General features: G+C 42.5%; 3 protein-coding genes, 1 long non-coding RNA gene and 1 pseudogene across 8 annotated transcripts; 4 read left to right on the forward strand and 1 right to left on the reverse strand.

Annotated features, from left to right (window-relative positions):
- Positions 1-626: 626 nt before the first annotated feature.
- Positions 627-35,018, reverse strand: 4930525G20Rik (RIKEN cDNA 4930525G20 gene). The gene is made up of 3 exons (NR_045194.1): positions 34,868-35,018; positions 22,094-24,810; positions 627-745 (listed from the first exon to the last, which is right to left on the reverse strand). It is a non-coding gene; the product is annotated as an RIKEN cDNA 4930525G20 gene (long non-coding RNA).
- Positions 14,205-15,304, forward strand: Gm9625 (predicted gene 9625; annotated as a pseudogene).
- Positions 17,849-31,033, forward strand: Zfp273 (zinc finger protein 273). The gene is made up of 4 exons (NM_198322.3): positions 17,849-17,929; positions 26,274-26,400; positions 27,133-27,228; positions 29,017-31,033. Exons 1-4 carry the CDS (start codon positions 17,924-17,926, stop codon positions 30,291-30,293), a joined length of 1,506 nt encoding a protein of 501 aa, NP_938081.2. The 5' UTR covers positions 17,849-17,923; the 3' UTR covers positions 30,294-31,033.
- Gm10037 (predicted gene 10037) lies at positions 34,971-48,912 on the forward strand. Of its 5 annotated transcripts, XM_017315333.2 has the most exons (6): positions 34,971-35,186; positions 37,265-37,391; positions 37,828-37,904; positions 47,029-47,477; positions 47,583-48,611; positions 48,724-48,912. In XM_017315333.2, exons 2-4 carry the CDS (start codon positions 37,268-37,270, stop codon positions 47,101-47,103), a joined length of 276 nt encoding a protein of 91 aa, XP_017170822.1. In that variant the 5' UTR covers positions 34,971-35,186; positions 37,265-37,267; the 3' UTR covers positions 47,104-47,477; positions 47,583-48,611; positions 48,724-48,912. The 5 variants fall into 5 exon arrangements, with proteins under 5 accessions (XP_017170822.1, XP_017170821.1, NP_001296303.1 ...); XM_017315332.2 differs by having other exon boundaries at positions 47,029-48,611; XM_017315334.1 differs by lacking the exon at positions 34,971-35,186 and adding an exon at positions 35,319-36,899 and having other exon boundaries at positions 47,029-48,611.
- An 18,446-nt stretch (positions 48,913-67,358) lies between these two features.
- BC048507 (cDNA sequence BC048507) lies at positions 67,359-67,956 on the forward strand. The gene has a single exon (NM_001001185.3). The coding sequence runs from the start codon at positions 67,539-67,541 to the stop codon at positions 67,806-67,808; it is 270 nt and encodes an 89-aa protein (NP_001001185.1). The 5' UTR covers positions 67,359-67,538; the 3' UTR covers positions 67,809-67,956.
- The last annotated feature ends 3,129 nt before the right edge of the window (positions 67,957-71,085 follow it).

The following is a 71,085-nucleotide window of genomic DNA, read 5'->3' on the forward strand; positions in this document are numbered from 1 at the left end:
CAGGGTAAAGGAGTTAGTTAAAATGTTAAAATGTTAAATGTTAAAATGTTAAAATAGTTAAAATGTTTGTGGGGGTACTGTTGATCATGCATTCTTCCAAGCATTAGATGAGTCTAATTCCAGGTTCTTAGGGTCTAGAATGTCCTACTGTATGCCAGGCACCATTTTGAGAGCTAAGGAAATGACAATAAATAAGACAGACTGCATGCTGCACCTGTATCTCTAGGATTCATTCTCTGTTAGTGAGAAAAAAAGAAACGCAGATAAAATAGTGTGTCTCAGAGCTGTTATTAGGGCACCAGAGTAAAGGAGACCAAATGTTAGTGGATTACTGTTGATCATAAATTCTTCCAAGCACTAGATGATTCTAATCTTAGGTCCTCAGGGTCTAGAATGTCCCACTGTGTGCCAGGCATAGTTTTGATAGCTAACAAGATGACAATAAATAAGACAGGCTGTATCTTGCACCCATATCTTTAGGACTCACTCTCTGTCAAAAACAAGACAAAAGTGTTGTGAGCCGACCAGCGGCTCAAATGAACTGGGTTTCACCTGGGAGGCAAACCGGGGCTGAAAGAGAGGGAAACTAGGCAGACGAGAGAGAAATGGAGCCAAGACAAGGTTCTGATCAAGGCTCAAATGTTTAGTAGCGAATGTGCTTATAAAGGATGGGGAGGCCCATTCCCTCCAATTCATTCTTGGAGCCCAGCTGCAGGTGACCAGCCTGCTTCAGGCTGAGGGGAGGCTACAGAAAAGAAACACAGTTAGAATAGTAGGTTTGCAATATAATGGCGTTGCATTTAATTTATGACCAGGTTATAATGCTTAGCAGTGTTGTTCAAAAGCAAAGCTATTATTTGAATCTGATAATTCAGTTAATTAAAATTTCCTTTTAAGGCATATACTAATGAGGAAGACCTATTTTATTTTTGCCTCTGAATTCCCATTTGGTATATAAATTTAGCCCTAAGATTCCAGTGCCAAGACCAATTTAATTCATTTGCTCGGTTACAAGTTAAGAAGAAAGAACTTTCTTAGTGCATTAGCTATCTGCTACTTTGGTATAATGACCATCTGAATCTATGGATTTTCTATAATTATCTTTTGCTATGGTGACTAGCTGTCCAGTCAGTGGGGAAAAAGTATTTCATTTTTATTGCACTGATAACACTTGGCTGGTAACAGATGTGAATACCAACGTTCTTTTTCCTTTGTAGTAATTGGATCCATGAGACATACACTAAATATCCCTCTTGGATGTATTAGTGGGGCATCAGATACAGACTCCTTCAATAATTCCAATTCACCCTAATGCAGTTTGAAATAAAAAGCAGCTGAGTCATGAGGATATACTGATGGATCCACACCCCAGTGTTCACAGAGACTGTCCCTTGTCAGAGATAACCACCATCAGTGAAACTAGTTACTTTTTAAGCAGATATAATTTCTGCCTGATTGGTGCACACAGAAATGAATATTTTTCTTTAATTGCGAGGAAAATAAGAGAATAAATTAAAAGAAGGCCATGACATTTATAAATCCAGAACGCTTTTTAAAATCCCAACAGTGTCTGTGCGTGTCTGCGTGTGAGGGGGGTACATGCATGAGTGCATGTGTGAGTGTGGCTGTGTGTAAGGATGCATGTATGTATGAGATAGCAGAGACTGAGGAAATGCTCTTTATTGGTTCTGTCTTCAGAAGTGCTTTTTACGGCTATAATTGCTAAGTGTATAAACATGACTACTCAATGGAATGGTTAAGGGGAAGGTTTTTATTATAGATATGAGAGACAAAACAGGAAGAGTCTAGAGCACAGAGCAAGAAGTAGACCAAACATAGCCAGCAGACTGGACATGACTATGGAAAAAGCAGAAGCAGAGAGGGGGGTGGGTGGAGGGAGGGAGAGGAGGAAAGGGGGAGGAGAAAGAGGAGGCAGAGGCAGAGGGGGAGGAGGAGGAGGAGGAGGAGGAGGAGGAGACAGACAGACAGGACCCATCATGGTGAATAGCTGGGGTAAGGGAAGCCCATGAACTGAAGGGCATTTAGGCAAGGGGAAAACGGAGAAAACCCTAGGCTATGGACTTTGAAATGTGTAACTTGTGATACTGAGGGATTCTGAATGCCAGTATGAGCTTTGGTATAAATTTTTGATTTCTTCATTGAGGGGTATTCTTCTCTGCTATTCTACAATGGCTAAAAGTCAATATTGCCTTTTGTTTTGTTTTGTTTTGTTTTGTTTTTTTTTGTTTTGTTTTGTTTTGTTTTGTTTTGTTTTGAGACAGGGTTTCTCTGTGGAGCCTTGGCTGTTCTGGAACTTGCTCTGTAGACCAGGCTGGCCTTGAACTCACAGAGTTCTGCATGCTTCTGCCTCCCAAGTGCTTCTCGGAATGGGTTTCTGGTTGCCGAGTCGGCAAGAGTGGGTGACAGATGCAACACGAGAGAGTGTGTTGAATCTGAATGTAATGTACAAACGAAAACCGGACTTTAAAAAAAATATTTATTAAGTAAGTACACTGTAGTGGTCTTCAGACAGACCAAAAGAAGGCCTCAGATCTTATTACGGATGGTTGTGAGCCACCATGTGGTTGCTGGGATTTGAATTCAGGACCTTTGGAAGAGCAGCCAGTGTTCTTAACTGCTGAGCCATCTCACCAGGCCCCAAAACCAGACTTTTTTAAACAGAAGAAAAAACAAGAAAAGCCAGGCAGACATATCCACTGAGTTACAGTGACACAAAACAAAAGGAATTCATACATCAAAAGATGGCGGGGACCAGGCCTTGTTTTCCACTTAGAATGGAACCAGATGTAATGCTAGTCTAATGTTAAACCCACCACCAGGTGTTCTTAGTAAATACCTGATTATGCTGTTCCTTTGGGCCTATTGAAGAAACCTGTCCCAGGGGGATTACCTTCCACTAATTCTTCCATGGTTAACCCACCTATTCACTAGGCCATTGTGTATTCCCTTGTTTGGGTGAGACTCGGCTATTGTCCTCAGTAATTGCAATGCAGACTAGCCCGGAGCTATTCTAGCTCTGTTCTTTGTAATGCCTAATTAGTTTCACTGTCTCTACTAGAAGTGAATTTGAATGTTACTGAATAGGTAATATTCTTACTGAATTCCTACTGAATTCCAAGCTCATAGGCTTCAAGGATTTTCTATGATGTTAGAACACTGCTGGAGGCTTACCTATGTCAAAAATCAATCTTTAAAGGCACTTATAATAAAACAATACTGAAAGAGAGCATACACCAGACTAACTCGGGGACAGGGTTTGAGTATATGGGCTATGAGAATGTCAAGGTTCCAGGAGGCTGAGTTTCCTTGAAACTCTTTGCCTTGTGACTGCCTCCAGGCCTTTCGACCGGACAGGCAGACTTCACTGGAGTGGGTGTAGCAGGTCCCTAGCACCAACAGTAAGTAGTAAATACTAAGGATTGCTTTAGCCAACAAATAAGAATTTTGTGTTGTATTTCCAAAGGATAGTGCCAGGGAATGGTGGTGCACACTTTTAATCCCAGCACTTGGGAGGCAGAGGCAGGTGGATTTCTGAGTTTGTGGCCAGCCTGGTCTACAGAGTTCTAGGACAGCCAGGGCTATACAGTGAAACTCTGTCTAGAAAAACCAAAAAAAGAAAAAAAAAAAAAGAAGAAAGAAAGAAAGAAAGAAAGAAAGAAAGAAAGAAAGAAAGAAAGAAAGAAAGAAAGAAAGAAAGAAAGGAAGGAAGGAAGGAAGGAAGGAAGGAAGGAAGAAAGAAAGAAAGAAAGAAAGAAAGAAAGAAAGAAAGAAAGAAAGAAAGAAAGAAAGAAAGAAAGAAAGAAAGAAAGAAAGAAAGAAAGAAAGAAAGGAAGGAAGGAAGAAAGAAAGAGGGAGCAAGCAAGCTGCAGAGGACAGAAGGACATGGGCTTATTTCATTTCTCTACAAGTCCAATCTGTGCGTAATATGCAAGCTATTAAATTATTAAATTTGAACACCCCAGCTGGTATCCCTCACAAAAGTGTCCTGCACTCAACTAAATATATTTCATACTAAAAACAGTAAAGTGGAGAATTTCTCTTCTCTTTTCCTCTCCCATTTCTCATTAGAATTTTTGTTGAAATCGATTCACAGGAGATACTGAAACACACTGAAATAATACTGAGCAGAGAATACAGTGGAGAACACTGAGGAGCACATCTGGAGATTAAAATGTGTGACTAGTGCCTGAAGATCAAAATTTAATCCCTCACTGGGTCATTTTTGGAACATTTCCAGAGTTCTCAGTCAGCTTATCGGGATGTTATAAGTACATTTTAAAACGTAAGAAACTAAGCAGTTAACAATATGCAAATTTATTATGTACACACAGAGAAAAATGCTTTTATTGCTGTCTGGATGCTACAGTAGTTTTCAATGTGTTTAGTAGACCCATAGTTCATAGTAATGGTTTTCTAAATATTCTTGTCTGTGCATCAGTCTGACCAGTTCTGTGTCCTTTCTCCTTTAGTTGACTGGACAGGATATACCTGCATATTAGTTCAGCAACCCTTCCCCACTTGCCAGGCATCCTATCGTCTGTGCACACTCTGCACGACCAGCTGCCAGCTGCTGCCTTCGCAGTGCAAACACTCCAGATAAAGAGAGCTCCTCGTGAAGAGGAAAATGCCAAGTGTTCCACATCTGGCCTACGCTTGGAGATTGGAGTGATCAGCACAGTAGCAAGTCTTTGGCTCACTCACAGCTCTAGTTTCTTAATTATAGCAACTCTAGATGGATACCTCTCATGGATGCTCCCCACACTTCTTGGCCAGTCTGAGCTTGAATTAAATAGAAAGAGTATTAATGAATATTCCTATACCCATAGGTCAATATGTAACAGGAATAATGTAGAATATAAATTGGTGTAAATGCAATGTGGATTGCCCACACGCCTTTTAGGTATTTCCCAAATTCTCCCTCCAGTGACTTTGTTCTCAGCTAGTTTTTTGAAACAACCAGCAGGATCTGAAAATGAAGAATGCACTTATAATTTACTCACGTCTAAGAGTTCTGATCGTTTAATTGTCATGAAAACCTGAAAAAGTGTCAAGACTTTTGTGGAGGCAAAAAACAAAACAAAACAAAACAAAACAAGACCTCCACCAGTTGGAGTGATAGAGCCTCACCTCTTCTCTGGTCCTCTAAAGCAGCACATCACTGTGATGTTTTCCCATCAGTTTTTGATTTGTGTTCCATGTATCACCCTTCATTTCTTTCATGAGTTTATAAGAAGAACTAAGACATCATGCCTCCTCAATCACAGTGTCCTCACACAAGGACCTGGGGCAGTTTTAATAAAATATTGATTCGCCTCAGTAAGGGACAGATATTAAAGACCTTTTAAAAAGCTGTAAGTTGCCGGATGTGGTAGCACACGCCTTTAATCCCAGCACTCGGGAGGCAGAGGCAGGTGGATTTCTGAGTTCGAGGCCAGCCTGGTCTACAAAGTGATTTCCAAGACAGCCAAGGCTATACAGAGAAACCCTGTCTCGAAAAACCAAAAAAAAAAAAAAAAAAAAAAAAAAAAAAAAAAAAAAAAAAAAAAAAAGAAAGAAAGGAAGAAAGAAAAAAGAAAAATCTCTAAGTTGGTCTTGTAATTCTGGAAAAATCTAAGCAACTAAGCAGGCTCAGAACTCAGGCCTTCGTGAGAAATAAATGCCTATGTTCTTCAGGTCAATGCTAGCCAGCAGCAAACAGGAAATACGTCCAAATATTCACAAAGTGCTTCCTGAGACAGGAGTTTGGTGGAAGCCAGTCTCTTGTCGGGATGTCAGTGATGGTATAAATTATTACTCAGGCTCTGTCATGCTCTCTGCTGACATTTCTTCCTTCCTGTCCTGTGTCTGCATGTACAGGCACCAGCTCACCAGGTGAGAACATCGAAGAGGGACAGCTGCAAGATAGTCACGGCAGCGCCGTTTTATTACACTCCAACATATTTCAGGTACCATCCGAGAAACTCCCACTAATTTTTTTCCTTTTGAGACAGTGTCTCTCTACATAGCCTTGGCTGTCATGTAGATCAGGGAATCTCCAGAGACCCACTTGCCTCCGCCTCCTGAGTATTGGGAATTAAAGGGATACATCACCAGGCCAGGCTCTGATTTTCTCTTTGGTTAGACACATTTTTTTTTCAGAAGAGGAATAAATGGAGAAATAAAATGTCTTGCTAAGGTACACAGCTGACTTAGGGTCAGCACTAAGTGATCCTGTCTTCCGTCTGTCTGTGCTAAGGAGGAAAAACACTGAGTGGTTGGCAGGCAGGAAGTAAGGGTGTTTTGAGAGCTGATATCTAGCTGTTGTGATTTTTTTAAAAGCTGTCTATAATTATATGACTCTTGCTCAGCTCAGTGGAGCTTCAATGAAGACAGAGACTGACTGTGGTTCTTCTGTCACCAGGACACACGAGCAATCAATGCCCCCAGCTATTCCTTCTGAGAAGAGTGTCTCTGTCAGGAATCTCCACCATAAAGGACCCTAAGCTGGCCTTGGTGTCCTGTGCTGGCTTGCTCTATTTTTCCCAAGTCCACTCCATGCTCCGGCTCTACCAAGTTCTGTATCATCTACCCCAAGGCTTGTCTCTTCCAGCCCTCTGTCTGTGCTCGAGTCTTGCTCAAGCAGACTTCTTGTGTGGCATTTTCCCTTTCTTTAAGGATCTATGCCATGAATGTTTTCTGTCTCACTTTATACCCAAACTATTCTCTTCCTTGTTACTCTTTGGCTGTCAGATCTATTTTCTCTGTTTAGACCCTCTTTTCAACAGTAACAGCAACAACAGATGCTGTATGTAATGAGAGATGAAGATGTAGATGTTGTGGTGTAGCATTAAATCAGTTGTCTGTAGAAATGCACCTGTGCACATACCCTCCCCCACTCCACATCCACACACCATTGACAGCATTTTAATATTTTCTTCATATAAACATACAGCATTGCTTGCAATCCCTAAACCACTTTATCTTTCGTTAAAACTGAGTATACCATCTCTTCTCACTAGACAGGGAGAGTTAACTTGCTACAAATGAACAAAAGCAATGTAGCCTACTCACTAGAGAAGGCTCCCCTGTAGCCTTTACACACCCCCTCCCCACCCCCCAACCCCAATCGTCCCTATCCCGTGTGGTTCATGAGTGCTTTCTCCTTCAAAACTTTAGGCTGTTGTTTTTCTAGTAGTGTTAGTCAAGCCTCAGAGGAAATTTCTAAAACATAGAATCTCCATCATGGTTCTCTTCCACCCCACTTCAACTCACTCCCACCTCCATCCACTCAACAGAGAAATTGTCTTTCTTGCATAACATCTTGTTAATCCCAGGAGAGCTTACATGGGGTCCAACTAGGGTGTCTCTGCCCATACTGGTGTCCCAGGATTCTGTGCTGCACAGATTACTCAAGAAAAATTAATCTGTCAATTATCTAGTCAAAGATGAGTGAGGCTCTACTCAAAGAATGAGAAAGACTGTGGAAAGTTGATGGATATATTCATTAAATTCCCCACCCTGTCTTGGGGCAACTAACGAGTGTTTCTCTGCCCAGCAATTACTACTTTCTGAGGATTGCTGCTGCATTTTGAGCAAGTGACTCACATCTCATTGGAAATCATTACTGTGCACATGACAAGATGTCCGAGCAGCCAGGACACTTACACCAGCTGCTTTGCGGTTAGTGGGAAATTTTAATCACATCATTTGAGTAGCATTATTCATCCTACTAAGCGCCTGAAATGTGATAACCATTGGGGCTGTTATATTAGGTACGGAATTCACTTGCTTTCCGGTGTCTCTTGTTTTAGTATGCCATTACGAAGTAAATGGTTCTTTGGAATGTGATCTTGAGAATCCTTCACTGTCAGAAAGCATTTCCTGTACAAGGGTTGTACATCCCTGGGGTGTCTTCAGGTTACAGGGACTATTAAGTACTGTTATTTAACTTCTTAATCATGTTCTCTTTCTCTTGGGAGCTCCGAAGCTTATTGTCCTCAAGTGGCCAGGTTAATGGAGTTTGCCTTTGGAGATTAACATTATTGTAAGGAATTTATTGCTTTCTTGGCAACACTTATCTGTCAGCTTTCACATTAAGGGTGGAAATGCAGAGCTCTTGGTAGGAGGGCATTCAAGCAACCTACACAAGGATGTGAGGAGGGCATCTTCCCTCCTGTTACTTGTCAACTTACGTGGTCATTAAGCATTCACTTTCCCTCCTTGGTTACTTAAGGAAGGTCTAGAGCCCAACAAGGAAGCAACATGTTGGCTTTCTGCAGATCTCTGATACTTCCTCCCTAAAACCGGTGCCATTCCTGAGGCTGCACTGAGTCAAACAGGCTTAAAACAGATGAAACTGCTTCTTAGATAGGATTTCCTACTGCATAAGGCATTAGCTGCAGAGAGCAATGAGGAGCGTTAAGACGGGAGCATAAGTGAGGGAGAGTTGATAAGTGGCTCTTCTTCCTATAGGAAAAAAAATAGCCACAGTAATGCTTGCCATCCGTACTGCAGCTCAACTTTGTAAATCAGGCTGTCTCTGTGTGCATGTCTCTCTGTCTCTGTCAGGGTGTGTTTGACTCTGTGTGTATGTCTCTGTTTTTATGTGTGTGTCTTTTCTGTCCCTGCTGTGTTTCTCTCTCTCTCTCTCTCTCTCTCTCTCTCTCTCTCTCTCTCTCTCTCTCTCTGTGTGTGTGTGTGTGTGTGTGTGTGTGTGTGTTTTCTGTCTCTCCTGTGTTTCTCTGTCTCTATCCCTGTCTGTCTCTTTGTCTCTATGTATATGTCTCTCTGTGTGTGTTTCTGACTTTGTGTATATGTCTCTGCGTGCCTGTCCCTCTGTTTCTCTCTATGTGTCTCTCTGACTGTGTGTATGTTCTTTGTTTCTCTGTGTGTATGTGTGTGTCTTTTCTGTCTCTCCTGTGTTTCTCCGTCTCTCTCTGTATGTCTTTCTTTCTATGTTTCTCTTTCTCTGGCTCCATGACTCACTTCCTCTCCTGTTTCTCCCTTCCCCACTTTCTCCTCTTACTCTCCCTCACAGTCTTCCTTCCTCTCTCCAATTATCTTCAACCTCCATCCCAGTTAACAGGATGAGCTTGATGAGCTAAAGTCAAATGAGCAAAACAAAGCAAAACAAAACAAGACACTGGGTTCGAGCCACATAGGTATAGGCACACTGTCCTAATGTGGCCCAGGAGATTGAAACAGGCTCTGCTGACACCTTCCCTCCCAAGGCTGGACACGATTCTGCTTCCACCCTCTACCAGTCCCCTGCTTCCTTCCATCATTTTTTATGTCTTTAATCTTCCTTGCCTTGTTCAATTTTATTCTAATCATATGCACATCTAACTAAATAGGCATTAGATGTAAAGAGGGGATTAATCCTAAAAGTTAAGTTTGAAGATACATTTTTCCTTAATGCACATGTACCTGAAACCAGTCTGAGCTGGGTTGAATCTACTTACTTTGTACTGGATATGCTGGAAATATGTTTGGGTAGAAACTGTCCAAGTTTGATGGTCATGGAAAAATGAATACTTATTTCATTATGTGGAGGGTAGGGGGTTGCTACTTGGTGCAATGGAGGTCCTGGGTTGTTAATAGGTTGCTAGATGCATTGGTCAAAGTGGAGTGTGCATGTACTGCACGTTATTAAAATTACTAGACACCTTACATTTGGTCTTCGTCCAGCCACTTGAGAATGCTATCTGAATTTTCTCCCAGAAAATTTAGGCCACCTCCAAGAAAGTATCTAAAAACCAAATGGAAAACACACATCTATTTAAAAACCAGGATCTCTAGACCTATCAACAGCATCTCTAGCAGGGACTGATGTGCCCTAATGTTGCTATGGCCCAAGAATCAATTGAATTATAAATAAATTGCAATGATAGAGCTGAAAAGATGGCTCAGCAGTTAAGAGTGTGTGCTGCTCTATAAGGGATCCTAGTTTGATCCCCCAGCATGCACAGCTGCCTATAACTTCTAGTCCATGGGAGCTAGCACCCTCTTTTGTCCCTAGTGGGCACTGTACTCATGTGCACAAACCTATGCAAAGACACTCACATATACATATTATTTAAATTAAAGTATTTTAAAGTGGATTTCACCAAATAGTTTCATTAATATGAGCTTCAGTGGATATATCAGGATTCCAGGGGACAGGGCTGGCCTGTCTTTAAGTGTTCCACACATCCTGAGGTAACTTCTGGTTTGTAAGTGGCCAGTGATGCTCATTTGCCTATGTGACCATTTGCATATCCTTTTCTGTCTACTCTGTCTATAGAAAATTATTATGTTGGACTTGCCAAGGTCTTGCCCAGTAGTGCACAGACAGACCCTCAACCTATTCTCTTGTCTCAAGCCACTCCTTTTTGGGACAGTCCTGATGCTATACTACCTAAATTTTCATTGTCATGAACCAACAGGATGTTTGTGTGTGTGTGTGTGTGTGTGTGTGTGTGTGTGTGTGTGCCTAAAAATTGACATCAATTGGTGATGGATGTTTGCTGTTGTTTAAGGGGAGTTGGTCACTAGTTGTTAATGATCTTAGTCAGAGAGGAAACAAAGTATAAGAGGCTAGATTCAGGGATCACTTTTTTCTCTTTCTTTTTCTTCTATCCTTTTCTCCAGTATCTAGCATTAGGAAGGAAAGGGGGAGAAGGGATGAAAAGAAAAGAGAGGGGATATAGGAATGATAGGATAAAAGGTTAGATTATTGAATGTACTTTATGACTTAAGAATATCAACAAGCCAAATATTTTTATATTTGAATTTTGTATATTTGATATAAATTTAAGGGTTTTTTACACACACACACACATTTATATATGTATATATATATACATGTTTTAACTTTTGTTCAAGGTATTGTACCTATACAACTTATTTAGTATGCAATGTGAAGTTCTAGTCTTTGAAAGCTGCTACCGCAAACTGTTAATGATAGTTAAAACAATGCAATACTAGTCAATAAAACCTTGTGGTCATGCTAGGTTATAGTTCAGTCAATTACAGAAATAAACTTTATTTAGCTTCCTGTAGAAAATTTCAAAGTTAAACAGATAGTAGATAGCAAGATACAAGCAACATTTGCCTATACAGATGGACTGTAGACAGAATAGATGGTCTTCAAAAACCTCAGAGATACACAAAATATGTTATTTGTTCTTTTGGTTTTTTGTTTGTTTTGATTTGATTTGTTTTGTTTGGTTTTTTGAGACAGGGTTTCTCTGTATAGCTCTGGCTGTCCTGGAATTCACTCTGTAGACCATGCTGGCCTTGAACTAAGAAATCTGCCTACCTCTGCCTCCCAAGTGCTGGGATTAAAGGCGTGCACCACGACTCTCCAGTTTAAAGCTTTCTCTCCCCCACCACCCCATAAAAGGTTTTACATGGTAGGGAAGAATCTGCTCCTGGCAGCAGCCCTAAAATTCTTCAAAGATGATGATGAGCATCAGAGAACTTCTTTATGGAGTTTGCTTCAAATGTTGGAAATCTGCCACTGCCCAGCAAACTGCCCTTGCCTGGACTGCTGACAATATTCTGTCCAAACTTGACAAACCAGATGGAAGGAAGTCAACTGCTGAGCTTTGCTGCTAAAACAAAGTAGGCAAGGCCTACAATATTACTGCTTCACAATAAAGCCTATCAGATATTCTGGGCTGGAAGGCCAAAGATGATGTCCAACAAAACTGACAAACCTTGGGAAACTCTCCAGGTAGTCAGAAGTCTCTTTCATTTCTATAGTTTTGGAAGTTGCTTCCTCTACACTTGCTGCATACTCAAGTAATATTGATCCTTCAGTCTCTGATGGGGTTGAAGATTAGATAAAGTTTCACACTTAAACTTGTTTAGGATTCCCCATCCAGACTCGGAGGAAGACTATGTATGAAGCTAAAGAGAGGTAATTAGCAATGTGACAAATATATGACTTTATATGTTTTATTAAAGATTTAATTTTATGTGTAAGGTTATGTTGCTTGCATGTGCATCTGTGTGTTATATACACGCATTGCATGCAGAAGCCACATATGAGCTTTAGATCTCCAGGAACTAGAGTCACAGATGGTTGTTAGATACTATGTTAATGCTGAGAACAGAACCTCAGTATTCTGGAAGAGCAGTCAGTACTCTTAACCACTGATCCATCTCTAACTTCCTAAATGTGTGGACCAGGCTGTCCTTGACTCCTGATCTTTGTTCTCCCATCTCATTAGCATAACCTAACAGTGAGCACTATTTCAAATGGATATATTTTCTTTGCTCCTCTTAAATATGCACATTTTTTTATTCTTTGAGATTATAATGACATTGTTTCTAACTTTGTGTTTCTCCCTGCAAAGCTTCCCATATATCCTTCCTTGTTCTCTTTCAAAGTGATGGCCACTCTTTCATAAATACATACATGCATGTGTTATTAAATACACAATACAACCTTCTAAGTCTGTATTGTGCTATTTGTACTTACATGTTTTCAGGGTTGGCCATTTAGTGTTGGATAACCAGTTAGTGTGCTCATTCCCGAGGAAGACTATTCTTTCCTCTCTCAGCATTCCATAGTGTACTGGCTGGTTTTGTGTCAATTTTACACAGGGTGGGGTTATCGCAGAGAAAGGAGCTTCAGTTGGGGAAGTGCCTCCATGAGATCCAGCTGTGGGGTATTTTCTCAATTAGTGATCAAGGGGAAAAGGTGTCTTGTGGGTGGGACCATCTCTGGGCTGGCAGTCTTGGGTTCTATAAGAGAGCAGGCTGAGCAAGCCAGGGAAAGCAAGCCAGTAAGTAACATCCCTCCATGGCCTCTGCATCAGCTCCTGCTTTCTGACCTGCTTGAGTTCCAGTCCTGACATCCTTTGGTGATGAACAGCAGTATGGAAGCATAAGCTGAATAAAGACTTTCCTCCCCAACTTGCTTCTTGGTCATGATGTTTTGTCCAGGAATAGAAACCCTAAGACACATAGTTACCTATTGTTCTTTCTGTAGGGTTGAGGTCTCATGAGTGTTTTCTTATCCATGTCAGCATGTCTGATGGTGTCCTTGATCAGGACATGTTTAAGCAGTCTTCTTGAGGCCTTGTACTGTAGCATCTGATATTCCTAAGAAAGGATCCACAATCTTTCTGCTGCCTCCTCCATAATGATAGCCTTAGGAATGAGAGTTATTTTATAGTGTATCCATTGGGACTGAATTCCACAATTCTGCATTTTGATCCTGTTTTTCTGTCTGCCACAAAGAGAACTTTCCTTGATGGTGGGTGATGACTATAATTCCCGGTTGGTAGAAGGACATATATTTAGAATGTAGTTAGAGATTATGGTGATTTAGACAAGTGTAGGTTGTAGGTTCTCCTCCAAGATCCATGGATTTACTGAGTAGTTGGCTAGGTTTCCAACAGCAGGCATAATTTCCCTCTTATTAAAGTCTTAAGTCTAATTATATTTGTTGATTAGCACTGAGTTGTGTGTGTTACTACTACAAACTGTGGGGTTTTTGTCTTGCTCTTCACTGTTGTAGTTTATAGGCATCATACCTACATATGACTATTGGTTGCACCTTCTCTTTGGAAACTTGCATGATGCCTTCTGTTACCATTAAAGGTAGTCCAAAGGGAGGAGGCATTCAGGTTAGTTCTATGTTAGAGGTCTCTTGGCCTTGTGTATTTAAGTGCATGATGTCTATTGCAATAGGGACTTACTTACCATGGAAGGGTGTTGCTTTCTGGCTTGCTCTCCATGGCTTGCTCAGCATGCTTTCCTATAGAACCCAGGACTACCATCTCAGAGATGGCACCATTCACCATGGACTGGGGTCTTCCACCATTGATCACCAATTGTGAAAATGCCTTACAGCAGGATTTCATGGAGGTGTTTCTTCAACTAAGGCTCCTTGCTATCTGAGGACTCTATCTCATGTCATGTTAACACATAAAACCAGCCAATACAACTTTGACCAATAAGTCAAAAGAGGGATTCCTGTCCGTAGTGTTAAGGTTATGTTAGATGGTCTTCGGTTTTTGAAGCAGCATTAGCTCAGATGGGAAATTTTTCCTTTAAAAACTATTTTGTACTTATGCATGAACTTATGTATATTACAGATATTGTAAAGTAGATGGTTAATAGTATGATGTTTTAAGATGTTTTCAGATTTCCTTACTGGTATCCTATGGGCTCCCATGTGTATTTATTGACCTCTCCCCCTAATTATCCACTCTCTCGCCAGGTGTCCTCGTTGGAGTGACATCGTCTTTAAACCCCGCGTGGCAATCCCTGACGCACCGCCGTGATGCCCAGGGAAGACAGGGCGACCTGGAAGTCCAACTACTTCCTCAAGATCATCCAACTTTTGGATGATTACCCAAAATGCTTCATTGTGGGAGCAGACAATGTGGGCTCCAAGCAGATGCAGCAGATCTGCATGTCCCTCCGAGGGAAGGCCGTGGTGCTGATGGGCAAGAACACCATGATGCGCAAGGCCATCGGGGGCCACCTGGAGAACAACCCAGCTCTAGAGAAACTGCTGCCTCACATCCGGAGGAACATGGGCTTCGTGTTCACCAAGGAGGACTTCACTGAGATTCGGGATATACTGTTGGCCAATAAGGTGCCAGCTGCTGCTCGGGCTGGTGCCATCGCCCCGTGTGAGGTCACTGTGCCAGCTCAGAACACTGGTCTGGGGCCCGAGAAGACCTCCTTCTTCCAGGCTTTGGGCATCACCACGAAAATCTCCAGAGGCACCATTGAAATTCTGAGTGATGTGCAGCTGATAAAGACTGGAGACAAGGTGGGAGCCAGCGAGGCCACACTGCTGAACATGCTGAACATCTCCCCCTTCTCCTTCGGGCTGATCATCCAGCAGGTGTTTGACAACGACAGCATTTATAACCCGGAAGTGCTCGACATCACAGAGCAGGCCCTGCACTCTCGCTTCCTGGAGGGTGTCCGCAACGTGGCCAGTGTGTGTCTGCAGATGGGGTACCCGACTGTTGCCTCGGTGCCACACTCCATCATCAATGGGTACAAGCGCGTCCTGGCATTGTCTGTGGAGACTGAGTACACCTTCCCACTTGCTGAAAAGGTCAAGGCCTTCCTGGCTGATCCATCTGCATTTGAGGCTGCTGCCCCTGTGGCTGCTGCCTACCACTGCTGCCCCTGCGGCTGCTGCAGCCCCTGCCAAAGCTGAAGCAAAGGAAGAGTCGGAGGAATCAGATGAGGATATGGGATTTGGTCTCTTTGACTAATCCCGCCAAAGCAACCAAGTCAGCCTGCTTAATTTGAGAAAGATGGAAATAAAGGCTTACTTCTCTTAAAAAAAAAAAAAAAAAAGAGTCCACATTCCCCATCAGATCACTTATATCCTGCTATTCTCTCTGTTGCCTCCTGCCCCTCCTGGGCCTTGGAAATGGTTCCTTTTAACTTTCCTAATTTCTGTAGTCAGTCCAGTGATTGTACTCACATCTGAACATCTGGAATTAGCAACTGCAGAGAGAACATATGATATTTGTCTTTCTTGGTTTGAGTTACCTTGCTCAGTACAATTACTCTTTCCCAGTTCTATTTATCTGAAAATTTTATTATTGATTTTTCTTTCCAGCTGAATAACATTCCATTTCACATATGGACCATATTTTTATTACCAATTAATCTATTGAAGGACATTTGGAATGTTAATATTTACTAAGTAGAGCAGCAATGGTCGTGGCTGAGCAAGTGTCTGTGAAGCACACTGGAGGCTCTTCTGGGCATTTGCTAAGAACTGGTACAGCTGAGTCATATGGTAAGTGCCCTTGTTAGGGTTACTATTGCTGTGATGAAATACCATGACCATAAATCAAGTTGTGGAGGAAAGGGTTTATTTTTTTTTAGAGTTGCATATGGTAGTCTGTGGGCTTGTGTACTGTAGTCTTTCCACAGAGGTCACCCTGCTGGGTGCAAGGGTTCAAGCAAAAGTGAGAGAATGGGAGCAGGAAGGGGGAGTCATTTCCTCTGCCTCTGCTGCTGCAGCTGGATCCACCTCTGTCTTCAGCATTGCAGTCTCAGTTGCTCCATGTTACCCTACACTGAGTCAGGCCAGGCTGGTCTCACTAGCCAGCAAGGAGTGTGAGGGAGGTTCAGGTGGCATTTTGGGAGAGCAGACCTCTTGCCACACCACCTCCAGTAGGATCTGTGTTACAAGTTCCACAGACTAAGGCAATTGACCTCAAAAGGGGGAGGCCTCCTGGAACCAGTTGTTGAACTCTTCACCAGAGAAAAAATTTTGAGTCGTAGTTCTCATGTCAATCTATCTGTTTTGTTTTCTCTTATTCCTTTTCTTATTTATATGTTCCTGGTAGCCTAGGCCAAGATCTTAAGTGAGAATAATGGGTAAGAAATAATCCCTAGAGATTGGGCCACTAACATGACCTTAACCCCAGGGAAACCAACACTTTACTTTCTAAATCATTTACAAAATTATTATGATAAAAACTTTCCCAACAATAAAATTTCATATGGCTACACATGTGTCATCGGAGGTGGATTTTGGTATATGTTAAAGAAAGCCTTAATTAGGAAGAATTAAAGTAGTTTAAATTTATACACTGAAGATTATAAAAAATCAGGCACTAGATGTTAAATAATTCCATGGGGCTGGAAAGTTAGTTTAGCACTGATCATTAAAGATTTATTAACCTGCTCCTAGAAATATGCCACTAGCTTTGGACGGCAGCCCCCACTGGATACATCCTTTTAGAATTGTTATATTTTGATGATTTATGATGATGTTACCTGTTCTGTTTGCAATGCACTGAATACATGGTTTCAGAGTTGTAATGCTTGGATGATTTTTCTACTTTACTGTGCCAAATGATTTTTGTTGGTATCTGTGAATGTTTCATTTGGATGTAGTTTCTAAGAGATGTAATGTTTAGTTTTTTAATGTATAATATCTCCTGCTTGAGAGCTGCAGAATACACTCAGATTCAAACTGCCTATGTGTTTGTTTCTATTTGTCACTGTCAAAACCTTATCCACCTAGCTTCAAGGACCCTCATTCCAGGGACCCTCATACTTGACTGTGGTGCTCCGCGGCAATCTCTTATGATAGAAATCCTATGATGAGTGATGAATAGTGTGTCAAGAGTCAGTTCACTGGCCATATTGAGCCCAAGATCAGTTTTCCTCCCATTGAGAGTAGAGCCAGGAGCTGGAAGAACATCTGGTGGTGAATAGTTGTGTGAGATTGTGAAAGAGAATCCGGTAAAGCTCTGGCACAGCTCTCTCAAATATTAAATTGTTTACACGGATTAATTGAGGAACGTGTGGACAAGGGACTAAGGACAGAAGAAAATCTCAAAGGGTTTCTGGGGCTTATCGGTAAGAGATATCTGTGTTTCCTAGCCCATATCCGCCCCAAACTGTGGATTTCAGTGTACACACCAAAATTGTTCTGTTTTTTGTTTTTGTTCTCCTCTTTGATTTAGTGTCATAATGGATGTTAAACCTAGGCCTCCTTTACTCCAGGCAAGTGCTTCACCAGTGAGTAGCCCCCCATCTCTTTTGGTAGTGTGTAATTTGGGACATAGACTTGTGATTCTTCTGTCTCAAACCCCTGAGCTTTTTAAGACACAGCATTGATCAGAGTAAGAAGTAAACTTAATACACATTACTGTAAAAGGCTGCACTCATATTCGCAAATTGCCCTTTGTAAATTTGGGATTTTTAAAGGAGCCTAATTCCAGTTAAATACAATCCATGACCTATAAACCCTCTGACTTCTTTGGTTCAGGGCAGTCCTTCGCATAGACTTCTGGGAAATGTAGTTTCTCTCTGCATGACCCCGCTAGACAGGACTCTGCTCTCTGTGCTTCCGGGTTCATTTTGCATTTGTGATTCTCCAAACTCTGCGGCGTTCTCAAAGTTCGGACAGTGTGGCTTGTTCTTCGCGCTTAACATGGAGGTTGGTCCCGGGTGCAGCCTAGACTTGCAAACCTCATGAACTCTGAGGTTGGGCGGGTCCGGCGTGCAGGGAGCCGGTGAGGGCTGGGCGGGAGGCGGAGAGAAGCCCACTTGGATGTGCAATGCAGATCTAGGCTTGGCCAGAGTGCAGGGGTGGGGCGCACGCACGGTGCCAGGAGCGAATGCTCTGTTAGGACGGAGCGACTGCCAGAGTCAATCATGTGTTTCAGGGACCTGAGAGGTGGCCTGCTAGTGCAAGAATGGAGATCGGAAAGCTTGAATCCTGTCTAGTGACGTCATGATTAGAGGGACTGCATTTCCCACAAGTCTATGCGAAGATCTCCAAAAGAGCGCTATTGCCCAAGGCTTTTCAATACCTTTAGGCTACTTTTAAAATACCAGATTTAAAGAGGTTGTTGTAGGAATATGATTCCACCTTTCAATGTCACTGTGTATTGAGTTTACGTCTTACTTTGATCGATATGTTGTGACTTTAAAAGCTCAGGTGTACCTAGAATCGTATGGCAGGAGGGAAAATGCACATTGACACAATTTTACCTTATGATAATGGAGCAAGGAGCTACACTGAGACACACCACATGGCTAGAGCAGGGTGGCTTGGCTGATCGTGCGGAAGCAGGCTATGATGAGAGCGCACACAGCCCCTTGGCTGGGGAAGCTTGCTGTTACTAGCTTTCACATTGCTATTGTCAGATCCCTCAGGAAATCTAGAGCAAGTGGGTTTTTCTGAGCCCTCCCATATTCTATGACAGGCCCAGGACTCTGGTTTTGAGTTCGTGTGGCTCATAGTTTCCAGGACAGGGAGTTCTGCGGGGGAGTTTGGTGTATGGGATGTTCGTCCCGTTTTCTTTGTGATAAATTGTTAGTTTTCAGGGCGGCTCACTTTGGATAGGAATCACTCCTTTACCCACTGTGACAGAACCCTCACATTCACACACCTGTATGAGGCAAAAAAAAAACAAAAAACAAAAACAAAAACAAAAAAAACAAAAAACAAAAAACAAAAAAACAAAACCAAAACCAAAACCTCATAGAGGGGGCGCTCTGAGCTTTGTACCTTCCCAGCTATCACTGATCCTATAGTACAGACTGGAAAATACTAGAAGATATTAACTCATAAAATTGCACCAGAGACTGCGATGTAAGAAATTTGTTTTCTTGTGGAAAGATTGAGAGATGAAGTTGAAGAGCTGTGGCTCACTCATGGAACTGTGATTGTAAACAGCTGGCTGCTCATCCCGTCCTTTGTATACACGTGTCTCCTCACCCTGCCATTTGTGCTGTTTTTGCCACACCAGTCAAATTGATTTGTATGCTGGAGACTGACTTACAGCATTAAAATCTATACCTAAGAAGCATGGGTTTAAACTACATTATCGTAAATACTAGTATTTTCTATGTATTTTTTTAAGATGTATTTATTTTTATTATATGTAAGTACACTGTAGCTGTCTTCATACACTCCAGAAGAGAGAGTCAGATCTCATTATATATGGTTGTGAGCCACCATGTGGTTGCTGGGATTTGAACTTCGGACCATCGGAAGAGCAGTCAGGTACTCTTACCCACTGAGCCATCTCACCAGCCCTCTATGTATTATCTAACTATATTAAAATAATATGGACACATTCTAGTCAATGCCACTGTCATCATTTGTATATTCTTGGATCAGGGAGTGGCACCATTTGGAGGTGTGGCCTTGTTGGAATAGGTGTGACCTGGTTGGAGTAGGTGTGTCACTGTGGGTGTGGGCTTAAGACACTCACTCTAGTTGCCTGGAAGTCAGTCTTCCACCCGCAACCTTTGGATGAAGATGTAGAACTCTCAGCTCTGCCTGTGCCATGCCTGCCTGGATACTGCCATGCTCCCACCTTGATGATTATGAACTGAACCTCTGAACCTGTAGGCCAGCCCCAAGTAAATGTTGTTTTTATAAGACTTGCCTTGGTCATGGTGTCTGATCACAGCAGTAAAACCCTAAGACAGAAGTTGGTACCAGGAGTGGGGTATTGCTGTGATAGGCCTGACCATGCTTTTATTTAAAAGAATGTGGATTTTGGGACTTTGGATTTGGAACAGAGTGGATTGCTTTAAATGGGGCTTAATGGATCATTATGGTAGGAATATGGAAGACTTTGTTGCTGTGAGTAATTTGAACTGTGTTGACCTGGCCCAAGAGATTTCAAAGGAGAAGTATTTCAGTATGTGGCATAAAGACTGTTTTTGTGGTATTTTGGTGAAGAATGTGGCTACTTTTTGCCCTTGTCTGAAAAGTCTGCCTGAGGCTAAGGTGAAGAGACTTGGATTAATTGCATTAATTGCATTGACAAAGGAAGTTTCAAAAAAGTCCAGCAGAGACTTTGTTCTCTGGTTAAGTCTCACAAAGAGAAGTTTGAACAAGCATAGCAAACTTAGAAAGGAAAAATATAAAATATATGGTTCGAGTATTAAGGGGTACCAGGAAGTGAAATGGAGCAAAATCCTGTGTTCTAGGAAATAACAGATTAAGGGAGTGGGACTTTGGGGCAAGATCCTACCCAGCTAAATTTAGGTCCAGGCATGGTGGTACACACTTTTAATCCCAGGAGACAGGCACAATGATCTCTGCATTCAAGGTCAACCTACAGAACAAGATCCAGGATAGTCAAGTTTAGGCAGTGAAGGATTTGGGAAACAGAAAGCCAGTGACAATGTAATAGTACACGCAGGTCATGTTCTAGTTCCTGCAAGCAGCAGAACTCCCACAGCTTCAGCCATGTGGCTCTGCCTCTAGAGTTAAGAATGGAAGGAACTACTGGTTAGCTGGAGCTAAGAAATTAGCAGTGATTAAGAAGAGACCAGTATCACTGAGGTGAAATCTGGGAGCACAAAGCCGCTGTGTTCCAGAGATAGCCAAGGTTGTACCTCGTGCTGCGGCTGGGCTTGGTAATGTGTAAGAGTCACCCAGGTGGTACTGGTTTTGAAGGCATGAAGGTGTCATGAAGAACAACTGAGACTTGGCACTGTGAGAAGTCATGGAAGGCCATTGGAGAAGGTATAGCCTCAGCTGTAGTTGATGGCCCAGGACTGCAGGGGTCATGCAAAGGATTTGAGGCTTGGTACCATGAAGAGAGCCTATGAGAGGCTAAATTTAGCTGGGTAGGATCTTGCCCCAAAGTCCCACTCCCTTAATCTGTTATTTCCTAGAACACAGGATTTTGCTCCATTTCACTTCCTGGTACCCCTTAATACTCGAACCATATATTTTATATTTTTCCTTTCTAAGTTTGCTATGCTTGTTCAAACTTCTCTTTGTGAGACTTAACCAGAGAACAAAGTCTCTGCTGGACTTTTTTGAAACTTCCTTTGTCAATGCAATTAATGCAATTAATCCAAGTCTCTTCACCTTAGCCTCAGGCAGACTTTTCAGACAAGGGCAAAAAGTAGCCACATTCTTCACCAAAATACCACAAAAACAGTCTTTATGCCACATACTGAAATACTTCTCCTTTGAAATCTCTTGGGCCAGGTCAACACAGTTCAAATTACTCACAGCAACAAAGTCTTCCATATTCCTACCATAATGATCCATTAAGCCCCATTTAAAGCAATCCACTCTGTTCCAAATCCAAAGTCCCAAAATCCACATTCTTTTAAATAAAAGCATGGTCAGGCCTATCACAGCAATACCCCACTCCTGGTACCAACTTCTGTCTTAGGGTTTTACTGCTGTGATCAGACACCATGACCAAGGCAAGTCTTATAAAAACAACATTTACTTGGGGCTGGCTTACAGGTTCAGAGGTTCAGCCCATTATCATCAAGGTGGGAGCATGGCAGTATCCAGGCAGGCATGGCACAGGCAAAACTGAGAGTTCTACATCTTCATCTAAAGGCTGCTGGTGGAAGACTAGTCAGTGGAAGACCAGGCAACTAGGGTGAGGGTTGTAAGCCCACACCCACAGTGACATACCTACTCCTACCAGGTCACACCTATTCCAACAAAGCCACACCTGCAAATATGTGCAAGAATATACAAATCATCACACAGCTTAAATAGTGTGCCGTGGTGTGAGGATATGACGTTTTTATTATTCATTTGTCAGTTAAAGGAAATTTAGATCATTTGTATTTCCTAGCTATTATGAACAGAGAAATAACCCACCTGGCCGAGCTGGGTTTTGTGGAGGAGGATGCACAATCCTTGTACGTGCTGACAAGTGGCGTAACTTACACCTGTAGTACATGAACATTTAGCTGTTGATATAATCTTCATGCTGATTTCCAAAGTTGCTGTATGTTTGCAGTCTTGGCAACAGTGAAGGTTTCTTTTTATCCAGTCCTTGCCAGCATTTGTTGTCAGTTATTTTGTTGATCTTAGCCTTTCTAGCTATGGTGAGAGAGAATCTCAGTTGTTTGAATGTGATTTCCCGAATAGCTAAAGATGATGAGCAGGTTTTGAGATACATTTTTCTTTTTAGCCATTTTCATTTCTTCTATTGAGAATTCTGTTTAAATTCCTAGCTCGTTTTTAAAATTGTGTCATCTGTTTCCTTAAATCTTTGTTTTTTGAGTTCTTTGTATATTTTGGGTATTGATCCCCAGACAGATGTGCAGATGCCAGAGGTTCTCTCCCATCCTGTGGGGTTCTGCTTAGCTCAGTTGGTTGTTTCCTGAACTGCTGGAGGCTGCCTGTCAATCAGCCTGGGAACCCGGAGGAGTGAGAATGATTATAGGAAAGTATGAAGATGCAAGAGACAGAGCTTGGAGGGCTTCTGGTCAATACCATGCCAGCTGTGAGTGTATTTTCTCAGTGTCTTTTAAAGGCAAGCAACAGAAAGCATGACCAACTCCAGGAAGTTAGACAATGACTGCAAATGCTTATGACCATTTTGTTCAGGCTTGGGCAGTCTCTCAAGGACATATGCTTAAGCACAGGAACTTGGCAGGATGTAATGTACTTCTTAAGTAAAAACAAAGACAGATGTCAGCAGACTCATTCATGATTAATCATAGGCAAGAACTCAGCCAAAGTTCATTCCGGATGTGGTCTGCACACTTAGCTGTACCTAATTTTTTAGTTCTCTGAAATCCCATCTCTCCATCATTGGCCTTAATTTGTGGGCAAAAGTAATCATGTTTAAAACGTTCTTTGGTGCACCTATATTTTGCAGAATACTGCTTATATGTTCTCCTAGCAGTTTAGTGTTTCAAGTTTCAAAATGAAGGGTTCAATCCACTTGGATCAAAGTTTGTGCAGGGCAATAGATACAGGTCTAGTTTCATTCTTCTGCATGTGGTCATCCAGTTTTCCAAACACCACTTATCGAAGGTGTTATCTTTTTTTTCCAGTGTATGTTTTTTTGCCTCTGTCAAATGTCAGATTGAAACAATCCTAAATTTTCAGGATACAAGCAACCTGATCATGGTATATGGTCTTATGACATTTGCTTGTATTTGGTTTCCATGACTCTGTCACTCATGGGGTCTCCACTGCAACTGAGGTTGCACTTTCCACCAATTCCTTTCCTGGCCTTTCACAGTGCTAAACCCCAGCTTGTTTTCCTTGCTTGCATGGCTTCAGCATCAGTACCGTGAGGGAGAATCATCCACTATGAAGTCCAGATGGTAGTATGAAATGCCATGTTAGTTCTTTCCACCACAGTCTCCCTGTGCCGACTCTGAAGAAATAACCCTCAAAAGATAGTACCTTAATGATGCTGGTCTCCTTTTAATCACAGCTGATTTCTTAGTCCCAGCTAAGCTGTATGAACTGTACCAGGGAAGTTTTAAAAAAATGCATGTACCATAGTATACTTTGAGCTTTGTATGTACAAAACAGAAAAACTTTCTATGGTGGTTTGAATGAAAATGGTGCCATAGGTTCCTATACTTGAATACTTGGTCTCCATTGGTGAACTGCTTGGGAAGGATTAAGAGGTGTGGCCTGGTTGGAGGTATGTCATTGGAGGCAAGCTTGAGGTTTCAAAGGACTCCCACAATCTTCCAATTGCTCCCCCTACCTTTTTCTGGTTTCTCTTCAGTACCAGCTGAGTTGTGATTACCAAAGCCCAGCACTACTGACATGAACCCATTACTGTCCTGGGACAATTACTATTTGTTAGCTGGGACTGAGAAATCAGTTGTGATTTAAAAAGGAGCAGCAACATTGAGGTTCTGAGTTCTGTGAGTATTTCCACAGCACTTGGAGCTGTGTGGAGTGTTGTGGAGGGGGCCCACACTGGATTTCAACAACTGGACTTGGTAGTCTATGACTCTCCCAAATAGTGTTGATTTTTAAGACATGAAGATGTGATGGAAAGCAGCCGGCACTTGGTACTGTAAGAGGCCTGGAGAGGCCACTGTTCAAAGGGTTGCCTCATTGACAGTGCAGACCTGGAGAGCAAGTGTCGTGGAAAGTGGATACATGCAAGTATCAAAACTACCCACGATGACCAAGTGGCTCTTTTCCTGGAAATGCAGACTTGGTTCAGTTCCTTTGGAGCTGTTTACCTAGGATTGAAGTAGCTGGATCGCTTAGGCAGTTATATTTTGATTTTTTTAAAGAAGGTACAGAGTGGTTTTCACTGTGTCTGCTCCAATTTACATTGACACCAGTTGAGTATCAATGTTGCTGTTACCCATGATCCTTTCCAACAGCTTTGCTTTACACATTTCACATGAGAATAAATTCTGAAAACAGCCTGCAGACTGCTCAGGGAACACCTGTGACTTTGCATTGTGCCGTCATCATCAGGAAATCTTTTGACAGGCTGCAGAAGGTCTTGCAAAGCAAGGAAAGTAGAGGCGCTACATTGGTTCACATGTATATGCACTTATGTGCAGCGCAGTCCAGTTGAGCCTCAGAACAGGGGGGATTGTCTGTAACAATATGGATGGGATAATTATGTCAGACCTGGAAAGGCAAGTAAAAGATGATCTTAGCCATAGAGAGACTCCAAAGAAATAAATCTCACAGAATTTGGAAATAACACAGGTGTCTCCAATGGGCCAGTGGTCTGAAGGAGAGAGGCACAGGAAGTATTGGCCAGCGTGTGCACAATGGAGTCAGGTAGGAGTATGACACTTAGGGTACTATTGCACAGAATCGTGACTGTGTGTGACAGTCCTGGAGTGTGTATTTCAGAAGCCTGGAAGACAGGCTTTTGAGCATTTTAAATGTAAAATTATTTGTTTCAATAACATGTTTAAGCTTATTTAAAAACCATGCAAAGTAAACACATTTATCTAATGTTATATAATCCCTTATTAACATGTAAATCCCTCATTTTTATAAGATTATCATAAACAGTAAAACTATTACTAACCTCATAGATCATTGTAGAAATTTATACACTGATTTAAGAAAAACAAGTGAGCTTAAATGCAGAAAAGTTAAAAATAAGAGAAAAAGCCAGGCGGTGGTGGCGCACAACTTTGATCCCAGCACTTGGGAGGCAGAGGCAGGCGAATTTCTGAGTTCAAGGCCAGCCTGGTCTAAAAAGTGAGTTCCAGGACAGCCATGGCTAACCCTGTCTCGAAAAGAGAGAGAGAGAGAGAGAGAGAGAGAGAGAGGAAAAAAATGAAGTGTAGTGTCATGTATTGATAACACTAGACCTTTGAAGAGCAATGCAATTGAGTCACGAGTTCTAACATAGCAGATGCCTGAATACCTGACAAAGAGAGGGAGAAAGAGACAAAAAAAAAAGTGTTAGAATTGCACTTAGTGTATTTAAAGGCTAGGCTCACATTTAGTGTAAATATATTCCAAGTGCTATTTTTCCTGTTTGAAATGTGCAAATGTGTAAAACTCTTGCACTTCCATTTCCTCTCAGTCTTCCTTTATTCTCCCCTTGGCTGCTCAGACTCCTGTCCCTTGGTGCACTTGTCTTCACTCCACCAGTGGATGAGTGCACATGCAGACACCTCAGCCCAGAGCTGCCGCATCAGGTCTGCATCTTCACTGCACTTCGCTCTCAGCATGGTGTATACTAAGTGTGGAGAGGCCTTCTTACCGTGCCTTTCCCCTGTGAGGATGTATGTAATGCCTGGCATAGAATGTAAACATACAACATTAAATGTGCAGTGTGTGGATACCTAAATTTTACATTTTTGTATTTATAAAACTATATCCACATAAGTTTGTTAGCCCTTATCTCATTCTCTTTTCTTTTATGTGGAGATTGTTTTGAGGAATGTAACCAACATTACTTACCAATTTAGAACCATTTCTCGCTCTCCCGTCACCTTGGGCAAAAGGTGACTGCAAGCTTGCTGACTTTGGTATTGACATCATTAACTGTTATATTTATTTAATTTATACTATTCATTTATTTCTATTTCAGGACCCTCTGTCATTCACAGATGTGTCCATTGATTTCTCTGCAGATGAGTGTGAATGTCTGGACTCTGCTCAGTGGAATTTGTATAAGGAAGTGATGTTGGAGAATTACAGCAACCTTGTGTTCCTGGGTGAGGATCACTTCCATTGTGAACTCTTATTTCACTGTCAGCATGGGACTGCTTGCCTGTCTTTGAAGAATAGTTCATGGGAGCTTGTGCTTTTAACTAGCTCCTCCCTCCCTCCCCCTCCCTCCCTCCCTTCTCTCTCTCTCTCTCTCTCTCTCTCCCCTCTACCTTTGGTTTTTCAAGATGGGTATCTCTGTGTAGCCCTGGCTTTCCTGGACTTGCTCTGTAGACCAGGCTGGCCTCAAACTCAGAAAGTTGCCTGCCCTCTACCTCCTAAGTGCTGGGATTGAAGGGGCGCACCACCACTGCCCAGCTTGTTGATTGGTTCCATATGGCCATTTTAAAAGCAAATTCTTGTTCATATAGCCAAGAAACATGTTTCTTTTTCTTTATTTTCTTTTCTTTTTCGTTTTCTTTTTTTTTTTTTTTAACAAATTTATGTGCAAAGTATTCGTCTGCAGTGGCAATGTTAGAAGCTGCCATGAGGCACAGGACACAGGTGTTAAAGAAAGTGTCTCACCTGTTAGTTTTAAGACTTTTCCTGTGATGAGGCTCAGGATCTGCAGGTTATAAGTTACTCCTAAGCATCCAATCTTCCAGAAGTATTTACACATAAAATTTCCCACAGTCCTTTATCATCTCTACATTTTTCTTCTATACACAGAACTAGGTTCAAATGTTAATTTCCTGGGGGGGGGGGGCGGAAGACAAGCCTCTTGTTCCTTTTCCAAACAGGTCTTGCTTTCTCCAAGCCATACCTGGTCACATTTCTGGAGCAGAGTTCAGATCCGTGGAGCATGAAGAGGAAAGAATCAGCGGCCATCCATCTAGGTGTGTAGGAATGAGTGAGCAGAGCTCACAAGTGACAAGTCAATTTGTAAAACATGTATTGAGAAGTTGTGTTTTGGTGGAAATCTCTTACTATCAAGGGGCTTTTCCTGCATGATGTTAACCCCGACAATCCTCTTCCTTCCCTCTGAGAAGCTTTGTATGTGTTTACAGTGGCTGACAAAGTCCTTTATTTACTTAACTTGTTTTCTTGTATCTGTGTGTGTAGTCTTCTCATCTGTATACACATTTGCATGTGTGTGTGTGTTTGCCAGTGTGTGTACATACACATTCACATGTACACATGTGCCTGAGGAGGACCACAGTCGATGTCGAGACTCTTCTTTGACAGCACTTGTATGTTGTTCAGTGAGACAGGGTCTCTCAGTCAAACTTAGAGTTAGTCCTCGTCACGCTTGGAATGACAAGCTGACCACCATACCCACCCTACATTTACAAAGGTTCTGGTGTACAAACTCCAGTCTTCATGCTTGTGAGGCAGGCATGTTGACTGTGGAACCATCTCCATGGTCCCTGTCCTTTTATTTTTCCTGGGAGGGTCTAGATTATAACAGACCTTACTTTCTCTGACTCAGAAAATGTGTACACCATTCTAACAGCCTTAGTAACACATTAACACCTCAGATGAGCATCTCTAACTCCATTTACATGCTCCTTAGCCAAATGAGCATCATCAGAGATTTCCTGTGTGTGCAGGTGTGCATGTGTGTGCACATGGCACTGCTCTTTGTGACATCAGATGATAAAATACAAGGGTTGACTTCATCCTTCCAGCCTGTGGGTTGTAGGGATGGAGGAGAGATGTTCAGACTTGCAGTCAGTGCTCCTGACCTTCTGGGCCATCTTGCTTAGGGTTTGATATTTCTATGAGCACTGGGCTTACTTTTATTTATTGCCGCTAAGTCAATGATAGTATTTTAAAATGCTGTGCTTTTATAAGTGTGTAGTCACAGCTGAAAACTACACAGCTAGATAAATTTTGATTTGCAGAGCTTCGATAGTCTTTCAAAAATTTCTGGCTCCCGAATTTATTCTCTTTTTCTGATTTTGACACTCTCTTTTCTATGTTTCAGATTTTAAGTCGAGACTCCTTCACATTATATGATAATATGATTAGCTCTATCCAATATATTTTTCCTACATGACAGTATTAATTATTGTATTCTTTATGAACAATGTAACACATTAAGGTACCTATATTATAGATCTATTGCCAATATTGTTATCATTTGCTTATAAAAATATTATTCCTGATTTCAAGCCATATATATTTTCTCTCTTCATTGGTTAATAGTTGTTATAACCTTCTAAATGAGCACTCCTAGAAATTGCGTACCTTTTGTTTTTACTGACAGACATGTTCCCTTAGCAAAGCTTTATGCTGCTTCTAGATTAACCAAAACGTTTTTCATTATTTGATTTTTAAGGTGATTATATTATTTTTGGTAAAATATAGTACAGTATTCATATTAAGAATGAGCAGCCAGGTGTGGTGGCGCACGCCTTTAATCCCAGCACTCAGGAGGCAGAGGTAGGCGGATTTCTGAGTTCGAGGACAGCCTGGTCTACAAAGTGAGTTCCAGGACAGCCAGGGCTACACAGAGAAACCCTGTCTCAAAAAAAAAAAAAAAACCAAAAAACAAAAAACAACAAAACAAAACAAAAGAAAACAAAAAAGAATGAGCAGTATAAATATAAAGTATATTTTAAAGTATAGTATAAAGTATATAATGGTATGCTTTTATTGATACTTAAATACTTTTTTAACAGGATCAAAACCCCATAAATGTAAAGAGTGTGGAAAGGCCTTTGATAGGAACTCAGTCCTTATTCAACATCAAAGAATTCATACTGGAGAGAGACCCTACAAATGTGAAGAATGTGGCAAATCATTTAATTATTCTTCCAGCCTTAAACAACACCAAAGAATTCATACTGGAGAGAAACCCTACAAATGTGAAGTGTGTGGCAAAGCTTTTAACTGTTCTTCATATCTGGGTAAGCATCAAAGAATCCATACTGGAGAGAAACGATACAGATGTGAAGAATGTGGTAAACCTTTTACTAATTGTTCAGGACTTATTGTTCACCGAAGAGTACATACTGGAGAGAAACCCTACAAATGTGAAGAATGTGGCAAGGCCTTTAGTGTTCGCACAACACTCTCTAAACATCAGAGAATTCACACTGGAGAGAAACCTTACAAATGTGATGAATGTGGAAAGACTTTTAATGTACACTCAACACTTTCTAAACACCAGAGAATTCACACTGGAGAGAAACCTTACAAATGTGAAGAATGTGGCATGGCCTTTAATGTTCGCTGCATTCTTTCTAAGCACCAGCGAACTCATACTGGGGAGAAACCGTACAAATGTAAAGAATGTGGCAAAGCATTTAACTGTTCTTCCAGCCTTCACCAACACCAACAGATTCATAGGGGAGAGAAACTCTATAAGTGTGATGACTGTGGGCAGGCCTTTAGCTGTTCATCATATCTGTATAAGCATCGTCGAATCCATACTGGCATGAAACCCTACAAATGCAAGGAATGTGGCAAGGCCTTTTACTGTTCTGTAAATCTTATTTACCACCAGAGAATTCATACTGGAGAGAAACCATATAAATGTAATGAGTGTGGGAAAGCCTTTAGCATTTGCTCAACGTTTTTGAAACACCAGCGAATACACAGTGGAGAAAAACCCTATAAATGCAAAGAATGTGAGAAGGCCTTTAATAATTGTTATAATCTAATTCAACACCAAAGAATTCATACTGGAGAGAAACCCTACAAATGTAAAGACTGTGGCAAAGCCTTTAATTATACTTCAAGCCTTGCTCAACATGAAAGAATTCACACTGGAGAGAAACCCTACAAATGTGAAGAATGTGGCAAGGCCTTTAACTCTTCCTCAAATCTTAAACACCATTGGAGACTCCATACTGGTGAGAAGCCTTACAAATGTGAACAATGTGGGAAAGCCTTTAAAAACTGCTCAGGCTTTACTCGACACTATAGAATTCATACTAGAGAAAACTCAGATTAGTACAACCATGTTGCAAAGCCTTCCATAATCATTTACTGATAATTCGACACTAAAGAATTCATATGAGAGGGGAACTTTAGAAATGAAAGGAACAAGGGAAGACCTTTAATAATAGCTCAACTCTTATTCACCCTCTTCCATTAAACGGAGGAGAAATCTTGTAATGTGAAGAAGATGGCTGTAATGAACAATCTATACTTATGAAACATCAAAATTTTCATTTTACAGAAACCCTGCAAATGCAAGTAATGGGGGAAATGCACACTCACCACGAGTGAATTATAATCAAACTGTATACATGCATAATGACTCGGGAAGGAACACTGTCAAGTACATAAAACTGAGACAACCGAACTCTTACAGTAAGAAGCACTGTGTACACTGTGTTGCAAGAGCACATGGATCTTAAGAGATATAAGAGACAAATCCCAGGAGTTGTATAGAATTTTAGCAAAGCAACAAATACTGCTTATAACCGGCAGGAAAATGTTTGGCCTGATATAAGAACTCATTACACACTTTGGATCATGCAGATAAGTCTGTGAGGACATCAGTATGTTATCAATCCAAATTATAAGCTCAGTTTTTACAAGTGAAAAGATCACAAGGACTAGTGATTTTATCAGAAGAACAAGACTGAGTCCTGAGGTTTCCGAGTCCTTTTTTTTCCCCAAAGTCCATAGATACATCATTGGAATATGAAGTTTATTAATTTTTGTAAATAAAAACAAGCTGTTATTAATGTGTGATTAGTATTGCATTCTTTTTTTTTTACTGTTTTTTTCTAAGTTTTATATAGGTTTTTTTTCATTAAGATAGAAAAACTACCTTAGTGAGGTGTAAAGGCTAATATTGGCTGTCCACCTGAGACCTAGGAAGAAGGATCCTCAGCTGAAGAATGGTCTGTATCAGTGTGTCCTGTGAGTGTGACTGTTACAGCCTCTTGAGTGCAATTGATGTAGAAGGGTCCAGTCCACTGTGGGCGATACCGTCCCTAGGCTGTGGACCTGGGCTCTATAAGAAAGGTACCTGAAAATGAGACTAGGAATGAGCCAGCAAATAGCATTCCTCCATTCTCTTTGCTCAGGTTTCTGCCTTAAATACTTGCCTTGGCTTCCTTCAAGGATGGACTGAAATGTGTAAGATGAAATATACCCTTTCTTCCCCAAGTAGTTTTTGGGTCATGGGGTTTATCAAAGCAAAGAAACAAATGAGAACATAAAGGACCTAAGTAACATTTTAATTACTTATTACTGGGGAATTTTGGGATATTTAGTTGGCTCCTAATGTTGATGTGCTTCATGTAATTTTTAGCATCTTATCCTTTGTGTTATATCATTATTTATCCACTTATCATAATTACTTTTATAATATGTGTTTTATAAAAATAAAGTTATGCCCTTTTTGACTCTTGTATTTTACATCAAATTCTGACAAAAATTTACTATAGAACCTCTTTAGCCTTACAGTGCACACATTTTTGGTAGTCATTCACATTAGCTGAAATACACAATTATAACGTGATGAACTTTAGCTCTGAGAGAACATTTGAACATGTTTTCAGAAGAAATTTAAGAACTGCTGAAGTAGAGAATAATTTTGAAATAATTGACTTCTCATTATTAAATGGTCAACTATACATCCTGAAATACATGTATGTTTCATATATACATATACATACACACATATACATCTGATCTTCATAGAGCTTTGATAAATGATTGCTTTTCAATTTTGATTCTAATTCTAATATTAGTATATTCAAACATCACATATTCCTTGTAAAAAAAGTACATGAAGTCATATTTTACCCTTTATGTGCTCTGGTACTGTTTAATATTATTTAACAGTTTTCTGAAATAGTAAACATTGTAAGACACACATTCATTTATTATTTCATCCCATTTAAAAAAATCATTCCTCCTTTTCATTTGGTAACATACATGATAACATTTGATGTTTATGAGATACTATGTAGAGGTGAACACTTGAAAAGCTTCACATATGTTATTGTTGTTAGAAACAACAGAAAGAAAATAATCTTTCATAGCAAGTAGAGAAACCCAGATGAGATCCTATTTACATGAAAATGTGATGAAAAACTGGTGTAAGCGCTGCGTATGGTGTGAAGATGACTGTGCTGCCATTCCAAAGAAAACACCAAGCTTAGGAAGAGACCTTTCATTTCCTACTCAGCTTCATATTTTTATTACTCTCTATCTACATGTGTGACACAGCCATTGTCCTTTAGAACCAGTGTAATGGCTCTCATTTCCTCTCCCCACTCAACTTCATCTTATCAAAAATTGGAATTCCTGACATGTACTTTCAATTTCTTAATACTTGGGTAGTTTTATTTAGGCATTCACGGGATTCTTCATTTTAAGTGCTTATTCCTAATTGACCCAGAGTAACTAGCTGTATATTTGTAGTGGTGAGTTTTCGTTACACCGCTTTGGGTTTCAGGGGGGACCACACATGTCCACCTGCCCAGGAGCTGTTTTTGGATTCGAGAATGAAAAGACACACACATTACCTTATTTTTAAAATGACTTGGCTACCTCAAAGGCTGGATACCCCTAAACCTTCCCCTACTATCTGAGGCCCAATCTCCAACATATATGCTGTAGAATGTGGTTTCAATAGACTTGTCAATTATATAATAGTAAGAATAGCAAATCTAGCTCCTCAAACAATTATGATTTTTATGGTAACAACATTTAGAACATTTAGAATCCTTTAGGTTACTGTGTTATATATTCCAAATTATTATTAGGTGTGAGTATCCTTTTCTTTCTTTATTTTTATTTATTTATTTTGAGACAGGGTTTCTCTGTATAGCCCTGGCTGTCCTGGAACTCACTTTGTAGACCAGGCTGGCCTCGAACTCAGAAATCCTGCCTCTGCCTCTGCCTCCCGAGTGCTGAGATTAAAGGCGTGCACCTCCATGCCCAGCAGGTGTCAGTATCCTGTAGTGATAGTGATAGTGCTTCTCGTGTGTGTGTGTGTGTGTGTGTGTGTGTGTGTGTGTGTGTGTGTGTGTGTGTGTGTGTGTGTGTGTTGTGGAGGCTTCTGGGCACCCCACACGGGGTTCAATAATAAAGACACAGAGACATCCATATAGTGTAAGGCTGTTGCATGGGGCAGTCCCTCATTTTTATGGCTCTACCTGGCCTCCTTGCCCTGCTCCATTCTGCTTCCATCCCTCTGCCCCAATTAGCAGCAGGACTGCCCTGTCCATAAGTTAAAGTTACTTTCTGGATAAAGTCAATGAAAACTCCAGGACCTCCCTGGGGCAACTTGCTCATTAACATGACAATCTCAGAGAATACTCCTTTTGCGCAGGAAGTGACAAATATTTACATGTACAAGGCAGGTTTTGTGGGTGATAGTAAGGACAGTACCTTATATCCAGCCAATGCTAGATGCTGCCAGCAGAGCTTAACAATTGAGAATGCAGGGGTATAGTTTCATTCATAGCCAGTAGTTACGATATCTGTGGGGGATAGGTCACCTCCCAAATCTAGGCACGTTGGGGCAGAAACAAAAGCAGACCACAGGCATAAGGCAAAGGAATCTCAGAGACAGAGGGAGTGCTATCTCAGAGGAAGCAGGCTTTGAGTTCTAGCAGAGACAACAGGCATTAGGAACCAGTAAAGCTTCTCTTAACTTGAGAAACAAACAGGTAAGGCACCCTCTGGCACAGAAATCATGGCTCCAAACCCCTGGACCTAGTGAGGTTGGTTCCTGGCCTCCATGGCTGGTTAGCTTTCCTGATGGCTGAGGTCTCAGAAAGATAAAGAAGTGCAGACCAGAAGCCCCACTCCTGCCAAGGCTGCAGCTATTGCTCAGGAGGCTCCTGCAGTCACCACAGGTGGACAAGTCCTGCCTCCCTTACCTCAGGATGTGAGCACTAAAAAGCAGCACTAAGTCCAATCTACTCACCTTGCATGGGGTTCCTTTAAGGTAACAGCACACTTAGCAAACACCCAAGGATCTCATGAGTGAGTGAGGAGAGAAAATGTGTGGTGGCGCATGTCTTTAATCCCAGCACTGGGGGGTGGGGGGTGAGGGTGGGGGTGGGGGTGGTAGAGGCAGGCGGATTTCTGAGTTCGAGGCCAGCCTGGTCTACAAAGTGAGTTCCAGGACAGCCAGGGCTATACAGAGAAACCCTGTCTCGAAAAACCAAAAGAAAAAATACTGGCAATATTTTCAACCATGGGATATGACCGTGATGAATAATGAGATTCAAAACAATGTCAAATGTGCCAGAGTTGAAAGCCTACTAGGAATGGGAGTGGACAAATATTTTGTAAGTTTATGAGAATTTTGCTGCCATCTCCAACAAGACATTCTCAGTGAGCGTGAGAACCAAAGAGGCATCAAGAGCCGCTGGGAGTTAAAAAATATTAATGAATCTTAAGATGATTTTCTTTCCCACATTAGTGTATTGCTTCCTTATTTAAAAACACAACAGGGTCAGCGTGATTCTTTTTTAAAGTAAGATTAAAATTACAACATATGGCCCAGAAATGACTTGTACTCCTAAGATTTCTGTCACAGACTCGACTCACATTCACGTTATCTCCTGTTGTGGATCCGGAGGGGGGAAAACCAGCCCGACTCCCCAAGAATGTGCTGCAGACTGCTTCTTTCCTTCTATTCTCTCTCTTGGGTTGCCAGGGACAAATTCTGGAACCAGAGAAATCACCTTCGGTGGGTTACAGAAATCCCTTCGCACGGACTTCTGGGAAATGTAGTCTGGATACTGTGACGTCACAGGGAGCTAACCGGTAAACCCCCCACTAGGTTTTTGCTTAACAGAGGGGTCTTCCCCAAAGTTTTGCGAGAGTCCTGTGTGGCCGTTACATTCCTGTCGTCTGTGATGTGGAGGTTGGTTCAGAAAACAACATAGCCTGGGTCTCTGTTCCCGGTTCTGTCTCAGAGGGAGCGAAACTGAACTGGGTGGGAGGGCAGAAGCTGCTGCTTGGACCTGCCTTGCTGTACCGGCTGGGACAGGTGACGTTGCATGTCGGGACGATGAGGATTGTGCCCTAGGTGATGGTTTCCTTTGGACACTGCGTGCTGCTCTCGTGCCCTAGAGATGTTAGTGATCCCCAAACACAGGATGTGTCCTTGGCCCACAATGGTTATTTCAGCCTGTTGTTTTGTTTTGCTTTTTGTTTTTGTTTTTTGTTTTTGTGTTTGTGTTTTAGACAGAATTTCTCTTGGTTCTCATGGAACTTACTTTGTAGACCAGGCTGAACTAGAACTCACAGGGATCTTCCTGCCTCTGCCTCCCTCATCTTGGGATTGAAGCTATTCACCATGACACTCAGAGTGTCAGCATGTTCTCATCTCACACTGAAATTGTTGAGCTATTTTTAAACTAAAAATACAGAGTTGTAACTTATAGAAGAAGGAGGCCAAATATTTTTTACCATGGACTACTGATGTCAGGAAGCCAAGGTTCTGGGCCTTCCTGAGTAATGGACGCTCTGGAACAGTGGGAGAGAGAGAAGCTTGCAGTCTTGTTGCCCTGAATGCTGGATGTGTATAAGGATCATGTGGGCTACATCTTAGAATCCGATAACATACTGTTTGAGTTGAGCACAACAATACTTAGAAAAATGATCAAAGCTTATCTATACAATTATTTTAAAGGACCCCACTAATACATAAACTGCTGATATTTTCATGTATAAATAAAAAAATAATATGACTATTCTCGTTGGCCAATCTGGGGCATTATTCAATAAGACATGAATATAGAAATTAAAAAATTTTGAAATAATTAGACAGCATAGCAAACATGCTGCTCAACTACAGCACACTGATACATGCTGTCAAATGTGTAAAACACACTTCAGAAATGTCACAAACATCAACCAGTACCCATTAGAGAAAACACAGAAATGGAACATGACAAGGAACAGTGAATTCTGTTCTATGTTAAATTCTCAGTATGATTAGTCCTTTGCATGCTGGTTTCCCCGTATGTTCAGAACCTTGAATGATATTAGTCTGTGAGTTCTTCCTTTAATGTTCTACCCCTTGCCTCCTCCATCTCCTGTCCCTTGTCACTGTGCTTTGTGTCGCTGCTGAATTCTGGACAAATGCAGAAACCCAGATGACAGCCAGAGCCACCTCATTAAAGTCTGTATTTTCATATAATTTCACATTCATGGCTGTGTATATTTAGTGTTGACAAGAACCTTCTCCCTCACCAGGACTTTCTGTTGTGAGAACTGTTTATTTGTGTGGTTTATAATAAGCATATGGCATTAAATGGATGCTTCTGTGGATGTATTTATTTTACATTTCACCTGTCTTCAATGTATAGAGCCCACATGGTTTTATAGCATCTTTTACCTTGTTTTCCTTTGAAGATGGGTCCATTGTGAGGTCATATGAGTACCTTTGATGTGTCTGAAGAATATTACTCAGTGATGTGAGAAACAGGTCTAGCTCTCTTTCATCCTTACAGAATCTAGATTTGTGTCCACAGGCACATGATGCCCGTGTAAAGGTTTCTACCACTGTGATAAAGATCATGAGGAAAGGCAATTTGGAGAAGAAAGGGTTCATTTCAGCTGACATCTTCAGGTAACAGATCATCACTGAGGGAATTCAAGTCAGGAACCAGCGCAGGAACCACACAGGAACGCTGCTTATTGGCTGGTATTCCATGGCTTGCTCAGCCTGCTTTCCTATACCATACAGAAACACCTCCCCGGTGGGATCCCACCCATATTGTAGATATCTTGTTATCAATACTAATTAGGAAAATGCCATAGGCTTGGCTACAGGACAATCTCCTGGAGACATTTTTTTCAAATATTCTTCTCTTCTCAAATAATAGTGTCAACTTGACGGGAGAACTATCCAGCAGAGTTCATCATGGTATTTAAATGATTTTAGTGGTTTTAATTAATTTAAACTGTGATATCATTCATTGGTCTTCATTTCAGGAAATGCTATCATTTAGGGATGTGGCCATTGATTTCTCTGCAGAGGAGTGGGAATGCCTGGAGCCTGCTCAGTGGCATCTGTACAGGGATGTGATGCTGGAGAATTACAGCCACCTTGTGTTCCTGGGTGAGCACTGCATCTGTAGAGCATTTGTATCTCACCATCAACATGCAGCTTCCTCACCTTGTAAAATGTCTTATAGGAGCATTTCATATCCTTAAAAAAATTAGGTTGTTGTACAGCTAAGAACCACTTCACTGTTTTTCTCTTTGTATGTTTAACCTTTCTGTGTTAGAAGTATCTTCTCCTATTAGAAATTCAAGGGCATGAGGCTTGGAGTACACTTATTAATTAAAATGCTTAACAATTCAGTTTTAATATTTCTCCCTTTAAATAAAACTTAGAATCTGGATATTGTATGTCCCTATATGTATTCTGGTACTCTTGTCAGAAATCATTTTAAGGAAATAATTTTCTTTACTTGTAAACACTACTTTAAGGGTCATATCAATTCCCTGTAGACCAACTCTTATACAATCTCATTTCCTTTTCCTACGAACAGAGCTTGCTGACTCTAAGCCACAGCTGGTGACATTTCTGGAGCAAAGACAACAGTCTACTGGTGTGAAGAGACAAGAGGTAAAAACAGTGTTCCCAGGTTGGTAGGAAAGAGGAGGTCGGAACAACGTGGAGGTGCAATGGTCGGCTTCCCCATATACTTTGAAACATGATGTAGTTGTCAAGATAATCTTAGATCTCTCCATCCAATGTTTTACTTGGGTCTTTGCATCTGTTTGAGTCAGTTGGTGGCTGGAGCCTCTAACAGGATAGTTATGCAAGGCTCCTGTCTTCAAACATAACCAGAATATCACTAATAGTGTCAGGGATTGGTTCTTGCCCGTGGGTTGTGTCTCAAGTTGTGCCAGTCATTGGTTGACCATTCCCTCAGTCTCTGATCCTACATTTTTTGTAGACAGAACAAATTTTGGATCAAAACTTTTGTGGTTGGGTTAGTGTTCTTATCACTCCACTGGAGGATCCTGCCTGGCTACAGGAGGTGGCCACATCAGGTTCCATTATCCATATCTATTTAGCTGAGACGCCTAGCAGTGTGGATTTGGAACTTGAAGTATATCAATTTCTTTTCTTTTCTTTTCTTTCTTTTCTTTTCTTTTCTTTTTTAAGATTTTTTTTATTTATACAAGTACACTGTAGCTGTTTTCAGACAGACCAGAAGAGGGTATCAGATCCCCATTACAGATGATTGTGAGACACCATGTGGTTGCTGGGAATTGAACTCAGGACCTCTGGAAGAGCAGTCAGTGCTCTTACATGCTGAGTTATCTCTCCAGTCCCAGTGAAGCATATCTTAATGAGATCATTATTTCCATGGCTTGAGAACAGTATTTCATTCTCTGATTTACAACTTTCAGTGGGAGTTACTCACATGTTCTTGAAAATTCTGATTCCTGATATACAGGAAACTAGAACATTTACTCTTTTGAAGAGTCTGCTTTCATAGACACTCCTATATTTTTTTATTAGACAATCATTCTGTACCTATGATAGGGAATAAAACCATCAATATCTCTCATGATGAATCACATTTTAATTACTACAAATGGGAATTAACAGGTTTACAAACTTGCTCCCAGTGTCTTCCTTTTTATATTTCATTTCTTGGCATAGGGATCAACCGCTTATTGCTGTTCTTGACTAGTCTTGAAATACATGGCTGGGCGGTGGTGGCGCACACCTTTAATTCCAGCACTTGGGAAGCAGAGACAGGCAGATTTCTGAGTTCGAGGCCAGCCTGGTCTACAAATTGAGTTCCAGGACAGCTACCCGGTGGTAGAATGGTACACATTTGCACAATTATATGGTTGTAAAACCTTTTACAAATGATATTTCAATGACAGCTTTTTTTTTTTTTGTCTGCAATTTCGGTATACTCCGGAGCAATTTCGTGATGATGCTGTAATGTTGGAAAGTTATTCCATATTCACCCCAGTGAAGGCAGAAAAGTTTACTGCCGTTGTCTCTACAACTCTGGGAGAACAACAGTGCCATTCTATTCCGATCAGGGATTATCACACTGGATACCTTTTTGCTATTTCACTAAGAATAAAAAGTACTAACTACACAAATAACAGCAATCTTTGTCCTCCTCCAGAAGGGTCATCTAAGTCAGCCTCACCTTCAATGATTATCAAATATTCCCATCCCATAGTCAGCTTTATCCCTGGGCTAACAGGGGGAAGATGGGTGTGGTGGCTTATTTTTTTAATATTTTAGATTTTATGATTTTATGTGTATGAGAGTTTTGCCTTCGTGGTATCTGTCCATCACATGTGCTGGTCCTTGAGGAGGTCTTGAGCCTCTATGTGGGTGCTAAGAATTAAACCCGGGTCCTTTGCAACGAGAGCAAGTGCTCTAAACCACTTAGTCTTAGTAGTCAGGGGCAAGGGCTTCGTGCCCTTGCCATAGTTCCTATTCTAGTCTATTGTAAAGTCAACCTTCCCCTTAGGGGTGTAACTCAGCTATCTATAGTTCTAAGTATCTACTCTGGTTCCTCCTGAGATCACAAACTTCCTTCTTCCTAAATAATGGTAAATTCCTGTATAGGGCAGTGACTTAGCTATCCATGCCCAGGGTCAGCTCAAGGACTGCCTAGAATCTAACAGCTATATGTCAAAAGTTCAATCTTTAGAAATTCTTATAATAAAACAATATTAAGGAAAAGCACACAGATCCATTTACCAACTAAAGCAAGGATATTGGAGCATTCGTTTTTACAGGATGCCATGGTTCCAGGAGACTGTTTCCGTGACATTTTCGCCCCGCGCAGCGTCCAGGTTTTCAGGGCCTGTTGTGATTGTCACTACTGGAGTGGATGTAGCAATAATGTGTTTTAGATTATAATGGTTCTAAATGAGCTTAATCACAATTCTATTTACTGAGCTGCATTCGAGTCATCCACTCTGGCACTGTTGCTGTTTTGATACACAGTGTTGGAGGTCACTTGGTCTGCCTGCACCTTCTAGGGTGTGGTGTAGAGTGTGCAGTTTAGGGAGGTCAGGGTCTGTTGACAAGTCACCTGCGCTTTCCTTTATTAGGGTTTGTTTTTCAGGATCTAACTTCTGGACAGTTTCCTTTCAGTGCATAATTTAGCAGCCAATATCAGTTTAGGTTATTTTTGAAACACTTCTATTTATTTCTTAGGACAGCTAATGTTAAGAGCACATTCAGGAAGGGGGACGTGAGATGTTGGCCAGATAACCCGTTATGCCCTGACAGTGCATCACTGCAGTTGGCTAAAGGCAAGATCATATTTCTTGATAGTTGCTATTTCCTAAAGAGACATGAGGGCTTACATTTTAACAGTTTATGTATTTTCCCACTTTATGAGCACCTTCAGGAGTTAAAGATGTTTATATTCATCCGGTGCTTATTGCAAACTCTTGCAGTGTCATTAAAGTATATTTCAGCCCCTATTTTCTACACAATCACTTATCCCAGGGACATTGGCATCCCAGAAATGAGTTCTTGTACCACTTTCTGAATGCTTTTTAAACCTCTATAAAGAAGTTAAAGCTACCGACTAAATATGCTAACTTTTTGCTCAGAGTTGGCAAAGATTGGGCCACACAAACACCAGTCCAACTGCATTTTAAAGTTGATATCCAGGCAGAGAACAGAAGACTAGAGTCAGTGTTCACTGACTTTATATAGGATACACAGAATAGGCACTTTGTGATGGCAATACAGTAGATCTGATGTATTTGCCAGTCTCAGTAATCCAACTGGAAATACTATTCAAATAAGATTTTTTCCACCCAACCTCATTTACTTTGAAATTAATGCGTTTTGCCTTTAAAATTTGACTGCTTTAAATGTACTTAAAGTTTACTTGCACAATCCTGTATTTGTCTCTTTTGCTCTTGTATGGTACCAGACCATTTGCAAATCCAGAAACCATTTTGGTTGACACCTCTGTAGGGTATTGTCTTAAAGTTAAAGTTTCTATTGCTGCAATGAAAATCCATGACCAAAATCAAAGGTCTACACTTCCATATTGCTGTTCATTATTTGAGGAAATCAGGACAGGAAATCAAACATGGCAGAATCCTGGAGGCAGGAACAGATGCAGAGGCCATGGAGGGGTGCTGCTGACTGGCTTGCTCATCATGGTTTGTCAGTCTGCCTTCTTATAGAACCCAAGACCACCAGCTCAGGGATGGTACTACTCACAATGGGCTGGGTCCTCCCCCATTGATCACTAATTGAGAAAATGCCTGACAGCTAGATCTCATGGAGGCATCTCCTCAGCTGAAACTCCTTCCTCTCTGATGATGCTAGCTTGTGTCAAGTTCACACAAAATCAGCCAGCATAGGTATGCACACATACACACAGGAGACATGGATAATACAGAGTGAACAAGTCCTTTCTTTAGTCTGGATTTCCATTATAGTTTCGTTTACTCAAGTGATCCTTTGCTGCTGTTTATTTGAATTTCTGTAAAGGACACTATCAAGGCACAGACAGTGATGTGTATGTAAGAATCTGTAGAATTCTCTTGGAACTAAAACTACAGTGTCAAAGGGATATAAGACCTGTCAATCTTCTAAAGCCATTCTTTTACTACAGCAACTTCTGCTGTTCCTATCTCTGTCTCTCCTTGTGTCTGTCTTTTCTCTCCCCTGCCCCTTTTTTCTTTTCTCCTCTCCCTCTACTCCATTATAACGATGCAGCTCTTGCGGAGGGTCCATCTGCTTCCAGTTTCTACTGTCTTCCTAGAAAAATAAGTGAAAGAAAAGAGTTGACCTCATATGCAGATGGATAGTTCTGAAGTTTGCAAGGCTTTTCTTTGTATGGTTAATGCGTCTGCTCATATGTAATTTAATTATGTCTTGAATAAGACCTGTGTATTATAAATTGCACCCCCTAAATAATGAATCTTATCAGAGGATATACTATTTTTATAATAGAAAATTAATAGTCTTACCAAAGCCATACACAGTTATACATTATACATTATATGCACATATTGTATATTTTATCAAGAACCACTGATGTTTTTTCTCTCTTGTCCTTTGCTGTTCCCATAATCCTACCCTGGCTAATCAATCCCGTCTTCTTAGACCTGTCTGGCTATTCCCTTGTTTGTGATGAACTTGGCAATTCCACTATCACACAGAATAGTGTTGCTACCCCAAATATTTCCAACTTAAGACCCTCTAACATTCTCCACTACTGACAGGTATCAGTCTCTTACTACCTCTGTAGTTCTGTCTGCTTTAGAATATCACACAGACAATATCATAGTACACAGTTTTTCACACTAGCTCCTCCCATGTCACAATATTAATGTGTGACTAATTTTTAACACTTTGTGATTCAACTACATTCTGAATAATATCCTAGGTTATGAAGGTACCAGTTTGTCTATCCATTTGTTTCTTTATTTTATTTTTATTTTTTGGTTTTTCGAGACAGGGTTTCCCTGTATAACCTTGGCTGTCCTGGAACTCACTTTGTAGTTCCAGGCTGTCCTGGAACTCAGAAATCCGCCTGCCTCTGCCTCCGGAGTGCTGGGATTAAAGGCATGTGTGCCACCACGCCCGGCTATCTATTTGTTTCTTGAAAGGCTACTTAATTGCTTCAAGTTTGGAGTGATTATCAAAATAGCCACAGGCTATGTAATGGCTCTATAACACATACAGGTGCCAAACCCCCTGAGCTTATGAATTCCCTCCTCTATGGAGAATTACAATTCACAGATGTCATTTAAGGCCATAAGGCAGGGGTATCATTCTTCATTATTCAAGTAGGCTCTAAATGTAAGTTTCCTTATAAAAGAGGGAGAGAGAGGTTGATCACAAGTAGACTGACAGCGTGGAGGTAAAGATTGGAGTGGTGTTGGCTCCCATTTGTCTAATACTGGGAAATACTTGTCTCTGTCTATGGAACAGCTGTATGGTGATGGAAACTGCATTGCAACTGCATATCCATCCAGGACACAGTGCAGCACGGCAGACCGAGTTTTTCTATTCACGTTGGGGACCATATGTTTATATCTTTGACTTCTTTCATTGGCATCTGTATTATCTTTTCATATAGTTGCTGCACATTATTTTGTTAGATTTGTATCCATGAGTTTTAGTTATTTAGATTCTATTGAAGTTTGGCTGTTTTTTATTTCATTTTTAAATTCTGATTGCTCCCAGGTGGTGTGTAGGAAAGCCGCTGCCTACTGTGTGCTGATCCTGTACCCACTTAACTCTACTGTGCGCTGATCCTGTACCCTCTTAATTTTGCCTTCATGAGCTACTGGCTTGAGGTGCTTTCTTCAATCGTTTATTTTCTTTTTGTCCATTCTGTGCCATCATTGCCCTCTGAGTGTGGTTTTGTTATTGTTGTCGTATACTTTCTGGAACTGTAAGCTCTTCTGTAGGTTTAGGTGCTGCTGAGGAGTTCAGCTGCGGGATGAAAGGTTCCTTTGCTTTGCTGCCAGTCTCGGGGACGTTAGATATGTTCGGGTTTCTTGTTTGTTTGTTTTGTTTCAGGTTTCTCGGCGTTAAGTCTGATGTTAGGTGATGTTTCTGAAACTACCACAGCACACACAGGGCATCCTTCAGGAGCACAGCTCTGGAATGGATGTGGGATTTTGTCAACCACAGTTTTGCATAGATTGATACTTTTTAATTTCTATGTGTGTGTGTGTGTGTTTCAAGACAGGGTTTCTCTGTGTAGTTATGTCCTGGATCTTGCTCTGTAGACCAAGCTGGCCTTGAACTCCTTGAACTCAGAAATCTGGCCACCTCTGGCTCTTGGTAATTTTTTTTTTTTTGAGACAGGGTTTCTCTGTATAGCCCTGGCTGTCCTGGAACTCACTCTGTAGGCTGGCCTTGAACTCAGAAATCCACCTGCCTCTGCCTCCCAAGTGCTGGGATTAAAGGCGTGCGCCACCGTGCCTGGCTAATTTTTTTTTTTTTAAACACAAATCAGTCTTAGGAAAAATGGTCTCTGGCTGGAGTGTATAACCTTGTTCATACAGTCTTATTGAATCTGGTTGTCTTTTCTTGGGTTTTGCATACAGGACAATATTGGCTGATGGCATTTTTTGTAAGCCCCTTATCTAATTTTACTACTATATAATGCTGGCATCCATTTTCTCTCCTTTCTGAAGGAGACTGAGGAGGGTTGCTCCTGGCGTGTTTTAACAGGTGGCTAGTTTGTCAGTGAAGGTCTCTGCCTACCTACATCTTTCTTGAAAGGTGATGGGAAAGGACCACCACACATCCCAGCTACCCTCCAGTCTTCTGCTGCGGGAGCATCCTGAAGTTGCTCAGGGGCAGATGTGGGAGCATGCTGAAGTTGCTCAGGGGCAGATGTGGGAGCTGCTGAAGTTGCTCAGGGGCAGATGTGGGAGCATGCTGAAGTTGCTCAGGGGCAGATGTGGGAGCTGCTGAAGTTGCTCAGGGGCAGATGTGGGAGCTGCTGAAGTTGCTCAGGGGCAGATGTGGGAGCTGCTGAAGTTGCTCAGGGGCAGATGTGGGAGCTGCTGAAGTTGCTCAGGGGCAGATGTGGGAGCATGCTGAAGTTGCTCAGGGGCAGATGTGGGAGCTGCTGAAGTTGCTCAGGGGCAGATGTGGGAGCTGCTGAAGTTGCTCAGGGGCAGATGTGGGAGCTGCTGAAGTTGCTCAGGGGCAGATGTGGGAGCTGCTGAAGTTGCTCAGGGGCAGATGTGGGAGCTGCTGAAGTTGCTCAGGGGCAGATGTGGGAGCTGCTGAAGTTGCTCAGGGGCAGATGTGGGAGCATGCTGAAGTTGCTCAGGGGCAGATGTGGGAGCTGCTGAAGTTGCTCAGGGGCAGATGTGGGAGCATGCTGAAGTTGCTCAGGGGCAGATGTGGGAGCATGCTGAAGTTGCTCAGGGGCAGATGTGGGAGCTGCTGAAGTTGCTCAGGGGCAGATGTGGGAGCTGCTGAAGTTGCTCAGGGGCAGATGTGGGAGCTGCTGAAGTTGCTCAGGGGCAGATGTGGGAGCTGCTGAAGTTGCTCAGGGGCAGATGTGGGAGCTGCTGAAGTTGCTCAGGGGCAGATGTGGGAGCATGCTGAAGTTGCTCAGGGGCAGATGTGGGAGCTGCTGAAGTTGCTCAGGGGCAGATGTGGGAGCATGCTGAAGTTGCTCAGGGGCAGATGTGGGAGCTGCTGAAGTTGCTCAGGGGCAGATGTGGGAGCATGCTGAAGTTGCTCAGGGGCAGATGTGGGAGCATGCTGAAGTTGCTCAGGGGCAGTAGTGGGAGCATGCTGAAGTTGCTCAGGGGCAGTAGTGGGAGCATGCTGAAGTTGCTCAGGGGCAGATGTGGGAGCTGCTGAAGTTGCTCAGGGGCAGATGTGGGAGCTGCTGAAGTTGCTCAGGGGCAGATGTGGGAGGTGCTGAAGTTGCTCAGGGGCAGATGTGGGAGCTGCTGAAGTTGCTCAGGGGCAGATGTGGGAGCTGCTGAAGTTGCTCAGGGGCAGATGTGGGAGCTGCTGAAGTTGCTCAGGGGCAGATGTGGGAGCTGCTGAAGTTGCTCAGGGGCAGATGTGGGAGCTGCTGAAGTTGCTCAGGGGCAGATGTGGGAGCTGCTGAAGTTGCTCAGGGGCAGATGTGGGAGCTGCTGAAGTTGCTCAGGGGCAGATGTGGGAGCTGCTGAAGTTGCTCAGGGGCAGATGTGGGAGCTGCTGAAGTTGCTCAGGGGCAGATGTGGGAGCTGCTGAAGTTGCTCAGGGGCAGATGTGGGAGCTGCTGAAGTTGCTCAGGGGCAGATGTGGGAGCTGCTGAAGTTGCTCAGGGGCAGATGTGGGAGGATGCTGAAGTTGCTCAGGGGCAGTAGTGGGAGCATGCTGAAGTTGCTCAGGGGCAGATGTGGGAGCATGCTGAAGTTGCTCAGGGGCAGTAGTGGGAGCATGCTGAAGTTGCTCAGGGGCAGATGTGGGAGCTGCTGAAGTTGCTCAGGGGCAGATGTGGGAGCTGCTGAAGTTGCTCAGGGGCAGATGTGGGAGCTGCTGAAGTTGCTCAGGGGCAGATGTGGGAGCTGCTGAAGTTGCTCAGGGGCAGATGTGGGAGCTGCTGAAGTTGCTCAGGGGCAGATGTGGGAGCTGCTGAAGTTGCTCAGGGGCAGATGTGGGAGCTGCTGAAGTTGCTCAGGGGCAGATGTGGGAGCTGCTGAAGTTGCTCAGGGGCAGATGTGGGAGCTGCTGAAGTTGCTCAGGGGCAGATGTGGGAGCTGCTGAAGTTGCTCAGGGGCAGATGTGGGAGCTGCTGAAGTTGCTCAGGGGCAGATGTGGGAGCTGCTGAAGTTGCTCAGGGGCAGATGTGGGAGCTGCTGAAGTTGCTCAGGGGCAGATGTGGGAGCTGCTGAAGTTGCTCAGGGGCAGATGTGGGAGCTGCTGAAGTTGCTCAGGTGCAGAGAACTCCTGGAACAGACAGAGCAGATGGGAGGATGAATTTCGGTCCTTGGATTTTTAACTTGCAGGAGCAAGGCTTTTGACATCAAAAGGTTAGCTTTAAGAGGATTTAGCCCATGAATCACACCAATTTAGATTTTATCGATGGAATGTCTTTGACTATTTGTATAATTTTTAATATCTTGATTGGATTTCCTTAGCACTGATGACACACCACCACCCTAATTTGATGTGGAAAAGGTAATAGAATAAGAGGTATTTTTTTTTCTGACTTGGAGCAAAGTAATCTTGAAATTATCTTAACTAATAGGTTCTTCAGACTCCTTGCAGGGAATTGTGGGGAAGGAATCCGCAGTGTCACTACAGCCAGAACTGGAATGCCTGATGGTATACAGAGAAGCAAAACTGGCCTGGACACAGTCTCATAACTGTGTGGTTAGAGCTGTTGTATCAACTCTACTGTGCCCAAGAAAGAAGTCCAGGTGCTAAAGACCTTGCCAACTGTGGGCTTTGCTTTATCTCCAGCTAGCTGAGTGAACAAGAGGTGAGATTACAGTGGGCTGCCAGTAGGAAGGAGTGAGCATTAAACTCTGTGGTATTGCTTCGGAGTCTGACTCACAGTCTCTGACCATTTCATAAATTCCTCTGCACAAGAAAGCAGAGGTAACTTTTCTGATGTGTGCCAGGTCACCTTCTCTCTCCCTGTTTTGGGATCTGCTGCCTGTACAGAGCACTACAGTCTATGGAAATTAAAGTAAGGTAAGACCTCAGGTGACACCTGGCATTAGGAATGAGAAGGTGTTGCACTGCTGGCCTAAAATAAGTTTGCATCCTTTTGTATTGTTCTATTTCCTTTAACCACAGGCACAAGAAAGGATTACATTTTGAGCTGGGAGAATCACTGTGGGATTTGGTAATAAAGGGACCTGCTTCTTTGCATTTCATGGAGGTGTTTTGAGAAGAATTTTTGCTGTGACTTTACCACCTGTGATCTAGGAGCCCTGTCGGGAGCCAGTTACCTGCTTCTCTAGCAGAGTAAAACCTTGCCTGCTAGGCCGGGTCAAAACAGAACAGAGTTTGTGGCCTGGCAGAATGTTCTGCAGAGTGGAAGATTTCCTGGCCTACTGATGCATGGAACGATAAGAGGAGATGCACTTGAGGCTCAAGGTGAGGGACTGGACTTCCGATTAACCTTTGTAGAAGGAGCAGGAAGGCTCCCAGAGGATATCTGGATGGGAACAGATATCCTATGGATATGTCAGCCATTGTGTCTGCGAGCTTGTGGTTTTGCTTCCCACGGCACTGTGGGGTATAAAACAGGCTAAACTCATTAAACACGCTGCTGCTGTACTCACTGGACAGTCTTCCCTATCTGTCTCTTGTCTCTTCTTTCCGTCTTTCCTGCAATCATCCTCACTCCTCCCTCAGGGACTGTTTGACAGGAGCAGGCAGTGGCTCCAGCAGAGCCCCACCTAGGAGGAGGGCAGTGATTCCCTACTAGTGTGGTGGCAATCAGTACACAAGTGTGGGACTGAATTTGCTCCCTCGGGAGGTAGATCACTTCCGTAAATTGCCACCGATTTTCCCCCTTGTTCAGATTCTCTTGGTCCTTTTACCAGTAGTTCTGCATTTTCAGTTCCTTGGCTTTAAAAATGAGTCAGTACGTGACAATGTCTCCACCTGCTGGTAATGATGGTTACAACACCATAGCCACACTCCCCCCCCCCCCCCCCCAAACCCTGTTAAGTCAGTAATATTTTCTAAGAAGCGTCAGAGCTTCAGTAATGTCAAGTAGCGTTGAATTCAAGTTTCCCTGCGGGACCCACTACAGATGCGACACTTTGCTTCAGCGAATACTATGCGGGTCTGCTCTGGGCGACTGGGAAGCTCCAGGTTGCTGTCGTTCTACCCTACCCGCCCCCCCCCCCCCGCCCGCCCGCCCCCCTCCCCCCACCACCGCCACCTTGAGCAGGGTGGCTTAGACCTTGTTTGCCTCACTCCCTAGTTCACCTAGGGTGGAGTCTTCTGACCTTTGTCAAGTCTTTTGTCTGCAAGAAGCTACCTGCTGAGCAGCTGAGCTTGTTTTCCTGACAGATCCTGACAAAGCGACTCAACGAGATCCTGGCATAGTGGGGGATGGGTTCTCTCCCCTTTAAAAATCAGACCCTAGAATTAAAGTTGAGCCTTGATCAGAGAATTTTGTCTTGACCTGTTATTTCTCTCGCCGCCTTTCCCATCCAATCCAGCTTTCCTTTCAGGAGCTTAGTAACCTGTGGCCGCTGGCGGCTAGAGTTGCACAGTACTCGGAACTCAGAGGTGCCCCTCTCAGAAAGATACCATGGGGTCCCCAGACTTCTAGAGACGGTGGTGTGGGCCCCTAGCCCCCACGGTTTAGTGAAAGTGACCTTTTTACATTATGCATGTTTTCTTTGAAATGAGCATTGCCTCTCATCACTCCCCAGAGGGCAAATTCTTCACCCAATGCCTCCGGGTAACCTAAAGGGGATGATTCGATGGCTAAAGAAACATTGTTTCTAAAAATAATTATCTCCTTTTGTTTTTTCAACTTAATTTTATTTTTTTAATTCAGCTATGTGCCTTGCCATGGTTTTTGAAGTTTGACTCATCCCACTTACTGTGACCAGTCGTACTAGGATACTCTAAAGATGCTTTACTGCTTGTCCTTTTGCTTTATTGGGGATGAACTCAAGTCTTCAAGAATGTTAGGCAAGCCCGTTTCCACTAGGCCACACTTGCATCCCTGTCAGAAGAGTCAGAAGATTCTGATAGATGTATTTCGATTATCTTGGAAACTTCAGTTCTACCTGGTTGCTCCCTTATCTTCACTCTGCCATTTTACAGCTTTGAGTTCTTTCCCAGGGCCATAAGAATACTGTGTCCCCTGGGGGCTGAAGAGATGGCTCAGTGGTTAAGAGCATTGTCTGCTCTTCCGAAGGTCCTGAGTTCAATTCCCAGCAACCACATGATGGCTCACAACCATCTGTAATGAGATCTGGCGCCCTCTTCTGGTGTGTCTGAAGGCAGCTACAGGGTACTTACATATAATAAATAAATAAATAAATAAATAAATCTTTAAAAAAGAGAGAAAGAAAGAATACTGTGTCCCTGACTTCTCCTCAGCCATACTCAGTACTGTCAAACATAAGAAAGGACACAAAGTCCCATTTTCTGTGCAGTATCTTTGGAGATATGTATATGGCTCTGTGGACCACTCGAGTATCTCCTGTTCGGCTCGAAAGGGGAAAAAAATCACGTTACTAGGAAAAGGGGCTGAACAGGATATGGGAAGAGGGTCTTTCCTCATGTGTGATGGAGCACATTCCATCAATGTGCTCACTGATTAAGATATTGGCTGCCCAGGAGGTGCACATCTGTACTGCTAGTACTTGGGTGATGGAAGCAGGAGGGTCAAGGGGTTAAAACCAGTCCTGAGCAACACAACAAGTCACTGAGTTAGAACCAGGCTTCAGATGTATAAGACACCATGTCAAAAAAAAAAAAAAAAAAAAAAAAAAAAAGACAGAACAACACAGTTTAGAATTTGGGGAAACAGAAACTCAGCGTTTCTGGGCTCATCTCTGAAGAAGCATTATTTTATGATAGCTGTCCATCTTGATTTCAAATAGCTCTTTGTCCCTGACCCAAGCTCCAGGAAGAAAGGTTCTCAGGAATCCCACCTGAGCAACTCTAACCCAGAAATATGCAGCTGTGACCATCAACTTGTGATATGATATTACTATTTTTTTTTTGGCTTTGGTAACTTGCTCATACAGATGTTTAAAAATTATTCTGAAGTTGTTTTGACTGCCTAATCTTGAGCAGAACAGCTCTTTGCTTGCTTATGCAGACATTCAAGATCTTGTGCAGATATTCAAGGTCTTCTTGCATCTTTTGCCTATAAAACACTTCCCACGTCTGCATCTTCCATCAGACAATAGTATTCAAAAACAACCATCCAGATGATAGGAGGAAAAATATATTGGGTTCTTTGCCAAGCTCATGGGTGGGGGAAGCCTCAATCTGGTCAGCCTTTGAAAGGCTCTAACATAGTCTGGTGAGGGAATTAAATTGAAACTGCTGTTTCAAAGCAACCTGATAATGGTGCTGTATATATGCGGTATCTCCATAAAAATTTCTGCAAAATGAATGAGCTTGCCTTTGTCTTCAAAATTGGTTTGTTTTAATACTAATAACTTATGTTTCTTAGGTTTGAGGAGGTAGGCTAAATAAATTGGGCAAAGAAATGCATGCACCACAAAAAAATTACATTATACTCTGTAATATCTTCCGTGAGCTTTTTTTTAAAGTTACACATAACTCATTTCTTGTAATTTTATTTTATTGTTCTATTCCTATGACTGTGTGCTTGAAATAAAATTGTCTCTGCAGAAAAAAATTACGCTTTTTCTCCTTTGCTTAGCTTTTCTATGAGATTAAAAAAATCTTTGAAGCTTTTCTAAACTTGATGTTGTTTGACTCAGTGAGATATGAACACATTTTTTTTTCACTGAAGATAGCTCAGAGATCCAATGAGTTTATTGTCATTACTTTCAGGAGCATGGGTGACTGAAAAGCAAAAAAAAAAAAAGAAAAAAAAATCACCTAACGGCCTACCCCACGATGGGTGACAATGAACCAAATTTATAAGGCTGGTATTGTGTGTGTAGCATTCAGGAAGCTTCTTCAAGGAGCCTCCTATCTCCAGAAAACATTGACTATGTATGTAGTCTTGGGAAGAGTTTTTGTGAGTTCAGTAAGACTTATGAACTTCCTGAACCTTGTAAGTTTTTGTATGAGCCTCCTGCTTCCCTCCAAGAGTGAATGTTTCAGTTAAATGAAATAACCATAGGAAACAACATTTCTTTTTCAGGTTCTCAGAGTCTTTCCGCCCCCTTTCCATGACTATAGATGGTTAATTATTTTCTTCACATATGATAGAGCATTTTACTACTATCTTACAGTAATAGTCAATTACTCTAAACATGGAGGGACTTCCAGCTCAGTCCCAGTTTGGTTTCTCCATGCTCTGCAGTCAAAGCCTGTGATAGTCTCAGCAGCAGAGCCTTCTTATCTACATTGGCATACAACCAGCATCCGAGACAGTAGCCTTGTGCTATGTTGGGCTTAAGGAGTTCCACTAACTCTAATGGAAAGTACCCTAACTCTGACACTGGCATTTTAAAATGTTTTATTAAAAAAAAAGTATACAATATATTTTGATATTCTTTCTCCTCCAACTCCTTCCAGATCTGTCTCAACCTTCTTACCTACCCAAATTCACATTCTCTCTCTCTCTCCCAAAACATCCCCAAGAGGAAAAACAATAAAAAGCAAAAACAAACTAAAGACAGACAAACTTAAAAAAAAAAAAAAAAAGAAAGAAAGAAAGAAAGAAAGAAAAAAAGAAAGAAAGAGAAAATAAGACAGAAAACACCAAAACAAAACCAAACAAAAGGGACACACACACTCACACACATCAGTTTTGGGTTGCCCAATTACTCCTGGTCGTGGGCCTGCCCTGGAGTGTGGCTGATATGCCCAGCGATACTCTACTGAGGGGAAGATGTCTTTCTCAGCGGGTGTCAACTATAAACCACAACTTGATTATCGGTGGGGTTTTGTGTCCACTAACTCTCCTTGACACTGGGATCTTCACTCACCAACCTTGTTGCTTTGGAGGATGACTTTTTCAGTCACATAAGGTGCCTTCTACATCTAAGCTCTGGAACTGCTGTGTATACTATTCCTTCAGTTTCTTTTCCTAACAATCTACTGAACACTTGTTGGTTGACATTTTTCGAGGATACCTTTAAATAGAGTATGGGCGGGAGCTCTGAGGAGCCAACGCTGTCCTCTCTAACAAAGAGACAGTAGGTCTTAATATTCAGTAGCAAGGTCCATAGATGAAGAGTTAGCTCTAATACAGCATGAAAAGTTCCTATTTATTTATTTATTATTTATAAAACAAAACAAAACAAGTTTGTACAGTGGCACACATGGAACAGGTCACTATCTCACTTCTGTCCCATGGAGCCCCACCCCCACCCTGGCAATCAATAGTTGTTTTCCATGAACCATCCAGACTCCCTCTTCTGGGATACTGCTACCTCTGCTGAAGGGCTACTGCACACTTCCTTACCCGCAATCATTTCCCTGGAGCTGTTATAGAATTAATGCACCTTCCAGTGAGAAATCACTTCACATACTTAGAGGTTAATAATGGGAAGAGCTTGTTTATAATAGACCACACCTTGGTTCCATCTAATGTTTAAGAGGGAACCAGCTTCCAACGGCCCTTAGGCTAATACATTCCACATGGGCTGCCATTCTTAAATCTCTTTCAGGTTCTGGCCCTTGGTTAACACTGTGAACAACTTAAACTGAGGTAGGAGATGGCAAGCCTGTCCACTTAGGCAGACGGGAAATTTACACAGTGAAGATATTACCAGAAATATTTCTCAAGTACACAAGTGTAGTTCTTCTCAAAGAGTTATTACCAGGGTCATCCTGCCCACCTGGCAGAACTAACCTTTTCCTGATAAGAGCGCTGGGAACTTGATGGCAGCCCAGGACTTAATCTGTGACCCTGTGCTGTCCCATTGAGCTGTCCCTTAGAGGCGTGTTTTTAGCAATGGGACTGGGTCTAATGGCCTGTTGTAAATCAGAGTTGTTGTCCTTTGTTATGGGAATAGAGCACTTGCACAGAAATCCTCAACTTCAATTGTGGTAAAAAATATTTTCCCTTCTATGGTTTTTAGCAAGCCTGGTTAGTGTCCTACTCATCTCTAGTCATACTGGAGGCCTCTCCTTTAGATCAATTCTACTTTGTGCAACTTTAATATTTTCTTAGCAAGTATGTTAGTAAATCCTTTATAGCACCCATTCTATTACTTCAGGCTTTTCATGCGTCATGGCCAGCTCTTATTGCTCATCTTGACCCAGGACACTGAAAACAGACTGGGCTCTCACCTGCCACATCCATCACTCAAGATGGGCTCTGGGATGCTGTTGTGGCCACTGCTTCTCCATCATCCACAATAACTACTACTGCATAGGACCGATGCCAGCCAAATAATATCCACTGCAGCAGACTTTCTTGCAAGGGAGAAATGCCCATGGTAGCACTCTCTAGGAGGTTAACTGCCTATTCCTACACCAAGCTTAACCTTTCTCACCTGAACTACTCTTAAGTTCACATCTTCCACCCATTTGGTGAGTTCATACTTAGGCCTTAATGCCTCCTGAAGACTCATATTCAAAGCATTTGATTCTCTGTTAGTATATTCCCCTTAGAAGTTTTGTTTAGGCTAATCTTGGCACATTTGCATTTGAGTGACCCAAGCAGAATTCTACACCTATTGTTTGTTTGTTTGTTTTGCCTCTCCACCCCCAGTGCTTTAGAAGTTTACTTAACTGGTTTGAATGTCTAAATCATTCCCACACACTGGAGCCTCTCCCTCCTCTTTGATCAAGCTTCAAGGAGTACCTGCAGTATGACTTCTGCATTTAGCCTCTTTAAGTGGTGTTTTTTCCAACTCTTCAAAGTTTGTAAAACTCTGGAGAGTTAGCATTTTATGGTGGAGTCTTCTGACAGATGGAGTATGTTAGGGTTTCATCACTGTGAAGAGACACCATGACCACAGCAACTATATATAAAGTAAGTGGCTAGCTCACAGTTTCAGAGGTTTAGTCCATTGTCATCATTACAGTGGGAAGCATGGCACTGTGCAGGCTGACTTGGTGCTGTAACAGCCAAGAGTTCTACATCTTGATCCAAAGGCAACGAGGAGAAGATTGTCTTCCACAGGCAGCTAGGAGGAGGCTCTCTACAGTGGGTGGAGCTTGAGCATAGATACCTCAAAGCCCATCCCCCACGGTGGGGTACATCCTCTAACAAGGCCACACCACCTCCGATAAAGCCACACCTCCTAATAGTCCCACTTCCCATGGGACAAGCATATTCAAACCACTCCATGGTAAATAGGGCTCCAGGTCTTCTCTCATCTTGTTATTCCAGGAATTGGATTAGGAATGAATTAGCCCTGGTTATTTCTTGATTTTCACAGCCAGAACCAGGGTCAAGTTTGAGTCTTTGTGACTAATCTACCTGCTTAGGATCTATAACCTTGACGCCCTGGTTAGCGTCACAGGTCCCTGGATGGTCTGCATTAATTAACTACAGTCCAGCACTGGTAATTGCTAAAATACCATACTAGGGAGGGACAGAGATGGATCCTAAAGCTCTGTAGGACATTGAGCCAGTGGGACAAATTTCTTTCCTGTTGGATCTTCAGAATTTTGGTCTTAGGATGTCTTTAGCATGCTGCTTGAGTTATATATACTGCTGTATATTCTCCCTCTAAATGCAAATGGATTTCTTAATATCTCCTACACTATTCAACTGTGTTTTTTAGGACCTTGAACGAAAGTACACTTGAACATAGAATTGCCCGAGTAAAAAGGATCCAGCCACAGGACTGAGAGTTAGTACCTGCTCAGAATTAGAAAACATTGTGGAAATGTGTTTACTTACCCTAATGTGGGAAGCCGTTGCAGAGTGGCAGTTGCAGAGTGGCAGTTGGCTACTGCTGGCCACCACACATACATAGGCAGTGAAGGTTCTTTTGCCAAGACAAGTTAACCAATCAGATGTGAGACACGCCTCTCCTAGGCCTATGTAAGCAGCACCAGTTCTGGGCTCAGGGTCTTTTCGCCTCTACAATCAAGCTCTCCCAATAAACGTGTGCAGAAGGATCCTGTTGCAGCGTCGTTCTTCCTGGCCAGTCGAGCGCGCGCAAGAAGCTAAGGCAGAAGGCTTGAGAGAACACACATACACACACACACACACACACACACACCGGAGACAGAGAGGTGAGTGGCATCTGCAACACTCTGCTCAGCACCCACATGGTTTTACACTGTGTCTTGTCTGGAACCCAATTTCCCCTTGTTCCCCCTGTGCCATAGATGACTTGTGGCTAATTCTGCTATTTGTGAGAAAATTTTTGTTAGCATAGTGGTTTAGCAAGTTTTATTAAGCAAGCTTAGTATATAGCTAATCAAATTATATGTCACTTTGGGTTGCCAGAGGAAGGGTGGCAGGGCCTCCAGGAATAGAGGGGGTATAAAACAGTCAACCTGCAGACTGACATCTGCTGGAATAAATACAGTAAACATACATACAAGCTGCTTCCTTGGCCATTTCCTGCAGTGGCCAAGCACAGGGAAGCTCTCTACGAATTTTACTTTACTTGTTGGTCACTTGTGCGGTCTGTAAACTTTGTATTCTCCTCCCTCCGTTCTGCAGTGTTTCCATTGGCTAAGAGGTGAGTGTGGTGGCTGGTGACTTGACTGTGCAGCTCAGCTCTGTGCAGCCAGCCCTCTCCACCCCAACCTCACCTTCTTACCTGGTGGCCAGGAACTGGAACAAGCCCTGACCTCAGGCAGAGGCTGGCTTCAGACGGCCTCTTCCTGGTTCCAGAGCTTCCACCAAACTGTTTATTCCCTCATGGAGTCTATATTTATAGTTTCACAATTATTTAAACACTTGGAAATAATTTGACCATGTTGAAGAAGTTTCAAAATTCCCATCTTGTGGATGCAATGCTTGAGTCGTTTGGAGAGGGAATGGTCAACCTGAGCCAGGCATGTGTTTAGCAGAGCTGGAGGTGAATATGGGCCCTCTTTCCAAACTTGAGTTTCCCCATGGAGCCTTCTCTTCGATGTAGTTACCCAGGAGTAAAACCCAATCTCGTGGCAGATTCTATGTGCACGATGTATAAAATGGCGACAATTTCCTCTTGAGAGACCACACATGAATAAACACAGAAAATTCATAGTATACGATAGTTGAACTCCAACCCTCACCCTCACCAACAGCAGGGACCTGTCACCTGAGGACCTACCGCAGGGGTTATCACTGGGAAAGGAAGGGAGGAGATACAGCCACAGGCCCCAGTGAGAGTGCAGGGTCAAAATAACAGCCAGCACCAACAGAGATGCTAAATCTGAAAGAGGCCATCTTACAGGACTCCACCCCCTAGACAGAGAAGTACAGTTAACTAAGTACAGCTAAGGGAGAAAGGTCATTCTCAGAGGCCAGACCTAAATTGTTTATCCAATACCAAGTGGTCAGCATGTGTAACAATAATAATTAAAGGAAAGTGGGTGGAGATTTGAGAGTGTGAGTGGGGAGGACATGGCTGAGAGAAGGTGAGGAAAGGCGAAAGTGATGTAGTTACATTTCAATTTTAAATTTTTAAGTAAAGGTTTTCATTTGCTGGTTTTGAAACAGCATAGGCAGGTAGGTGGCTCTCCCTCTCTGCCCAGGGCTCTCACTCTCAAGGATCCTTGGAGACTTGTGTCTCAGGCATCAGGGTCACCAGCCCCTGTCCTTTGTCAGGAAGCTGCATCCTGTGCATTGAGTTGTCTTTGTGTTAAATGGAATTTTGTCAACTCAGTTAATTAGTGTCCAGAACCAGAAAATGTATTACTGGAGCAAGCTTACATCTGGCTTTGTTTGTTTGTTTTTGCTTTGAAGTATCTCTAAACACAGGCCGGCTCACAGCGTTCAGTTCAGTTGAAACCAGTGTTCACCTTGGTTAGAGCCACAGTCCTAGGGGAGGCCATGTGTAATTCTATAATTGTCAGGCAGTGACTGGGTCAGGGCACAGATGAGGCCCAGGTTCACCGACTTTCAGCTATGCTTCCCGCCCCCAGGCCTCAGCAAGCACCAGTTCTGGTTTAGGAGTGGGGAACTGAGCACAACCTTAGACACTGAGGTCTCAGCTGGCGTCTTCCATACCAGTTCTATGGAGAGTCGATCTTTCTTGAGTAAGCTGGGATTTTCTTCCTTATTGATTCCAGAGACCTTGGAACTTGGACCTTTCCCTATTAAACCCTTTGAAGTTGAGCAATGGCCATCACCTGTGAGTCCCTACAGAAAGCAATTTAACAAAATAAAGAGCCATGGCGTAGAAAGCTTTCCTTCCTGTCGGTCAGACAAGCATGGAATGAAAACGGTATGCACAGTCAGCCCCACTTAGTATGCCTCACCCAGGCCCACATCTGCCATCTCCACATCAATCCAGGCACCATTTTCTACACCAAATGGAGATTTTTTAAAGCAGTGGTTCTCAACCTGTGGGTCCCTGACCCCTCTGGGGGCCACTCAACCCTTTCACAGGGTTGAATATAAGATATCCTGCATACCAGATATTTACATGACAACTCAAAACAGTAGCAAAATTACAGTTGTGAAGTAGGGGTAAAAATGATTTTATGGATGGAACATGAAACTGTATTAAAAGGCCACAGCATTAGGAAGGTTGAGAACCACTGCTTTTAAAGGATCTAGAAGTTCAAATGTTTGTTCCTTGATTTTACCTCATTACCAAATCTGATTTTTAGGCTGCTGTGTGTGCTGTGTTCCAGAATGCTTCTACAGAGGAGAGGGGGCCAAGCAGACAGATGGTCTGATTTGGCATTTTTCAAGGGAGTTATTGATTATCCCTGGGTTATTTTGGAAACCGCCTACCCTTAGCACTAAAAGTCCCATAGAATTAATTAGTTCTTTGCTCTAAGAAAAGCTTGCTCCTCAAGGAAAAAGCGACTTGTCATTTCCCTAAGCAGAGCATAAGATGGGGTGGCCAACACAGGGACACCACCCTCACAGGACTATGTGGCTGCTGAGGAACTTGATGCATTCTACTGACAAGGAGGAAGTGGGGTAGGGCAGCTCACAGGGTTCTTGTTTGTCTTTATATTCTAGTAAACCAAGGTACACTATCAATTACCCAGGAATGCCCTCCTGTTCCCACTACAGCGCCATCAAAGCACAAATTCATGGTGGCTGTTTTCACTTCAGTCTTTTTCAAAATTAATTTTTCTGACTCCAAAACTAATTTTCTTCTAAATCTGAGGCTTTGAAGTAATGCAGGGTAGGAAGACAGAAAATTACGGGGCTATGTAATGATCCCCCTCACTCTGGACTCTGGTTGAAGCTCTTTGCCAGATGAAAAGCAATTCTGATACTATTAGCAACGGCCCAAGGCTTCTCTCCTCTCTCAGCTGAAACCTTTGATTTCTAGGAATCATGCCAGAAATCCCATTTATAGCAAAATGGCTGTACTAAATCCCTCGTGCAGCCTGTGTGGCTGCTGGTTTTACTTCATCAGATTATATCCCATCTAAGACAAGCCCAGAGTCGCCCTATCATCTCAATTATCAAAAGGTAGCGAAAAGGAAAAAAGATCTCCTGCAACCTTTTGAGAAGTAATGTGAGGGTCACCCAAGGTGGGACACGTGACGAACATGGTGCTTAGTTTCGATCCTCCCTTGGGAAGCCCGTTTCCACCCTTGGGCATGGCTCACTTTCTGCCACTCTTCCATGAATACCCTCCCCTGCTCCTGAAGCGCCTTAGTCTTTTCTTGAGTGCTTTTCCTTCTGTTTGTAACCAGTTCTGATTCCTGCTGGTTGGTCCTAAAATGCCACCGAAGCCATGAATCCTGGGTTTGTCTGAGCTGAGGTTCCTAAAAGATTAATAGAACTCTGTAGGTTGCTGAGCGTGACATTGTGGAGCTTGTTGGTTCTAGCCTTGAAGACAGGAGGACAGTTAGTGTGTGCTACTTCCACATTGCAAGGATAGAACTGGAATGGGCTGGAAAGCACGGGCAAAACTTTCTGTTTTAAGCTTACAAGAAGCTCCTCCCCCCCCCACTTATTTTTGTTTGCATTTCATTTTTAGAGTGCGTTTACTTTATTTTAGCCTCAGCCTGAAGCTTCACTGAAGTGTTAAAGTAGATCTCTGTACTCCATGGCTTTTGATGATTCCAAAGCTGGGCCTGTCCAATGCTGTTGAGGAATATCTCAATTTACATTTTGATTCCACTTTCTGCAGGAACAAAATTTCTATTCTCATTCATATGCACATTCTAAAACAATAACACTTGTACAAAGTGCCACGGAGGTGAGAACAGGAAAATAGTCACCCATGTGTACAAATACCCACTTACAAATTGAACAAATGATCTGGCCGGCATCTTAGTGACCACAGATAATGTTTTATTTAAGAGAAAACAAAGCAAAATGTGACTGTGCACAATCACGTGTGTACTAACCAACTTGATTGTGTTCGATTATTTCACATTGTAAATGTATTTTAAATCATCACACTGTATACTTGAAATTTATTAATTTTTACTTACTAATTATACTCCAAAAGGCTGAAACTATAGAACACAAGGAAACTGGCTTGCTAAGAGTTGGTTTTTGTTGCTGGAATAAAATTTTTGAGATGATTAGCTTACAAACAGGAGTTTATTTTGACCCGCAGTTTCTGAGGTTGCAGTCCATGGTTGCTTCGCCCTGTTGCTTTGAGCCTGGGATGAAGCAGTATTACATGGTGAGGAATGAATTGCTGACCAATTACATCCATCCCATAATTAGCCTCCAAATGATGACACCATTGCATACACTAGCAAGCGTTTGTTGCAAGGACCGTGATATAGCTGTCTCTTGTGAGACTATGCCGGGGCCTAGCAAACACAGAAGTGGATGCTCACAGTCAGCTATTGGATGGATCACAGGGCTCCCAATGGAGGAGCTAGAGAAAGTACCCAAGGAGCTAAAGGGATCTGCAACCCTGTAGGTGCAACATTATGAACTAACCAGTACCCGGGAGCTCTTGACTCTAGCTGCATATGTATCAAAAGATGACCTAGTCGGCCATCACTGGAAAGAGATGCCCATTGGACAGGCAAACTTTATATGCCCCAGTACAGGGGAATGCCAGGACCAAAAAATGGGAATGGGTGGGTAGGGGAGTGGGGGTGGGGGAAGGGTGTGGGGAACTTTTGGGATAGCATTGGAAATGTAATTGAGGAAAATACGTAATAAAAAAGAAAAGAAAAAGAAAAATGGAAAAAAAAATGCATCATCTTCCGGAACATGCACGGCCTTTCGGGGGCAGGGAGGAGGAGGCACACACGTGAAGAAAACCAATTCTTTCTTCCCCTGCAGCCATCATTTGTGAATAGGTCCTGAGCTGAGATGGGACTCCATGAGCCCACGAAGCCTGTGTATGCTGGGATTTTGTATACTCAGTCATGGCTTCCGTGAGTTCATGTGTTCAACAGACCCTTCAGCCTATCAGATACTGTCTCAAGGCAGTTATCAGTCACATCCATCAGATACTGTCTCACTGAAGGTGTCTGTCACATCCATCAGACACTGTCTCACTGAGGCTGTCTGTCAAGTCCATCAGACACTGTCTCATGGCAGCTGTCTGTCACATCCATCAGATACTGTCTCATGGCAGCTGTCTGTCACCTCCATCAGACACTGTCTCACTGCAGCTGTCTACTATGTAAGGCTCTTACTGTCTTCCTGCTCTCTTCTAGGTGTTGTTCTCTGTATTAATCACCATTTACTGTAAGACGAAACTTCTCTGGTGAGGTTTGAAGGATGTACTGATCTTAAATCTAATCAGAAAGTGATAGATTACCTACCTTAATAACATCCATACCACTACTGCATCTGTGGGGATATCTAACCAGATGATAAATGCATTCAACAAAGCAGTCTGGGCTTCAAAGGAGGAGCGATACCAGGGTCTTTACCAGACAAGAGATGGGAGAAGACTGCTCTTGGAGGAATTCTCTGCTCTCCAGTGGAAGTTCCTAGAAGGATAGAGACTTTCTCAAACTGGCCTAGTGAAACTTACCAACTCCTTAAGGCACTCCTCACCCCATTAACATACTAATATGTTAGTAAAAGCTGGCTGTTAGAGCACCAAGAGCAGCATCCCCTGGTGAGACAGTTGGTGAGCCATGCAAGGGCCTTGGTTACTTTGCATATCAATACTCAGCCAGGCCAAGCTAAGGTTTCCCAAAAGGCAGGTCTCTTTTTCATTTATTTATTTATTTATTTTTGTTTTCTCTACAGTTTTTAAACTGGTAGATAGGAGTATAAGGAAAAGAGGTGGTCCCTTCCTAGGACCGGGTGAGGAAGAGAAAGAGGAGCCTACCAAGGTCCCAGGATTCTCTCCAGTGACCGCCCCCCCCCTATACCCTACCTTTTAAGGTTGTTATTGTCTTCCAAGTAGGAGGTCTAAGCAGTTAATGAGTTGGAAGGCATCTTATATCCCAACCATGTCATTCAGATTTGGAAACTCCTAAGGTCAGGGTGCAGGCAGAGCTGGCTTTTTGGAAGCTTCTCCCCCCTCAGGTTTACATTGTCTTCCTCACCTGGTGTTTGCAGGTCAGAGCTTTTGTTTGCTGTGTGCCTGCACTGTTCGCTCTTTCTTCTCCATTGTCTCCCCCTCTTATCTTGAGCACTTACCTCAGCGAGCTGAACTTCTCCCTTGTTGAGGACTCAGTGTCCAAGTTCATAATTGAGGTTGGAACTGTAGTGTATGAATTAGCAGAGGGTACATTTAAGCCCATGAGACAGCTCATGACTTTTTTATAAAACCACTTTTTGTCTGACAGACATTGAAAGCATAGATAAAACACGTCTTATCATCACCCCAAGTCTCAGATGAGGAAGCAGGTCAGAGGAAATGTGAGCCTTACTGGTGTGTGTGTGTGTGTGTGTGTGTGAGTGTGAGTGTGTGTGTGAGTGTGTGAGTGTGTATATGTGTGTGTATGAGTGTGTGTGTATGTGTATATGTGAGTGTGTGTGAGTGTGTGTATGTGTATATGTGAGTGTGTGTGTATGTGTGTGTGAGTGTGTGTGTGTGAGTGTGAGTATGTGAGTGAGTGTGTATATGTGTATGTGTGAGTGTGTATGTGTATATGTGAGTGTGTGTGTATGTGTATATGTGAGTGTGTGTGTAAGTGTATGTGTGTGTGAGTGAGTGTGTGTGTATGTGTGTGTGTGAGTGTGTGTGTGTATACAAAGTTGCATTGACTCACAGAATAACCTATGTACTCATCACCCACAGACTTGGAATGTCCCGTTCTTGTCTCTGTAGCAAAGATGCCAGGCCACTAAGCAACTTCTTCAGGAGAGCCTGTGAAATTTAGAGCTCTACTTTGATGGCCCTGCCTGTGCCATAGACACTCAACATCAGTCCTCTCTGGACTGCCAAGGGATGGATAACCCCAGTTGTTAATACAATGCTAAATACATTCAGAATGAATCGCACCCTGCTTTTCATATGGCTGTCTCGCATAATTAGTTATACATTACTTTGTAGGAGTAGAGTCAAAGGTCTCCAAGGACAGTGGCAGAAAGGAGACACAAGCTATGAACGCATTTGGTTTTTTGTTTTGTTTTGTTTTGTTTTTGTTTTTTAGCAAAACAAGCTGCAGTCAGCAAGACACCAGCAATATTTTGTTTTGTTAATAAATACCATAAGCAAACTGTGTGTTTTCTAATGACTCAGCACCTGAGTTTCTAAAAGTAAATTGCATTAACTGCAATGTGGTCTACATATCTAGCATTTTCCGGCTTGTCTTTGTCCTGCCTTTATCGCTCACCTACATATAAGTCATTTTCCCCTGCGACATGCTGTTTATCATTCAACTCTAGGAAATTTCTTTTTGCTGTTTTAAAGAACAAAATGGAATGTGAGTGTTAGCATTTTGTCTAGTCTCCTCCCCACAGATACCAAAAAGGGCTGCTCGCCCCCCTCCTCTCTCACTTGCCTTCTTGCTCTTGCTTTGTCCCCTTGTCCAGTTCCCCCCCCCCCCCGCACCCCTTTATCTACACTCCCTCAACTCCCCTGCCTATGCCCCGAAGAAACTAAACTCTATTCTATACTCTGCCTTTGTGTGGCTGGTCCCTCATGGGAAAGAGATGCCTCAGCATGGGCCTGCAGAGGCACCTCCTTCCCCCACACCTTACTGCACCTCCACCAAACATATTCCTTCTTTCGCTTTAATTTTATAAAACACAGAAGTGAGAGAAGGGGGTGGGTGGAGGCAGAGGTAGGAAGGAGGGAGAGGAGAGGAGAGCAAGCTGAAGGAGCAAGCTGTGGCAGGGATGGACACTTCTGCTTCAAACGTCAATTATTAAAGTTCCCTTCCCATTGATTGGTCCCAGTCACACCATCAAAGCTGAAGCACTTTATTGTGACTTGGTGTTGAATTGTTTATCATAGGCACACGTTTTTGATCCTTGGTCCCCAGTTGGTGGAGCTATATGGGAAGGCTGGGTGACCTTTAAGAAGCCTTCTTGGTTTAGTTCTATACCCCATGTTTTGATTGGGTTGTTTGGTTTTTTGGGTGGTTAACTTCTTGAGTTTTTTGTATATATTTTGGATGTTAGCCCTCTATTGGATATGGGGTTGGTGAAGATTTTTTTTTCCCAGTCTGTAGGTTGCCGATTTGTCTTTTTGACTATGTCTTTTGCCTTACAGAAGCTTTCCAGTTTCATGAGATCCCATTTATCAATTGTTGATCTTAAAGCATGAGCCATTGGAGTTCTGTCTAGGAAATTTCCCCCTGTGCCAATGAGTTCAAAGAACTGAGGAATTCACAACTGAGGAATCTCGAATGGCTGAGAAGCAACTAAAGAAATGTTCAAAGTCCTTAGTGATCAGAGAAATACAAATCAAAAGGACCCTGAGATTCTACCTAACACCAATCTAAGATCAAAACCTCAGATGACAACACATGTTGGAGAGGATGTGGAGAAAGAGGAACACTCCTCCATTGCTGGTGGAATTGCAAACTGGTACAACCTCTCTGGAAATCAATCTGTAGGTTCCTCAGAAAGTTGGAAATAGATCTACCTGAAAACCCAGCTATACCACTCTTGAGAATATACCCAAAAGATGCCGCACTACGCCACAGGGGTACCTGTTCCACTATGTTCATAGCGGCCTTATTTGTGGTAGCCAGAAGCTGGAAACAACCTAGATGTCCCACAACAGAAGAATAGATATAAAAAATGTGGTTCATTTACACAATGGAATACTACTCAGCTATTAAGAACAAGGATATCCTGAGTTTTGCAGGCAAATGGATGGAATGAGAAAATATGGTCCTGAGTGAGGTAACTCAGATCCAAAAGGACATGCATGGTATATACTCACTAATAAGTGGATATTAGCCAAAAGAAGAAAAACAACAACAACAACAACAACAAATGTACAGAATACCCAAGATACAGTGCACAGAACTCAAAAGGCTCAACAAACTGAAGTGCCCAAGTGAGGACACCCCAGTCCCACTTGGAAGAGAGAAGAAAGCAATCACAAGTGTGGAGGGAGGGAGGGACCTGGGAAGGAAAGTGGACTGTGTGTGTGTGTGTGTGTGTGTGTGTGTGTGTGTGTGTGTGAGAGAGAGAGAGAGAGAGAGAGAGAGAGAGAGAGAGAGAAAGTCGGGCGTGGTGGTGGCACATGCCTTTAATCCCAGCACTCAGGAGGCAGAGGCAGGCAGATTTCTGAGTTCAAGGCCAGCCTGGTCTACAAAGTGAGTTCCAGGACAGCCAGGGCTATACAGAGAAATCCTGTCTCGAAAAACCAAAACAAAAAACAAACAAACAAACAAAAAAGAAGAAAGAAAGAAAAAAGAAAAAGAAAAAAAGAAGCGGAGCCTTATTGGTGAAAGTGGGTGTCTTAGTTGGAGGTTCTGTTGCTGGGAAGAAACACCATGATCAAAAAGCAAATTGGTCAGGAAAGAGCTTATTCATCTTACACTTCCACATCATAGTTTAACATTGGGGGAAGTCAGGACAGGAACTCAAGCCGGACTGGAACCTGGAGGCAGGAGCTGATGCAGAGTCCTAGGAGGGGTGCTGCTTACTGGCTTGTTGCCCCTGGTTTACTCAGCCTGATCTCTTATAGAACCCAGGACCACCTGCCAAGGGGTGGCACCACCCACAATAGTCTGAGCCCTCCCCAGTTGATCACTAATTGAGAAAATGCCTTACCATTGGATTTCATGGAGTCATTTCCTCAAATGAGGGCCCTTTCTCTCTGATGACTCTAACTTGTATCATGTTGACACACAAAAGCAGCCAGTACTGAGGTGGTGGGCCAGGAACATGAGATTTACAGGCTGGCCCTACTTCCTGTCTGTGCTCTGCTTACTGTGTGTGATGTGTACTCTGACCTGGCACTTCCTGCCACCATATCATCCCTGCCTGCTGCCTTGTCTTCCCACCATGGTGGAATAATCCTGTTGAGCTGCAAGCCAGAATAAACCCTTCCTCCTCTCGTTGCTTTTTATTAAGCATTGGGTGATAGCATTGAGAGATGTAATTAATAAGACATGTACATATTTTTCCTGGAATTCTGTGCCATAGTGAACATATTAAACATTAATAAGTGCTTAAATTGCTATTAACTCTTTGTTTTTAAATGTAAAAGTTAGAAAGGAAAAGGGGCCCAGAATGGGGAAGAGATTTGTTATTTCTGTCTGTCCTCTTCCTCTTCCTCCTCCTCTCCCTCCTCCTCCTCTTCCTCTTCTTCCTCCTCTTCCTCCTCCTCTCCTCCTCCTCCTCTTTGTTTTTGGTTTGTTTGTTTTGTTCTGTTTTGTTTCTGTTGACATAGGTTTTCTCTGTAGCCCCAGCTGTCCTAAAACTGGCTCTGTAGACCCGGCTGGCCTTGAACTCACAGAGATCCATCCACCTGCCTCTGCCTCCCAAGTACTGTGATTAGTTGAATGGGCTGCCAAAGCCAGGAAGATTGCTCTTTTCTGCTAATCAGTGGCCCCATTTACTGCTGAGAAATGATAAGAACTAAGAGCTTATAGTAGTTATAAAGTTGGGGGTATCAGGCATGAGTCACTTGCAAAGGCTCGGAAATTTTTCTTGCATATCTGTGGGTAAATCTTGCTCTCTTAACCTTGTCTGGGAACTTGCAATTAACCAGAAGCTTCAAATAAGTAAAATGGGGGGAAAAATGGTAACGTAGGTACATCCAATTCAAATTGAAATATGATCTGAATCTTTATATAATTTCATGTATTAGCCAGGGCTGTGGGCAGTGTGCGGATTTTTCTGTTGCGGGTGGTTTGAGAATGTTTTCAGCTGATGCACAGTGCCATCTTCAGGTCTGTGAACACAGCTGCGAACATGTCAGCAAGGTATGACAGCAAATGTTATGGGTTAATTGAATCTTTCAGGAATATGAACACAGAGCTCCGGCGTGTGCCCGTATTTGGAAACAGGAGCATCACAGGTATAACTAATTAAGATGAAGCCATTAGAGGTTCATCAGGTCCCGCGTGTTTAAATCAGTCTTTCTGAAGTTTCTTAGGGAAATACGCTCATTTTTCCCCCTCGTGAAATAGACACAGTGCGCCGGGCGTGGTGGCGCACGCCTTTAATCCCAGGACTCGGGAGTCTGAGTTAGAGGCTAGCCTGGTCTACAAAGTGAGTTCCAGGACAGCCAAGGATATACAGAGAAACCCCGTCTCGAAAAACCAAAAAAAAAAAAAAAAAAAAGTTTTGATTTTATTGGAGAGTAGGCCGGTTCATTTAAAATATTTCCCTCAAGCAACAGCAGTGTCTGCTGCTTCCACTGCATTTCCTCACACATGTGAATTTCTGATTCATGAAAAGCCAGGTCTCCAGGGTTCGGCTCCCCACCTCAGAGGGTCAGCGGGTAATTGTGCAGTCACAATGAGGCGGTTTCTTGCTTTTTGTGACAAAATAAACCACCTACCAAATGGCTCCTGAAGGGGTAAAGAAAAGGTAGCAAACGCATACAGTTAAATATTTAGCTAAGAGATGCGCCACGGCTTCGGCTTCAGCAGGGACCGGCTGTCTGCTGCTGCTGCTTGAGCACCGCCAGCATCTTCCCTAGGGGCACGCAGCGGCCGATTGGCCCCTGCTCCGCGGTAACCATGTGCGATCGGAAGGCAGTGATAAAAACTGTAGACATGTCGGAAGAGATGCAGCAGGACTCGGTGAGGTGTGCTATCCAGGCGCTGGAGAAGTACAGCACAGAGAAGGATATTGCGGCCCATATCAAGAAGGAGTTTGACAAGAAGTACAACCCCACCTGGCACTGCATTGTGGGCCGGAACTTCGGTAGTTACGTGACGTACGAAACCAAACACTTCGTCTACTTCTACCTGGGTCAGGTGGCCATTCTTCTCTTCAAATCTGGGTAAAAGCGTGGACTGACTGCATCCTAAATGTCAAATACCAGAGTCCGGATCTTCAGCCTTGTTAAGGGAACGCCTCGTCTGAACCTGTTGTGTTCTGTAGAGGGCCTCATTCTCTGTACAAGTTTGTGGTTATAAAATTAGTGAAACAGCTTACATTTGTATTTATTTTCTAGCCCATACTTCTGTACCCTAGTTTTTTCTCCCTTAGGTCATTCCTTTAAAAATAAATCTGGTGGAGATGCCATAAAAAAAAGAAAAAAAAAAAAAAAAGAAAAATCTTAACACGGTTGCGCATGGGAGGTGGGTGTGGCGGGGGGCGGCGGGGGGGGGGGGAGATTAAGTTCAAGAAAACAGACCAGCCCTGTTTTCCTTCCTTTTATTTATGAGTTTTGACCTTGAATAACAACTGTTGGCCTTGGAGCTATGTTTTCTCTATAAGAAATATGCATTTGTCTTTCAAATCTTTTAGGATGGTTATAAAGAGATTGAATGTAAATCCAGTGTTGTTTGTTGAAGTCTATCATAACACATGCTAATGAGATCACTCATGCCCACCGAGATAGCGTCACTGCCTGTTCAGGCCACAAGATACTTCTTATGACAAGACACTTGAGGTATCTCCATTTCAAAATATTATTAACAGGGCTGGAGAGATGGCTCGGAGCTTAAGAGCACTGGCTGCTCTTCCAGAGGTCCAGAGTTCAATTCCCAGTATCCATATGGTGGCTCAGAGTGGCTCATAAGCATCTATAGTGAGAATTGGTGCCCTCTTCTGGCCTGCTAGCATACATGCAGGAAGAATGCTGACTACACGATAAATAAATAAATAAATAATCTTTAAAAATATTATTGGCAATTTAAAATATCTTCTAGTGTGTCTTTCTTTACCCCTCCCTCCCTCCCTCCCTCCCTCCCTCCCTCCCTCCCTCCCTCCCTCCCTCCCTCACTCCCTCCCTCCCTCCCTCCCTCCCTTTTTAAAGCTGAAAGGGAGAGATTTAATATGGCCACACTGGGAAGAGGAGCAAAGAAAACTGTCTTCCCTAAGTCCATAATTGGGGATCCTAAGGTGAGGATTTCATCAATGGATGAAAGCCCCTGTAACCCTGGGAGCCACTGTCACCTACTGTATTGTCTGAGTGGCATTGTTTCTGTACTGAGAGCTAGAATGGCATCTTTCATATTTATTTCCTGTTTATACCTTGTGCCCGTTATACCTTTACCACAACCAAAGTTTTGTTCTTGTGGATTCATCCATTCTCTGTGGTTTTAATGAGCTCCGTGTTAATGAGGTCTCACAGTCAAAACAACCATGCAAAGCTTTGAACAGAGAGGAGTAATGGAAAATAATTAGGATCTATTTTAGGTCCCTGGTCTGTCAGTGTCAGCAGGAAGAGAGGGAACAGACTCTGTGTAATGAGCAGAGGACATAGCTCAGCAGGGAGCCGTCTTAATGAATTTACCCAAGCTAATCTGGAAAGGCTGGACAAAGAACAAACTTAGACTCCTGTGTGTTTAACCACTGAGCCTGTTTTATTCGAAGCTTGGTTTTCAGGCTTTAGAAACCGTAGTCTGTATGAAGAAAGTATATACACTCAACGTTGGGGCTTTTCAAAAAAAATTATGAGATCATTTGTTTCATAAACTTAGTTTTCCACTTAATCAAAATCTAAATGTTGATGCTACAAATGGAACATTTCAATAAAACAGGGAAGGAATGCTGTAAATGGGTATTTGAGGTGTGTGTGTGTGGGGGGGGTGGCGTAGCAACAGCTTTCTTCTCCTCCCTCTTGATTAAAAAAAAAAAATCCAATGTGGTCAAGTTTACTCACTCTCACGGTTTCCTGGACTTTAGTTATGTAATGTTATAGCTGATAGCCTTAGATTTTTTTTTTTTTTTTTTTTTTGTGGATAGCATGATGTTGGAATGACCAAGTGTGACCTTTACCACAAGTAAGCTTCTATGGGAGAGGATAGTCTATGACATGTCTCCTCCCCAGCTCTGGTAGGGAACTTTGTTATCTCCAATTCTCCATCTCCCAGAGGCCCTAGTTTGCCTTTCAGCTGACAAAACCCAAGTCTGACCACTGATAAACCACAGGGCTTTCAAAGCTTTGTTTCTTCAAATGTGTGTGTTGCTTCGAAGGAAAAAATGGAATTAAGAATCTCAATTCTTTGACAAATCTTTAAAGTTACTTAATATAAATGTGTACTGGTGTCTATACGAAGTAAATAGGCTGCTTACGTTCATGCTCAGCTAAAAGATCAGCAATAAGTACTTATTTCTAAAATAATACCTTACTACTCTTCAAAAATATTTAGTCAATTACTATTTGAAATACTATTTTAAACATAGATTTCCATAATAGAGCCAGTTCTGGAAATGGCTCAGTCGTTTCTCTGGCATGACTAAGCAGTCTTGTGATTGATTACAAGTTGGGGCTTATCCCAAACAAGAGTCTCCTTTTTAAATGTGACAGTTTTATCTCTGTTAAGGATGCTTCTGGGTAGAATCAACCAGAACACTTCAGGGTTGGGACACATATAGGAATCTTTCTTTCACATACAGACAAATCTCAGGGATTTCATTGGGTGAAGAAAATTCTAACCTTCCACGTTGTGTGTTCGTGTCCTGACGGAGACAGCTGTAGAGGTGAAAGAAAATTTCCTGGCCAAATCATAAGCATCATGGACATAGCAGATACATAGCAAATCCCAAGAAAGACTGCGTCCTTCTCAGGCAGCCCTGCAGCGTGTGCTGGGTACCAATTCTTTTCTTGTAAATAAATCATTACTTCTTTGAGCATTTAATACAATGTGTTTTGATCAGGTTCACTTTCTCTCTCCCCCCACCCCCCTGCTCTCTCAGCTGCCCTCCCTCCCCATCCTCCCAACCTTCTGTCTTGATTTTTTTTTCTTTCCAGCTGAATAACAGAAGTCTTGAAACTGCTGCTGAAATCATCCCAGTGAGTGTCTTTGCTATCACAATTTTTTCCTCCCTGTGCATTTGTTCAACTATATTTATTCACATGAAATATTGGATTTGATTTCATAGAAGCATTACTGCTTATGGAGAAGCTCTGGGTGGGGGTGGGGGGAGTCTAGCAGTTTGGAGGCACATACTGCCTGCTGGTGCCTGACTTGAGAAAACCAGACACATGATGTGTAGAATAAAAATGAGAGTAACAGAGACCTTTTGTTTATTAGCTATATGGACTCAGATTATTCCATTTCATTATGTGACAGATCCATAGAGGTTCTTTGGGTCTCCAGTTGTTAACCA

This window comes from Mus musculus, chromosome 13, assembly GCF_000001635.26.
Source record: "Mus musculus strain C57BL/6J chromosome 13, GRCm38.p6 C57BL/6J".
Taxonomy (NCBI): domain Eukaryota; kingdom Metazoa; phylum Chordata; class Mammalia; order Rodentia; family Muridae; genus Mus; species Mus musculus.

Excerpts from the sequence above, each read along its gene's own strand:
- Gm10037 (XM_017315332.2), top strand. The coding sequence starts at position 37,268 with ATGCTATCATTTAGGGATGTGGCCATTGATTTCTCTGCAGAGGAGTGG. Across the intron at positions 37,392-37,827 it reads CAGCCACCTTGTGTTCCTGG|AGCTTGCTGACTCTAAGCCA; the intron begins GTGAGCACTGCA and ends TCCTACGAACAG. Across the intron at positions 37,905-47,028 it reads CTGGTGTGAAGAGACAAGAG|GTTCTTCAGACTCCTTGCAG; the intron begins GTAAAAACAGTG and ends CTTAACTAATAG.
- BC048507 (NM_001001185.3), top strand. The coding sequence starts at position 67,539 with ATGTGCGATCGGAAGGCAGTGATAAAAACTGTAGACATGTCGGAAGAG.
- Zfp273 (NM_198322.3), top strand. Across the intron at positions 26,401-27,132 it reads CAGCAACCTTGTGTTCCTGG|GTCTTGCTTTCTCCAAGCCA; the intron begins GTGAGGATCACT and ends TTTTCCAAACAG. Across the intron at positions 27,229-29,016 it reads ATCAGCGGCCATCCATCTAG|GATCAAAACCCCATAAATGT; the intron begins GTGTGTAGGAAT and ends CTTTTTTAACAG.